The sequence below is a fragment of the Seriola dumerili genome, unplaced genomic scaffold (assembly GCF_002260705.1).
Source record: "Seriola dumerili isolate Sdu_G_001 unplaced genomic scaffold, Sdu_1.0 BDQW01000138.1, whole genome shotgun sequence".
Taxonomy (NCBI): domain Eukaryota; kingdom Metazoa; phylum Chordata; class Actinopteri; order Carangiformes; family Carangidae; genus Seriola; species Seriola dumerili.
In genome coordinates this window covers 7,372,033-7,428,752 of record NW_019174393.1, presented here as the reverse complement: position 1 = coordinate 7,428,752, position 56,720 = coordinate 7,372,033, and the positions used below count along the sequence as shown (strand labels likewise).

General features: G+C 40.2%; 1 long non-coding RNA gene across 1 annotated transcript; it reads left to right on the top strand.

The window, feature by feature from the left end:
* The first annotated feature begins 37,223 nt into the window (after positions 1-37,223).
* Positions 37,224-44,199, top strand: LOC111225001. The gene is made up of 3 exons (XR_002665255.1): positions 37,224-37,385; positions 39,392-39,461; positions 44,003-44,199. It is a non-coding gene; the product is annotated as an uncharacterized LOC111225001 (long non-coding RNA).
* The last annotated feature ends 12,521 nt before the right edge of the window (positions 44,200-56,720 follow it).

The following is a 56,720-nucleotide window of genomic DNA, read 5'->3' as shown; positions in this document are numbered from 1 at the left end:
ACACACACACACACACACACACACACACACACACACACACACACAGAGTGGACATTCAAGATATTAATAACTGTCAACATGTGTAATAAGCAGGAGCGGTTAGCACAAGCAAAACTTGGTGGACTCAGAACACTTCACACAATCAATGTGTTTGCACATGTGGCCACAAGTCCCAGACACAAACAATCAATCTTCTCCCCATAGACACTTTTCGAAGTCTAGGAAAACTTAGAAGAAAGGTGTGATGTCAACTGTATTTTCTGATTCACTTTAGTGAATTAAATGTACAAAGTTAAATTCTACTTTAATTTAAAATGTTGAAAATATAAATATTTGATTAGGACTTGGTTTATTCTCAATGTTAAACAATGTGAATTGGGCCCAAAAAATCTGAGCAAGATTTTCCTACTTAACTACCTTAACTACACATGCTAATTGGAGAGCATTTCTACACATAATTTTGTGTGTTCTTATATAAAACTACTATTCAGTAATAGAGCACAATGTTTAGATGCCAATTTCTGAGCATTAACCATCCACTTAGCTGCGTAAAAGAGAGAGAGATACTGCCTTCCATACTTTATACAACAGTGAGGGCAAGGCCACTACTACCAGGAGGGGGGGGGGGGTTACAGGAATGAATAAGAAAGAGAGTGAGAGAAATGTCTGGTTGAAGCAGAACTCGGTGAGCGCAACACAACCACTGTGAGTGAAAGAATGTTACTTTGGAGAAAAAGGGGGATGCAGGAATGTAAAATTGGAGGGATGGAGGCTGGGGTGGGGATCAGTTTGTTGCAGTATAATCAAAAATGAATGCCCCTGTGAGTAGCAAATAAACACCAGTTTTGGTTTACATTCTGAATTGAGTGAATCGAATGTGAATTGACCACAACCACAGCAAGCACCAATGTGTATCTCTCCCACGTGGTGAAATGAGAGATGACTGGCAAGAACAGGGGGGCAGGTGGGGGATTGGAAGGGGGTGGTGGGTGTAGAGGTGGAGGTGCGCCATAGTAATAATGTAGGTGACAGAAAACAGACAAGTTTCTTTTACCTTGACAGACGCAGGTCACCTGACTGAGAAAAAACAAACGAAACACTTTTGTTGTGAAATGAATGTGTTGGATAATGCCCATCTGAGAGAGAGAGTGTGTATGTGTGTGTTTCTCTGTCATAGGCTACTTTTGGGGACAAATTTCACACTAAAGACCGTTAACTGGGGATGGTTTATCCAATCTGGGATTAAAGATATATATCCCCAATTGGTAAAAAGCAGATTTTTGGTCAGTGGTCTAGGTTAGGGTTAAGGTTAAGGCAAGTAGTGGTATTGGTTACGGAGCACTCGTAGGTACATGTTGCGTCAACACTTGACGGTGGGCATGCCTGGCGCTCGGTTCTGGTGCAATCGTCACCAACAGTCACACACCATAGCCGGCTAAAGACATGCTATTTTGAGCAATAACATGCTATTCTAATTGTTGATGCAACGCTAAAGGGAAGAACACAGGAAATAAACCTGATGTCAAATGGCCTCTGCCACCTCTCTCCAGGCTTGATTTCTCCAGTTTGAGTCCCAGTGTGTAATAAATATTCCTATCATACATGTCAGTATTATATTATACCAAAATGTATATACTAACATTTTAAAATACAATAATAATTTCAGTATTTTTGGCACTGAAGCAAATTTTGCAGTGCACAAACCTAAACTTTACCGTGTGAGGATAGGCTGGAAAGAATGAGACATTTCTGTCTTGTGCATTTGCTTATAAAGACTTTTTGGGGGACCTGATAGCTAGTGATATGAAGAGGCACTATAAATATGCGCCTCAGTATCAGAGGTATCAGATTTGTGAGTTTCCCCAACCTGAGTCATCTTCATTCCAACAGTTGCAGCTTGCTGCTGATACTGCATTAGGAATTCAGCTCTCTGTCACACATGCTTTGTGGTAATATTCAAAATTTCTGACATACATGCAATTCCCATCTAAGGAAGAATGTAGGTAACTGGCTAACATGACTATGTGTTTGTTTGAGTGTGTGTACAGTAGATCTCTGGGGGTCTGTCCTGAACTGACCCCAGTTAAGTGATAACATCATTATTCTGCAGAGCCACTACCTCCACCGGCCAGCCTGCCGTTTCCAAGGCAATGAACAGAGCCGCTCACATTCCAGTTCAAATGCATTACAAGATATGTGTGTGTGTGTGGTGTGTGGTGTGTGTTTGTGTGTGTGTGCATGTGGTGTGTGTGCCATGTGCTGTCTTGGTCATTGCACGTTTCCATACAGTACATGTGAACAGTACTACCTGTCTGTCTGTAGTTTCTATGAGAGTATGTCTTTGTATGCATGAGCATGTGTCTGTAGCAGGCAGGTTACTCATGTTTCACAATCCATGATGGCCAATGACTTAACTGTTGTGTTTTCTCTGTAATGTAGAAAGGGTAAATACTTATTTGTGCATGTGTATCTATGCGAGTATGACCGTCTAATGGAGGGCTAAAAAGAAATGTGTATCAACAGAAGCCAATAGATTCACAGAGCCTTAGGGCACGAGTGAAAACACACACACACACACACACACACACACACACACACACACACACACACACACACACACGCACGCAATCAGATTGTAGCTGTTGAAACAAAAGCACAGATAGTATGCAATACATTTGTGTGACTGCCCCCCGTCCTCCCCTGTGCTTGCCTGGCAGCTGCCGATACAGGGATTCAGAAGACATTTTACAAGCCGCTGTGCTGACACCGAACATTTTCCACTCAAAAACATTTTTAACCAGTTCTCAAATTAGTGAGAAACCACCATAAATATATTTCTTTCTGTGTGTGTGTGTGTGTGTGTGTGTGTGTGTGTGGTGTGTGTGTGTGTGTGTGTGTGTGTGTGTGTGTGTGTAGGGTTGGAAGCTCCTGCAAGGTCTCCAGGTAATGAGAACCAGGCCAACTCAACTCGGGTAATGACTGCAGAGATATTGTGTTCCTATTATACACTTGCCTTGGAATCTTTATGATGGATTTAATTGGATAGAACAAGCAGGAGCACAGTGTGTGTGTGTGTGTGTGTGTTTGGAGGCTTCCTCTACAGCTGTTTGGGTGGTTATTGATCAGCAATTAACGGAGGCTAAATTGATAGAGATGGCCTGTGGAGCCCTGCGAGGCACACTTATGTTCACTTTGGGGGGGAGGGGTTGATACAAATTAAATGCTTGTAAACATATTTAACTTCTAATACATGAGTAAGTTAAATGAGTGAGATTGAAGTTCATAAAGTTTTTCTGAGTGCTGATTCACAGAAATGAGATTATACAAATACAAAAATGGATTCTGAATAGAAATAATTGTGTGTGTGAGGAGAGGGTTTGGGTTTAATGTCCAGTGACAGTGTTGTCACAGGGCTGTGGGTGTGTGTTAGAGAGAAGGTACAAGACCCTCAGTCTGTTTAGATCTGCAATTATTTGATTAGTCAAGAGAAAATAAACTGGCAACAGTTTTGATAATCTATTAAAGGTTTCAGTCATTTTTAAGCAAAAATGCCAAACATTTTCTTGCTCCAGCTTCTAAAATGTGAAGGTTTGATGCGTATCTTCATCATACATGACAGTAAACTAAAGATATTTGGGTTTTGGATTGTTGGTCAGACAAAACAAGACACGTCACTTTAGGCTCTGGGATATGACATTGGATACTTCTCACTGTTTTCTAACATTTCATAGACGAAACAACTTATCAATTATTGAAGAATTTTACATTTGTCTCTCAGTAAAAACAACGGCTGCACATGATACAGGTCGTTTTTCATTGAGCAATGGAAACATGATGTAAGGAGCGAAGGCCAAGCGGTGTGTGTGTACATGTTTGAGTATGCGTTTGTGTGTGTGTGGTGAGGGAAACGTGGACAGGCAGCAAAGCTCACAAAGAAATATCATATGTCAGAGACATTGTAAAGCAAATAAGAATAGATGGCAATGTATGGGAAAGAAACACGGGAGATGAGACATAATGTATGAATAAATATCAATGATAAAGGGTGAAAACTTAGATCTAAACTAAATGAAAAGGCATGTTCTCAGACAGCTGTTGCATACAGTAATCAAACACCATCAACTTTGCAACTCCAGGTCTGTTTGCCTAATGACATCAACTCCACATGCAGAGCTTGAGAGTTGTGGTGAGAGCAGACAAGTCTTGCAATGTCCTCAACACATAAAGTAAATATAAAGCTGCCTGTGTTCAAGAAGAACAAGGCAGAGCAACTGCGAAGCGGCGTGACAGATATCGACAAGACTAACAGGTGCAGGCCTACTGTATTTTGGCTACGAAGGCTCAGGGGGAGCAACCGGACGGATGCCTGAGCCCCAGTTGGCTCTTAAGAGGGTACATGTCAGGACAAGATTAAAAATATTCTAAATTTTATAAAAAAATTGAGAGTGAATAGTGGTTAAAATCAATACAAGTCTGAAAATACTACTGTAAACAGTGTCCTTAAACATAATGTTAACTGAAAGCTAAAAAGATGGAAAACAAAATTCTGATCTAATCTAATCATGAAGTGAACAGCAGCAGCTATTTCAGCTTACCAGGATGACAAACATTATTCATTCTTTTGCCCTTGGAGATGAAGCTCTTCTCTTTTGTGCACATGTACTGTATGTACACACAGACACAGAAGTCTTTCAAAAGCTATCACAATAAACTGTTCATGCTGGGTGTTCATTATTTTCCATGTTATCTTGGATTTGTAGCATTGTGAATATTTGTTGATACAAACAATATACTGTACGTGTATTTAAGAGTGGGTTTGTGTCATCACACTGGAAGTACATGTTCATCTGTGTATCAACTCTCTCTGTGTACATCCTCTCTATAAACGCCGTAAACGAGAAGGCGACGACTGGTCTGCAAACAAGTAGACAGCAGGTAGGAAAAAGACACGTACCCAAGTTTGGCAACAGCCAGGCATGCTGGGATTGTTGAGTCTCTGGGCAAACAAATGTCCTTCCAGAGCAACCGTGGCGATGAATATACTGCTTAGCGAGGAAAAAATGTGCGAAAGAAAGCGAGAAAAGCAGAGAGGAAGTGGTAAAAAATACACATGGGGGTATGAGATGACAATGTGTCGAATGCCAGGAGGAATGGACGCACATCTATGGGTCATCTTTGCCCTTTCCACTTTGAGTGAAGTAGATGTTTTATCCTTCAAAGAGTAGTTCAACATTTTGGGAACTATACTAAATTTGCTTCCTTGCCAAGGTTAATACCACTCCCATGGCTGCGTGACAAAAATGAAGCTACAGCAACAGCTAGCTGGTTTTTTTGTCTCTCTGTTAGCTAGCCCTGCCAGAGCCAAGCTTTTTCCACATTTCCAGTCTTTGAGTTAAGCTAAGCTAAGCTAACTGGCTGTAGCTTCATATTTACTGTACAGACATGAGAATAGTATTAATCTTCTCATCTAACTTCCTGCAAGAGGGGAATATACTTCAAACTATCACTTTAACTTTGAAGTTGCAATAAATTATCATTTTCATAATCTACTCATTTGTTGGTTATTTTTAAAAATAACTGATTAACTGAAAAATTACTTCACTTATTAATAGACTATCAAAATTAGTGTTGATATATACTAACTGAACTATACGGCTAATGTACTGTACCTGCACTATTGTCTTTTGTACAGTAGGTAAAGAATCATTTCCTGTGTTGATCCTAATAAAAAGTCCAGTTCTCAGATTTTGGGCATGTCATTTTCTGTGTTTGCTGTCCGGGGAACTTTTCACGGATTTAGTTTGCAAACATTATGCTCAGCACTTTCTGCAGGGACAAGGTTTATATAAGTAGAGAAAAGTGGATAAGGAAAAACTGCAGAGGATTTTAGATTCAATTTGGGTGGCAGATCTGAGAAGATGCAGCCCATGGCAATGTCCTGTGGGCCTCCCACACAGCCAGAAGCCAACTAACTGTGTAGGAGTGAGAGAGACTGATTGAAATTCGCCTCAAAGCCCCGCTCTTACTGACATGCAGAGGGTAGATTCTGTCCGATTACTTTGTGGGGTGAAAAGAACAGGCTGCGCTCACTTTCACTAGACTGTTATGTACTGTTATTTCACTGACTGGATGATGTGTCTGCCTTGATCTGTGAGAGACATACAGTGGAACATGCAGAAAAAGAAAAAAAAACTGAAGAGAGAGGATATCACTAATGGTAATAACAGACTTTTGCTGGGTACCGTTAAAGGAAATTTCTCAAATGGGACTGATTTTGCAGAATGTTCTGTACTCTAACCTAAAAAAATAAATTCAGCTGCTTTTGGCTGCATGATTGACAGGCCAGTGATTCACTCTTAATCACAGGAAGGCTGTGGCAACCATAATATGGAAGAAAATAGTTTCACACAAAATTACAATTTTGATCATCTGTTGTTGAAGTCTACATTACTTCAGAATAGAACAGAAAACCTCCCTTCATGACCACTAATGAATGGAATACACTGACTCTTTGCCCTCCTGAAACAATAAGAAAATGTGAAAGATGTTCCTGTGACCTGAGAGCCTCATTAACTTTGTTTATTATAATCTAGTGGTAGTCTACCTGATCTCACAGAGACTAGATGAAAAGCACATTGTCTATGCATTGTTCAGTCAGTTCCTCCATCTCGCCAACTGGGAATAATCTAATTTCATCCTTCCAGTTTATTTATTTTCTCTCTAATACAGAACATAAACACCTTTTACTGAGTCTAGGGAGTTCACAGAGGGCTCCTAATAAAAGTATGGTTTAGATTAAGGCACTGCATGTGAGAGTGTGTGTGCGAGAGAGGGAGATGGTGCAGACAGAGATGGCACAGCTGATTCTATCACAGGGTGTACTTCCTCTCCACAGGCTTTCTGCTTCCTGTTGTGTTGCCATGGTGCTGCATACAAAAGAGGACAAGCTACTCTTCTCCAGGAAGCCATAAATAATTGATTGGCAAGTGGCTTAATCAGCCCTGAGGCTGCCTGGCAATTCCACAGCTAATTCCACAGCTGGCTATAAATAACTCATTACGCTAATTATGGTATGTGAGCACAGAGCTAGCCTGCGAGCGCAAACACAGTCAAGCATGACTACTGTGGGTTCAAACACGGTGTCCGTATGGCAATGTTCAAGTTACAAACCTCCATGAGCAGCCACTGCTGTTAGTTCTGCTGAGATGAAGCAGTGAGAGGAGTTACTTTCACTTGTGCCTGGAAACTTTTTGAAACTAAATGCTTGCCTTGCTTGTGGTCCCGGCTGAAGATTATGTTTAGATTATGTTTGTGGCAGGTTATTGTTTACTAAAGATAAACTGCTCAGATCCCCTTATGCTTGACAAGGACATTGAATGTGATTCCCCATGACATCGACCTATCAGAACTCTCTAACCATGACAGGCATCTCCTGCTGTGACTTTGACACATCTCAATACCACTCTCGTTTTGATGGAGCCTGTCTTCCAGACAGCCAGGGGTGACAAGAGGATTCAGATGATGGTAAAGTAGAAGGAGAAGCACTTAAGAGACCTGAGAGAGGTCTCTCTCCTCTGGGCAAAGTAATAATGACCTTACTGTCTCTGTCTATGTCAATAGCACTCCAGTCTATTTCAATCACATTCAGACTTCCTGCTAATGACAGGAAATGCTGATAATGCACAGGAAAGAGTCACACACCGCACTGTCAAGGCTGCATTTTGGAAAACACTTCTTACTTCAGATGCTTAATGCCTGACTGCTGAAGACTGGGAGAGAGATGCAGCACGAAATCTGCTGACGTCAACTGCTACGTTTGATGGACGGTTAATGGTACGCAATCGTATGAAAAGGCAGCTCACACACAAACAAACACACTCAACCTTTTAGTACAGTTAGTTCCTGGGGGCAGAGTAGTCCCTCTTGGAGACCCTCTATTGTAACCTGCCACCACTAAAGCAGTCTTTTTCCACAGAATCACAAGGTCGCCTTCTCTCCACTATTCATCCTTCAGTCTTCCTGTTCATTTACAAACACACAAAGTTCGAAAAAGGGAAAATTTAAGGATCTCAAGGCAGAATATCTTGACTCTTCAAGAGCGGCCCTACGGATTTTCTAAAGATGTAGAGAAGATGGTGTGATACTGTAGCAATGGCACTGTCGGTTTACCTGTTGGCCCACCACGTTGGTCCAGACTGAAATATCTAAACAACTGTTACATTACCCTTAAGCTACGTCCATATTAATCACATATCACCTGACCATTCACGTACACCAGACATGCACACGCTGGTGTAAACAGGAAGCAGATCGTCTACTCGTCTACAGTTGGTTGCTAAGTTGCTAAGAAAACACTAAGAGGAGCAGCAATGGCAAAAAATTTAAATATCAAATGAGTATAAGGCGATCGTGGCAGCAGAAAACAGATTGGGAATCTTTGTTTTCTTCCGGAAAAGGGTCACATGATAGGAGCCTGATGAATCAGGGAAGTATATGTTGTGACTGATACGATCCAATCAGGAAGGGGTGCCTGCATTCAGTGCCAATGAGTAAATGTCAGTATGATACATGCTAAATTAAGATGGTGATCACGGGGAATATTGAAAGCAGCACTGTGCCTATGTACAGCCTCACAGAGCCACTAGCATGACCATAGACTCTTGTTGAAAGTTTGGCTCGGATGTATTTTCTGTGACCTGACTGTTTTCTAGAAAATCTCCATTCATATGTCCATATGTGCTGATATCAAGTGTCTTTGTTCCAGCCTGTAGTCACCAAACAAAATACAGTAGATGAATAATTCCATGTAAGACATACAGTACTATGTGGGAGAGAAAAACCCAAAAGGGAAGTAAATGAAGAAAAATTGCTTGGATCAAATCAAACTTGCGCTATTTAATAAGCTCTCTGAATCCTAACACTTTTCTACTAATTGTAGGTGTTTTTCTATTTCTGTTGCTTCACTTCTTTTTATTTCCATAGTATTTTGTTCTCAAGTTTATTCAGTTGTCACATGAGTATGGTCAAGGCACTGAAACCCTGCACTTTGCTACAGATTTCATAATATTGGTGACCTGGGAATTTCAGCTGATTCTGCAGTTGCGGTCACTGAATCTCTGCATATAAAAGTATATAAGTATCATCTGAACAGATAAAATGTACTGTGTAAGGATAAGTGCTTTCCTAAGGTAGTCCTGTGAAATCATTCGCTGTAGCACAATACAGTGTGAAGGCACTGCGGTGTGTCAGGTGTGAAGTGAAGATGGCATAGTGCCCCTTTATCTCCAACACCAACCTACTCATCTGGCCTATCCCAGCACTGTGCCCACTCATGGGGAGGAGGTGGCAGCGGAAAACAGGCAGGATGTAATGCCAGAGAGGCAGTGACATGAGGATGGCACCATGCCAGGCACTCAGTGCCCACTTACGTCCTCTGAAGTGGGTTGAAACTGTTTGAACAGGAGGTCAGCAGTTAACATGCACATACAAACATCAAACACAGGAATAAGTCGAGCTTGACATGAACATTTTATTAGGTTTGAGCCTAAAAAGCTCCATTACAGTTGTAGCACACAAATTTCATCCTCTGCTCAAACCCACACACATCCTGAGGGCCAACGGATATGTGTGTGTATACATATATATATGTGTGTGTGTGTGTGTATGTGTGTGTGTGTGTGTTTAGCTTGATAGTGGCGCCAGTGGAAATCCTTGTTGTTACCAAAATCAAATTAGTCTGTCACCATTGATTTTTCAGGACAATTTACACTCATCTTGTCAGATTCAGCTCTGCAATGTCAGACTTCAGTCATTAGTCTTGGTATGAACTGAAGTGTTAGCCGTCTGGAAATTGTTTTGCTGGTGGTGCTAGACAAAAAGTCAGGTGATCAACAAGGTCATTAAGGTTCATCCTCTGGGGACCATGGTAGTGCTTACAACTACTGAATGGAAGAAATGTGGAGACTTTTCTCTCTCAACCAAAGTTGGCTTACAAACTGACCAAACCAACAAAGCCATTTAAAGCAGCTCTTATCTGAAATATGTAAATGATCCAACACAACACAAAAGGCCCTGTACCCATCATTGTATGCAAAGGAAAAGAAAATGAGCAGGTGACTGTTAGCGGCCTCAATATTCTCTGAAACATCCATCACAAGGCCTGGTTTCAAATGATCAAGCTCTTTTCCCACCATTTTGTCAGTTCTTATAAATGACCCCCAGGTATATTGGGATGGGATGAATAAATCAGGTTGACACATAATGCAACAGAGGATATAAAGTTTACATGTGTTCTATTAATAGAGCTCCATGCTGAATGTGTGGTGTGTACAAATAATTATGCAACCATCCTCGATGACCTTATTTCATGACAACCCTGAGGGTAAACACGCAAGTTGTGAATAAACATTCATTTTTATAGTCTCAACTTGCTGGATGGGTTAACCACTGGGGATGCATTGTACATGACTGCATCTTAACACTCATCTCAGAAGCTTGGATGCCTTAGACTCTTCAGACCATAAAAGTCATTTTGTTAAGGGTTTAAAAAAAAAAGAAAAAAAAAAAGCCATTTGATGTTTATCAAAATGAGTACAAAAGAGCTTGGGGTTAAGGGAGCTGTAGGGGGATGGTCAAAAATAACCAGCAAAGAAGGGAGGGTGACAAGAGTAGAGTTATTTCCTTTTCCTGAGGTCATTTCCAAATATGGTCATGGAGCTAGAAATAGGTATTTTCCAGCTCTTTGCAGAAATTGTGCCATCAGTCGTTTGGGTAGAGGTGCATTAGAAACATACTGTATTTCCAGTCCAAGAGAGCGTTATTTTCGCCTTGGCAAATTGCTGCCAGAGAGTGGGGTCCAAATCGCCCATCATGCACTGTGGCTCCCAACACGAGGCTGACCACGTCTCCATCTGGCATTACTGCTTCCTTCCCAGGGTGCACGGCAGCACAGAAGATGACGGGGGCGCAGAGAAAAAGTGTCAGTAAGGGATGGTGGATGGAGGCAAGCCTCAATATTTACTGGTATTTGGTAGGCAAGAGGATGTGCATGAAAACGGGCTAGAAACTGCACACACAGCGTACACACACGTGCGTTAACCCTCCTCACCTTTCTCCCTAGTGACAGTTGTGTTCCTTCAGGACTCACGAAAGGCTATGTGTGTGCATTTGTGCGCTTCTGTGCGTGTGAGTGTGTTTGTGTGACGTAACATAAGCCCTTGCTATGCCCAGATTCTGCACAGCTGGGCTTCTCAGTATTCCAGATTACAATACGTCACCACTTCACTCTCAGCCCTCCCTTCTGCCCAGCACACGCTCCAGTACACTCACATCTACTTTCAACACATGCACGCTGACACAAACCAACTCCAGTGATGTCACTGAATTTGCTTCTCTCTTTGCCTCCCTCTCCATCTGCCTCCCTATCTTGGTCTCTCTATCATGCATACAAATTTGTTTACCCTTGCTGCTGTCAGTTAGGATCTGCATATTTACACAATCTCCCCTCATCTTTTTACTTCAACTGATTTTTTTTTTTTTTTTTTTTTTGTGATGTTCCTCCCTCACTGTCTCTCTTTCTCGCTAACCCACACAGCTTGCATCAAAGTTTGCCAGAATACAGCAAACCACTGGCCAGATGTCAAGCCTTTGTGTGAGGTACTTGTACCAAAACACATCCAGGGAAGGAAAAAATACTTAAGAATCCAACTAAATTCTTTGTTTTAGGAAAAGGAAAGGGTGAAAAAATAAGTTATAAAACTAAAGCTTTTCTTCATTTAGGTATCCTACGTCTGCAACGCATTTGGTATCAGGAATTTTCCAAAATACAACTATGACAAACCTTGATTTTTCCATCAACAATGAGGGTTGGATGCATTGTTCAGTCTAAGGTATACCAACGCTTGTTTTTGTGTGATTGAGTGAAGAGAGAGCTGTGTGTGTGTGACATCTAAATGGCCACTTGCTTTTGTCTGAATGTATGAAAGTTTACCTTTTTTGGCCATAAAATCTGTTTCTGTGAAACAGCAGGAGTCTAAAATATTTTCGAGAGAGCATACCATGGCATACAGTAGGCCATGCACAATGTTTCTTGGCTCTATAATGTTGGATTGGCATTTACTGTTTGGATCTTTTGACAGATTTTTTTGATAGAATATTTTCTCTGGTTTCTGTAGAACTGATGTGGTTGCGGGCATCCAAAATTTCAGTAATATTCAGTTTTCACCAGATTCGTTTGTGCAGTGTAAGATAAAGCTTGGTTGATGTCGCACAGAGGTTTCTGTTTTTTTTTTGTTTTTTTTTTACCACATTAGTATATTGAAGCTTTGCACCTTGAGACTTGATAGTAGATGAGAAACTGAGGAGCTGAAGTTAGGGATAATCTCAAAAGGGCAAAGAGAGCTTTTCAAAGTTCATCAATAGCTTTCTCATTCTGTGCACTCCAAACCAAATTAATTTTCATGTGGACTCTCTAGTGGCAATCTATTTTTATGTCCTATGTTTTAAATAGCTTTCTCATTCTCACGCTACATTTATGTGAACCTCTTCACGTTATAAACACAATCTCAAGTTTTAAAGAAAGTTCTTACAATATAGCCCAAATGCAAGTATTTCTTCTTTTATTCAAGTTCTTTTTTGGGGCATTTTTGCCTTTATTCTGATAGAGCAGTGACAGATAGTAAGGAAAGTCTATGAGCCACCAAGGCGCCCCCAACAGCAATTCTGATTGTAATTCTGTATTTTCCCAAGTGATTTTCTCTCAGACCGTTAACAGTTACACAGCTTTTAATTTGACAGTTTAGATGTTTTCATTTGTTTGAAATCATGCTTAAATATTTGATTAACTTAAGCACATGTTTATAATATAATTATTTAATACAATTAGTGAGCAGACCAACTTATAGATCTATGTAAATGACCGTAGGAAACAATTTAACACAGAAAATTTAACAGTTTAGACCATTTCCAACAAGTTCTAGTGTAGGCCTGACCAACTTCCTGTATAAATAATATATTTTTTGTGGCATAAACGTATACAGATAGCACTCCTAAACAGTAATTTCTTTGTCCTATACCAAATTTTGTTTGCTGCTGCTACAGCAGCCTACAGCACACAACCAAATATATTATGATATACTTCCAATGGCTGGCAAAACAACCAATATATTGATACTTTTTGTCAGTCAAAATATGCACAAATCTGTTGCATAAACAAATTCCAACACAGTAAGCTACCTTATTACCCCACTGACATGCTCACACTCATCTACTCAATCATGTAACATTAAGATTTGATTATGCAGCCGTAGGGTGCTGCTGTGACATGGTCTTCTTGTGGATTAGTATACAGTTTTTTCAGCAACTAAAATGGACTATTGCTTTCTGTAAATAACTTATAGCACAGATTTTATATATCCAAGTGGAAAAAAGTGGCACTAAGCTTCACCCTTGCCCTATCTGAATTTCTAGAGATTTATCAAGAGGCATACTTTGTGTGTTTAAGGTAGACAAAACTGCATGTATTTTATACACAGAATCACAGTAATAACAACATTAAATTTGAAATGCCTTTTTTTCTTTCATGTTTTCCTCTCGTTCTTTTTCTTTCAGTAACAGTAATGTCCATGCATCTGAGACAGAGCATCCTGCTGGACACTGGATCTATTTTCTACAAGATTAGACCAATTTTCCAGAGGATTGTATCAATTTAACCCAGCTAACATGTTGTCTCTTCTGCTCTTAGCTTGACAAACCTTCGGTTTGCTTGCAAGGTCATTGTCTCCTCTATGTACCCTGTTGTTAGAGAACGCATACACTGGAGAAGGGGAGATGGAGGAAAAAGAGAGAGAAGATGCAGAGAGGTGAGAAAAGTGGAGGAATAGAAAGAGAGGTGATGAATGAGAGAAAAGATGGTGGGGAGGAACATGTGAGAAACACACAGATGGGCAGAAAAACAGAAAGAAACTGACACACACACACACACACACAGTGTAGACTTGTTGGCTAAGCTGTGCACCATGCCAGGGAATGGGATGATAGTGGACAGCAGGGGGTTTGATAGAGGCATTTGGCTGGTCTGATCCCTGTGTGTGTGGTTGTGTGTGTATATATATGTGTGTGTGTGTGTTAAAGAGAGAGAGAGAGAGAGATAGAGAGAGAGAGAGAGAGAGAGAGAGAGAGAGAGAGAGAGAGAGAGAGAGAACACATGCGTCTGTGAGTACTCAATCATGGTATGGAATAGAACAGTGCACAGATACAAGACAGGCAGACACACACACACACAGATAAGTCCTACACCATCACCATCAGGATTACACTTCTATCTCTCCCCCCTCTCTCTCTTTCTCTCTCTCTCACACTCACTCTCTCACTCACTCACTCACACACACACACACACACACACACACAGAGCAGAGATTACAGCAATGCCACCACAGCTCGACTAGCTTCTAATGGTTTTCGAGGCATCATGAGAATCAAGAGTATCAAACCATGATGTCATCAGGTCAGAACAGTACACACACACACACACTCGCAGACATGAGTAAACACTGACATACTTGTCTACGCATGGGATTTTTGCTTAAAAACCATCAACCAAAATCTTTCAAAATCTTAACCTTAATATTCTTATAATCCCACTTATCTAACTGAAATGTAATTTTTAAGTCAAGGCAAACCATTGGGGAGGATGTCATAACATCACTCACTGTCTAACCACATTCGCCCTCAATAACTTAGTGTATAACAACAATGTAATGGAAACTTTCTTCCCTACATGCCTACCTTGGCACATTACAATATCAAGGCATGCAAAAAAAAAATGTTTTTTTTAATTTTGTCATCCACTGCAAACTTGATTTAAATTAGAACACTCCTTAGGTAATACAAATGTATCGTGGGTACTTTCAGCCAAAACAATCAATATTCAAAAAAGTTAAGCAAGTTCAACCAGAGACGATCAAACATGAAGCTGCGATTTTGCTTGAAAAATTAATGCGATATAAGTTGATATACTCCACATAATCTCTTATGAATAGAGAATCACAACTGATGATCAAAATGTGTTTCTGCTGTTGAATGTGAGAACTTTAAAATGTTGCAAATACTGAGCTCCCGTTCACATCTGGCCCGTGTGTAAGCTACATCCTGTATACTTACAGTCTTATCTGAAGAGAGGCCTTATGTTTGGCATACATGCTACTTAAACAGCAGCATGTATGCAGAGGTCCAGGTTAAGCACCATGTGTCAACAGAGTCAGCCACACAAACAAACAGCATGGCAGTGCCACTGAAAGAAATGTTTGATTGAATCAGGGAGCGGCTGCTTGCTGCACAAACATGCATGCTCTGTTTTTCAGTTCCATGCATGCACACCTGGATGCTGCCGAGTACAATCACTGTCTACTGCTCCACCGGAACAGCTGGCCTGTTGAAACAATGTGGATATTTGCATCTATGAAATATTTCAATCCCAAAGAATCAATCATCTAACTTGCTGGAGGAGCAGTTTTGCCTTGTTAAGCTGCTTATAGCAGCTATAAAATAGTTCCCTTTTCTCATATATATCCAAGCAAAAAAAAATGGTACATTGTTTTTTTTTTTTTAAATGAAGTGAAATTCAGTGATGGTTGAATGCTTCAACTTCCTGTTTGCAGTGTGTTTCAGCTGCATGCACAATTATTTGAAAATCTGTTAGGTGTTCATGCTTTGGAGTGATTGTACAGATTGTACTGTACATAGAACAGATGTGGATACATTCTCAATCTTGCTTGAGCATATATGGAGGCGCACATTGAATTTCACTATAACATTATGCTATGTCAAGTGCACACACTTGTATATATTAGAATTGTATTTTTCAGGGTCAAGTGCAAAATCTTTGAATACGTTTCTCCACCTTCATTTCAATATAACAGGGAACAAAAAGCACTTCCACAGAGCTAATATAGTTGGGCATAGTCAGACAATTTGCACAAAGTATAACAAATCCAGTGAACTGTAGCTGAGTTGAACTGAATACATTTCCCTTAAAATGTAAAGTGAAGGTGCTCTAACAAACAGGAAGTGCCGTTTTCTCCTCCCTTCTCATCATGTTCAAATCATCCCCTGGGTCTAGTGGCTAACATCGCCTTACACATACTCACCACCTATCCATAAATACTGAGAGGGAAAATGATATCACAACAACAAGCTGTGGCCGGAGTGACTGCAAGGAAGCTTACATCATTACCTGTCTCGGTGCCATGGTTCATCATGCTGTGCTTGTAGGGGCGGCACAAGTGCTAACGCGCTGCCTCGAAGCAGTATCACTGTCGGGACATACGGGGTGGCAAGCCTGTCATGCCCTGACACAGGCAAGCGGCTAAACTCTAAGTGCTGAGTGAGTGGAATGCAAAGGTCCAGTGAGCCCTCGGGGCAATTAGGGAAGGAAGTGGAGATTCTACCAGGAACCGTGTGTGTGTGTATTTGTGTGTGTGTGTAAAAGAGAGGCAGAAACAGAGTTGGGAGACTCCGTGGGAGTTCAAGAGCTCATTTTCAGTCAGAGAGGCAGCCAGTGACCAAAGGAGTTCATGTGCAGCAAAGTTCAGTCTGCCTACCTAACACAAGAATACAGTAGATTCCCTGCACATAAATCCACAGCACTACACACCAACACACGCATGCAGGTACAACCACCCACTGCCACACCAAGCAACACACATGCACACTAATCCTGTCCCTCAGGACAAAGCCGGCCATACCAATTATTCCAGACTATGTGAATCATCCCACCAGAGAGCAGCTTTTTAAAACCTTTTAGCGTGCCGGTTGGTCAGGCCACCACTTTGATCCAGAATATCTCAACAACTGTAGAATGGATTGCAAGAAAATTTTGTCTAGACATTCATGGTCCGTAGAGGATGAAGCCAACTCACTTCAGTGATTCCCTGAGTTTTGCTCTAGAGCCACCATGAGGGTTACTATTAAGGTTTTTGCTTAAATGTATCAACAACTGCCAAATGGAATACCTTGAAATTTAGATAAAGATGTAGATGCATTCATGGTGCCCAGAGGATGAATCATCATCCCTTTTGTGATCCTTGATTTATCATCTAATGCCACCAGAAGATCAAACCCTTCACTTATCCAGTAAGAGACTGATAACAGATTTGCAAGTTAGCAAATGTTAGCATACTCACAAGCTAAACTAAGATGGTGAACAAGGTAAATATAATATCTGATAAAAATCTGAATGTTAGCATTGAGTCTCAGTCCGAGTCTTAGTCTTCTTTTACCCAGGGTGTTATCAGCTAAGCAGAAACCCTGTTTCACAAATAGATATATGTTATACTATACTCTTTATGATACTCAAATGTGAATATGCTCACACTGAATATTCTTGAACCTCAGATACCCACCATATGAAGTTATGTGGGCTCTAAATTTACTTCACTTCAGTTGTTTTTTGCTATAGTATGCATTATCTAAAAGTCACAAGACCATGTTTTGTCTTGTGATTTTAGATAATGCATCTCGTTAAAAGGTTGCAAGAGTTGTTATAAATAGTAAGACATTAATAATAAATGATAGTCGTACATCATTTCAAAAAACTGAAACACTGCACTTATAAAATGTATCATACATGTATTAGCACTACACTGCAGAACTGAAACATAAATTTCATAAATAACCTGTGGAGAGGTCCATTAGCTGTTCTCCATAAATTATTGATGATTGATTTAATTGCATTTGATGTTGTCTCTTATTAAACACTGAGTCGAGGGGGACACTTTGATCAAACTTTTACTAATCTAAAATGAATCTCCTGCAAAGTTAAATGAGGTTTGGAAAGTTAAATGAGTTCATGGTGTTTGGTCACATATTAAGACTCAGCTTCTCCCTTGCCTCACATACAGGAGGCACCGTCATTCTGCTATGAGTCAACAGCAATTGGAGCAGAGGGATATTATGCACATGGTTAACTAGGTCAGCTGAGGACATACTGTAGCTGTCTAGTCAGTTCAACATAGAATTATTTCCATACTGATTGGGGTTAACCTTTTGCAGACTCAAACACACCCACTCGCAGATTAAAACTAAACCAACACTAACTTGCTGCAGCAGAGAAATCTTTTGCTTATTGTAGATTTTTAATGCTTCATAAGTTATGAAGATTAGAGCTTGAGCTTTTAAAGGCTTATCGACATAGTGTATTAGCACAACAAGGTTATTTAGTTCTTAGGCTTAGGCTGGACTCGCATCCCATCCCCTGCGACGTTCATCAAGGTTCAAAGGGCTCATATCGCGAGTCTCTTCAATAAATCAACTCCAGATAGATGTCTCACCCATAACCATTGGTTTGAGTGGACAAGGTCAAGTATTTGCAGTCAGTTTAGTGAGCAGACACACTTAGTCGCAGACTCCTTCTCTTCCCCTTCAGAGCCTTTTTTTTTTTTTTTAAAGCATGAAGAAAATATTTTCCTTCTACACACTGCACTCCCAAACATGAGAGCAAAGTTAAAAGTAATACAATTGCATTTGATATAAGATTTTTAATTAAGTGCTGAAAAACCCTGTGAAACATTCCACAGCAAAGGCAGAGGAAAAAATTTTGTGTGAGGAAAAAAATGAACCCTGTGCCCTATCTGAAAGAGAACATACTTTGCCCTAAGCCAAAGTCTCTGCGTTGCCACCTTTGGTCTTTCAGGCTTTATAAACACAAGATGGGCCAGACAGGTTGGAACAGTGTCATGCTTAGTTGACATTTTCCTTGTTCCTTGATGAAGGCTTGATGGTGCAATTTGGAAAGGTAATGCCTGTTTATTGCAAGGGAAGGAAACAATTGAATAAGTGGGATATATGATGAGTGAAAGGGATCAGAGATAGTGGAGGCCTATATCTCTCTTGGCCAGAGTCCAAGAATTAATTATTTTGCCATTGTAAAGCAATAAAAGAGAGGCAGTATTGATTAAGAAAGGATCAGAGAGGCCAGGAAATTCTCTTGCTGTTTTTATAACTGAGCATGTCCATTTATGACTCCTGTCTCTTGGGGTTGAAGAACTGAAAGAGGATGTGTCCATGCTGGGTTACAGTTCACAGCACTTGAAAACAAGTTATCCAAATTAAATGACAAAAAATGCTGTTGGTGCAAAATGACATCTAAGTGTTTTCTCTACTGACACTACAATTGGCAGGACAACATTGCTGATTCAAAATTAAAAACGTTTTATGATATAGCAACACTGTGGTTAAGCTTTTCGCCAGATTTAAGCAGAGAGGGACCTTAGAGGACATTTGTTGTCATAGTTACTGAAATAACTACAGTTAAAGAATAAAAGAAACTGGTGCTGACTTTTGGCAAGAAACAGGAAACAAACATTGGTCTCCCATGATAAAGTCATGATTAAATAACGACATATGCTGTTGGTCCATGGCCTCCAGAACAACACATGGAAGCGTTTTCTGATCTGACGCCTATATCGACAAGACCACATTGCCCTTTCGAAAATGAATCTATTTTCGGAGCCGCTATTGTTAAGGTTCGGTTAGGTTTAGGCACAAACACAACTTAGTTAAGGCTATGGAAAGATCATGATTTGGGTTAAAATTACGTCTTTGTTATGGTTAGGGGACTTTCAACCACAGCTAGGGAACAATTGTGGTCATGGTTGAAAGAAACTGACGTTGACTGTTGAAGAGACAGGAAACAAGCAGCGGCCTACTGTGTTAATGTCTGATGTTTTGTTGATCCATCCATCCACTCTGTCCTCCTCTGCAGACTGCATCACTCTTATGACAGTGTCACGCCACTTCCTCCTTTTCTCCAAGTGGACAAGACTCATAATTAATATGGCTGCAAAAGGGTTTCGTCACTTGAATATAAGCATGCCATTTTTGGGAACTTGAATGAAATGATTGATGCTCTTATTTTTCTTGGGAGGAAAATCTCCAGCGGGAAATAAAAAAGCGATGGTCTACCTTACAGTATGTTAATCCTCATAATATAAAGCCGTTAGATAAATTATTTCACATAGCAGCTCTGATACTCGCTGCCCTTTCACCGTTTCTATTTTAGGATCGAGCTTGATACATGAAACAGGTTATGACCTGTTTTGTGATTGACCACGGCAGCCATGCACTATAGCTACAAGTGTGACACACCATCCAGCACCCTGGGGCTCCAAGGCTGTAGACATAACAAGGACACAGCAGGTAATCAATTATGCGCTCTATGGTATCCTTTCTGTCAAACTGAGGGAGCACAAATTATGAAATGGCAACTGGGAATAGATTCTTTTGCCAACTATAGTTTGGACAGGTTTGCAGCCAGACCTTGAAATCAATCATCATGGTTGAGCGACGAAGGGAAGGTAATTCCAGTCGTGGCACAAGTGGTAAAGCCTGCTGATGGATTCACAGCGAGCTACAAATTGTTCACCGAGTTTTGTGGCTTCGGACCTTGAATTCTGCTGCAATAAGAACAATTTTTCAGATTCAGTCCTAAATGCTCAGCAGCCATTTTTTTTACTGGTCATATTCGGAGTATATCTCTTTTTTTGACAAAGCTCCACTTGCCTGTTTGTGCGGCTGCTAGTCGAAGGAAATACAAAACAACAACTGGAAATAGCTTTTTTATTCAGATGGACATCTGGGCTCAGAGGTTTTATTACCAATCCACATGGTCCCTCCAGATTCATTTTGCTTCTCTCCCTCACTCTCCCTAGTTTGGTTCTATCCTCCCTCTCCCCTATTATTTTCACTCCGTCTGCCCTCCTATATCAGAGCCGCTGCTACTGTTGTGCCCTCAAAGCACAGTCACAAATTGACATGCTGAATTCTCAACTGGGACATTAAACCCTGGGGATAAAGCATACAGAGAAAGCTCTTTTATATCCTCTCCCTTTGGAAATTGTTTATGTTCATCACAAGGTGCACTAGGTGGATTTCCTCACAAAGGGACAATGTCCCTCGTCTCAAATCTCCTGCCAGGCTGCAAGCAAAAAACCCTTTCCTCCTGAGACCAAAAGACAGATGAGGACAACTGGGGTTTCAGATTACAACAACATCCAGATAAACCTTAAATGAAAAGCACTACCTCAACACATTTATTCCTTGCTTGTGCGATTGCTTATGATTGCAAGGACAGAGATAATGTAATGATAATCTACAAACAGAGTTAAAGATGGTATATTCACACCTATATTTTACCTTTAAACATCAGTTTTATTACTGTTATCACACTTGTCATCACATCACCGACAGTCACCTGCCTCCCACTTTGTCACTGCTGCCTTCAATACATTATTTCTATGCTTTTGAGAGTGATGATTTATCTAAGTGGAGAAGGACAGCTGGGAAACAGAGAAAAAAAAGTCCTCTCAGTTATAAAAATGTGTCAGTTTGATGCCTCAGTTTGGTGGATGATGGATGCAGGAATGTGCTGGGATTACACTGCTACAGTGATGGCTCTTCGTACTAAAAATAAAAGGCATATGATGAAATCTACTGACCACACACACGAGTAAAAGTGCAATAGCATTTGTTTTACACACTTACACATCGTCTTGTACAAGAATATGGACATATTGGGTTAGGAAGGTACGACTGGGACACATTAATTAATACTATATGTACGTCGTCACACACACACACACACACACACACACACACACACACACACACACACACACACACACACACACACACACACACACACACACACACACACACACACACACACACACTCCTTGTCTTTTCAGGTCAGCTCAGTAGAGAGCACTCTGTGATAATGAGCTGCTCCACTTTCATGACAGATGGAAAATGTGCAGCATGCAGAGCTCTGCTCCTCCCTTCCCTTCCCCACTCCACTCGGTCCTGCTTGCCCAACCATCTACCTGTCGGCCCAGTCGCTGCCCCGGCACAGTGCGTATCAAATGATCGGGATGAGCCAACGAGAGCAGGGGCTGCTGGGTGTTGAGGCAGTGGAAAAACCGCCTCATCCTCTTCATCAATATTGCAGCCTTACCTGGTGAAAGCTAACACCAGCCAACATATTCCATCATGTCAATGGAAGAGAGGATCAGATGCCTTGGCTTGACATGCCAACATTGTTACCTGTACAAATGATGACGCAAAGCTTGCTACATTATTCATGGCTTCTTTAAAGGAGGAGGAGAAGTTTGAAGGGATTGGAAAGCAGACGATGTTCAAGAGTCCAATTATCAACAAGTAGGTCATGTTTGTTCTTGGCTGAAAAGCCGACCAGCAGCAGAAACATGAACACGAGCTCCTCCTGGTGCAACAAGTCGGCAAGATGAACTCCAACTGGCCAGATCTTCAGGTGTACCCCAAAATGGTGCATGTTGTTTACAGGTAATTGTTATGTGCCAGACAGGAGCAAAGTGCTTGTTTGTGTTTTTCTTCCCTCCTGTCTCTCTCCCTCCTCCCCTGATTTCTCTCCAGGTGATAACAAGCCTGATTGGTTTCCACATGGTTGCAGTCCGGTCATGCCTGCTCATTGGTTTCCTGGCTTCAAGTTGGCCTATCATCATTAAGGGCTCTCAATAAAAGGACCACTCCTGGAGTTAACTTTTTGTCTAGACACACTAAATTTATTGATTGGTGCCACCACTGCATTTGTTTTTGTTTACTTCTTTGTTTAAGGTAAGAAAGTTAGGTCTTGTTGTTTCCGGAGGTAGAGGTTTGTTAGGCCTAGTTCAGATTTCTGTTGAGATAAACTGAAAATAAAACACTTTAATTTTCACTTCTATGCTGACTCTTCAAATCCTTTCATTGTCTTTTTTTTATCTTGTCCACTAGTTTCAGGTTTTCAGGCACAAACATTTAGAGATATATAAAACATAGTAACATTTTCAACTCTTTCCTCTTGCTGGAGATGCAACTCTAGGTGCATAAAAATGTTAACTGAGGACTACATCATCGTGTAAAATCTGTGCATTGCACAAAGCAGCACAACTATCAGTCCTGCATTATCGCGGGAAAAAAGGAAAACAATGGCTCAAACCAACAACAAGTGATTCATGTGTAGAACTTCTTTCTACCTGCAGACACAGTGCACAGACTGAGCTGAGAAAATACAGTTAAACAGAAGCCAGGAAACAAAAATCAAACAATATCTACACTGACATACTGTTTTTCCCTTAATCACAAACACAACCATTGGACTACAAAGCTCATCATACTTTAAGGCTTCAACTAACAATTATTCCCATTCATTATTTTTACAGTTAATTTATAAAATGTTAGAAAATAGTGAAAACTTAATTGACTAACAAAATTGTTGCCAATTATTAGGCTAAGAGAAACCTCTGGATTTTAATGAGGTACTGGCAAACTGAAAACTGATTTAAAATAAAAAATTTGTGATGTCAGAAGCTTGTAAACTTTAGATGTTACACAGACAATCCACCAATAGTCCTAGCATTTTCAGTAACCAACCATACGAATAGCTCAGAGGGAAGAGGGTTTAAAACAGACAATTGTCTGTCATGAAGCTTCTCCTCTGAGCTCTGGTAACTGTCGCTTATCTCATTGGTCAGTGGGAGTGTTGTCATCACAGCAAACCATGAGCATGTGAGTGTGTGTGTCTGTGCATGTGTGTAACACGGTCTGGCTGAGGTCAGGGTTGGTGCACATTTAATCTGCTCTCTGTTTCCAGGCCACTCCAAGGACTTCGACACATCGCTTCTGTATCTATTATTCACAAGTGGTCTGAGACTTTCAGAGGTGTGCCTACAGGTATTTGTGTGCCATCTCGTGTGCTTGATGAATTGTCCTTCAACAGCATAACACGGCTCAAAATTCCTCTGAATTTTATTTGCAGCTATAATATCAACTCTGTTGCATAATCACACCATTTCTACCACATACAAACTTACACTCACACGGGCACACTGTGCTCCCACTCCAGTTGCACAACCCCTGAATTTTAGGGATAGAATGGCCTGGTTTCATAAGCAGTCTGCTGCCTACTGGCAGCTGTGCTCTCAGATGAGGTCATTACTTTGGGCGGGCCACAAGCACAGATAGAGCATAATGTTGGACACAGTGGTAAAAGCCCGCTGAGTGTGAATGAGAATGACAGCCAGGGGCGAGCATAGAGCTCTAGTGATCCTGTGCGGGGAGGTCGTACGACGTTTGTATTGTTTCTGTTGTGAGTCGTGTTAACACACTGGTGGTGCAGCGATGCATTGAAGTAAACAGGGAACAGAGGAGTTGAATGATGTTTGTGTGTCGGTGTGCGCACGCAGGCTGGTATTACTATCAGCTTAGTGCCAGGGTGGGGTGAATGGTCTCAGTGCTATCTCTGGAGCACAGCTTGTTTACCCTAATGAACACAACTCCAACTCCACTCCAGCCAATTGCAAAGCGGGCATTTGCCTATTGACGCTGCTCCAACGCTGGAAATAACTAGGGATATGAATAAACATGAGAACAATGCCGGTGCTCCTCATTCTACTACACTGAACAATTTGTGTGGATGCTAAATAAACACCAATAATAACCCCACACCGACGGCCCTTTTGAATACTTTGATCACTATTGTTGAACTTGTACAGAAATAATTTTCTGCCTTTCTGAGAATTTCTTTGTGCTGGTGATCATGGCATGTGGAGCTACAAAGTGCTGCCCTGCCAGCTGAACCACTTATTTTGACATCTGTACCAGGAAATGGTTTCAGCTCTTTCCATGAAAGTAAAGACTTAATTTAATGTCAATATTCAACATGTCCCTGAAGAAGACTTCTGCTAATACTGCAGCAGAGTAGAGCACTCAAATCGTTTCATCCAGTAGCTAAAGCTTCTTTAAATCCCTCAAAACATGAATTTTTGACCAATAGGAAAATAGTTAATATGATAGGAGTAAAACGCCACTCCATCCAATAGTCGAGCACCTCAGTTGTTTACCAAAATCCCTCCGCGAATGTTTATTCAGCCAATGCGAGGGCAGCTGCCGAGGTGCACAAGGACGAATGTCTGCCTGCGGGGTCCATGGTGATGTTGTGCTGTATAAGGCTGTGCCATGGCATGCGTGTGACCATTACATCATGGCTAGTCCCTGACCGGTCTGCACCACACACAATCACGTGACCTCCTGTCGGCATCTCAGGAGCACCGCCGTGCTGATCTGATGATGACTTTTGGTGAGATGACTTCCCGCTGGCATCCCGCTGTGTGTGTGTCTTAATCCCTCTGTGCAGTCCGTTGTTTGTTGGAGGAAGTGACTACGCAGTATGATGGATATGTGAAAGTGTGGACATGCATGTCAGTGTAAGTGTGAAAATGTGTGTCTTTAGGTTTGAGTGTGTTCATCTTTTCTCTCATTGTGGATTGTTTTCTATGTAACCTCTTTAACCTCTAGCTTCCCCACCCCCTCTGCACTCTGCACCCCGCCAAAGCCGCTTTGAGCTCTTTGCTCTGACATCACCATAGTCATCATCAGTGGGCATGGGCCAGACCATTAGGTGTGTAACAGGGGGGAGATTACACAGAAATCAGAGCCCTTTAGTCTGGCCTTGGCACAAGAGAGACTCTGGAAATCCACCTTAGGATGGAAAAATGGTAATTCACAGCTTGGGGATCTTTGTTTCAAACTCCTTGGATAAACAGCTGATGCTTTAACAAACAAAAAGTAGACTAACATCCCTTGCGTGCAGAAGGAAAGCTCCAAAAATCTCTGCATCAGCAGAATAAAACTGCCATTCTCCCTCCGGCTCACGCTCCATCTTTATGTTCTGAGTTGTCGTAAGTGGATCTGAGAGGTCATGACCTATAGATCTGTGCTGTCATGAGTTAAGAGTCAAAAAAGGAGAACAAGAGATAAAAAGAAGAGACAGAGAGTCTTAGAATTAAAACAGACAAAGCATGTAAAACTGTATGCCTCGGTGTAAGAGCGTGTTAATGTCTCGGTCTGTAAGCTCCTGGCCCTGACTCCATGACACTTTGGTATGAGCGCCAAAAATGGACAGTGGAAGTTTCCACCTGCTCTGAAAACCCATCCTTTGTTAGGCCGCTCATAGGACTGAAGTGTCACAGTGTGATATAACACAGGCATCACTTGACTCCATTAATAGGGCGGCAATTTCACAAATGACCTCCCCCAGACTTCTTAGGCCAACTGTGATATTTTAAGAACAAACTCTACAGTCGATTGAGGTGTATGGTCAGCTTTTGTCTCAACGGAAATTCAACACTGTGTTTTGGAAGAACCAAACCCACAATTTTGGATTAGTTGCTCAATCAACTTTTTGATTACTCTTAATTCATTAAAATTTCAAAACAAGTGAGGAAAAAGGTCAATTATTTGGCATTCTGACTGGCAAAGTAGTGACGACATCTACCATATAAACACAATATCCATGGTTTGATTCCGCCTGGGACCTTTGTAGCATGTCATCACCGTCTGTTTCTCTCCCCACATTTCCTGTCAACATATCGATTGATCTATCTAATAAAGGCAAAAAAATAAAAATGCCAACAAGTTCTCAGAACCAAGGATGATATATAATATACAGAATATGTAAAGTAGCTTAGAAAAGCAGCCTTACTTTAACCTTATAAATAACTTTAGAATTAAAATTAAAAGGAAAAGTGAAAAACAGAAGCTTAAATAGAAATGTTGAAATTAAAAGCTTAAACTTAAATGTGTAATGGAAATGGAAACTGAAAACATAAGTGTAAAGAGAAAATGAATAATTCGGATATTAAGTTGTTTCAGTTTTTTTTTTTTTTTTTTTTTTTTTATAGACCTCTCCTTTTCCATTTAACATTTCAGCATAATGAAATGTAATTATTTCCCTTTCTCTTTTTTTTTTCTTCCATTTCCCCTTTTAATTTGCTTCTACGTAAAAGGCAATCTCCACAAAAACAGGTACGTTCCCATAGACAACAGTGGACAAAACCACATAACTGACTGGATAGTAATATTTCACTCCCTCTTGTCATGATAGGAACCAATAAACAAGAGGCTCCAAGTTTCCACTGGACATGCACATTCTCACACCAGTGACCAAGCATATCATAAATATCCGAGTGCCTTCACTAACACGCTGGAGAATATTATTTGGGCTAATGTCTTTATGTGGGTTGCCAAAAAGTGTGTATTCTGGAAAGCCACAACACATGGAAACTATTCCACTTACAAGGAACTAAAAGCCCTAAATGAAAGCAACACAAACTTCTACAAACAGGCACTCACACACAAGCAGCAGATACATACACACACACACACACACACACACACACCCATATCCAAACACTGCAGTGTATATTCATTTTTTACCCCTGCAGTGCCGTGGCCAGCAGAACCTTTGACACTGTAGCTTAAACATTAACACCTGCTTTATCAAAAAGAAATGGAAACACATCCACAAGCTAAACCAAGTGGACACAGGCAGCATTTTTAGCCGGCTAAAATCCCCCCATCTCTAGTTGTTAGGACTACGTGTTGAAGGACTTTCCGGGCTGCAGTGCGGCTGACATAATGTTGCATTATAACAGCTCATGTGGATGGATGATTCACATTCCTGCTAGGACACCCTTGGCATGGTATCATTACAGCTGGGAAGCCCCACTCTGGAAGCCCCTAAACGTACCCAGAACTTCCCCCAGCAGCATGACTTTAGCCCCCATTCCAGGATACTAAGCTGGCACAGGCTGCGACGGGGGAGATAAAAATAACCCACCAAGACGCCACATTGGTCCTGATGACAAATGTCTCCATGGAAACCTGAGACGACAGGTTGTTGGAGGTCAGAGGTTGGATCTTAAGAGAATCCGGTGACCATGGGGACATGGAGGGGTGCAGGAACTGTAGGGGCAGAGAAGAGAGGGCCGCTCAGTCAGAATGCGAGAAGGAACAAGAAGGAAAATCCCTTCAGTGAGAGAAAGAGCGAGCAAGCCTTCTCTCTTTCTGTCTCTGCCCTCCAATATCACTTGCTTGGAAATACAAACATGCCCTTTGCAATTCAGCTGAATTCATTATGTCATTAAGCTAGAAGGGGTTTTCAGCTGGACATTTTCAGTTACATACATTCTCTCCTTCCCTCATAAGATATAACAGGTACTTCACACACCCCCACCCCCAACATGAAAATGTATGAAATTTCCCTTTGGGGAGACAAAGCCCACAAACACTTTTTCATATCAATTAAGGAATAAAGAGCAATATGGCAGGATCTCTGTGATCTCTGTGTAAAAGGGGATTCTGGCTCTTCCTTAGCTGGGGAAAACCTGCAGCCCCCTTGTGATGGAAAAACCTAAAAGAGCAAGTGGGAGAATGAGTGGAACAAGGTGAAGCAGGGTGGGGAATTCCAGTACATGAAAGGTTAGTGGGAAGGGTGAGCTGAGGGGAAACCCTAGGCTACAAATGTCTTTTGGTTTCAGAGTTACCCCCACATACCCATCCCTTATACACGCCTACATACCTTCATCCCCCAAATGAAGGATATTTTGAGCTTGCATGGGTGACCCCTTCACTGTTGTAAAAAGACAGGAATTACATGTCTGAGTTATGTAACGTTTTCACCTTTAGGGTGCAGCCAAAAGCCCAGACTCATTATTCAAATGGTTTCAGCCAGATACACATTCAGACGTATTCATTTCCTCACTACGAGGATGTTGATAAATATATCTGACAGTATGGTAAACAACCAAACTGTCAAACTATCAATTATAGCACTTGGTTCGCTCTCCGCTGTTGACTGCTTCCATATTTCTCCCCACTTTACTTTGTGTCGCCAAAAAACAGCTCCATTTCCATGGATTTCTGAAAGTCTGTTAGCGTGCAGTTATTTGTGGAGGGATTTTGTGTGTTCCTTTTTGTACAATGTGTACTAAGAGACAGAAAAAGGTGGAAGAGGGGGAAAGGCAGCGACAGAAAGAGAGGGAGTGCTTGAAAGGCTTTTATTACCACCCCATTTGAATGACTTGGTCTGGGTCATCAACAGAGACCCTGCAGCACATATCATCCCTTTTTCATGCACACACAAACACTCGGGCAGACGTTGGGTTGAAGACGGGTGAGAGTGGGGATATATACATAAGGGAGAAGCTAGCAGAAACTTGCCACTGTGGGTGGGTGGATCTAAAAAAAAAGAAAGAAAAGAAATAAAAACAAAAAAATCCATCTAAAATGAATTGCAATGTGACATTGTGTTTTAATTTGATTTTAGAACTCAGAATTAGATCAATGACGGTCCAGCAAGTTCTTTATTTGTCTACGCTGGTGTAGTTAAAGGTTTCTCTTGATAGTTTGAAAGAAGGAGAAAACTGTTCTATTGTGCAGCCTAATTTAAATGGAGTTTGTGTGAAGCAAATCCTAAGAGAAACTGGACCGGTGTTATGAGACATGCATCCCCCATAATCCTCACTTCATGCTTCAAGGAGCGGTCCTGAGGTGAATGACAATGACACCATCGACACTTCAGCCAAAGTTACAACAAAAAATATATTATTTCTATGGTTTTCACAATAACACATTAATTTCAATCCATTACAGAAAAAGATTGCAACAAAAACACGACACATCCACCTGTGTCTGGTCTGTAAGTACTCTCACTTGGCCCTTTGGTGACAATGAGACAAAGAAAAGATCCTTCAGACCCTCCTGTGCCACTACAGTCCCAAAATTCCAACGAGGAATCAGCAGGCGATCTCGTGTTGAAAACGGGAAAGGCCAACTCTTTCTGACAGATAAGGTTCACACAGTTTACATGGCAGCGATATTGCAAAGAAATGAATGCCATATATCGTGTCTAATGCCCTTGGTGTAGTGCAACATTTGTGGGGAAAACTACAGTAAGTTTGCTGACTTGACCGAAAACGTTAACCTTGAAATACTTGTACAGCAGCATGAAGCATTAACTATGCAGGGGCATATACACAGATGGAATTCCAGTACTACATACCTCATGTTTGCATTTTTAAAGGTATTATATGTTGCACTATTTAACTTGATTCTCATGGCAAATGTTGCTATATGTGATTCATTTAGATTAATAAATCGCAAAGCATGTAATTATTTAGATTATTGATCGGCGTTACATGGAACAAAAAGGTGGAAGGACAGAACAGAACTGGGAATGTTGAGGTTATGTGGCATGCACCTTAACCATACATCTCTCAGCACACACAGGACACCCTGTGTGTGGTTCTCCTAAAAAACAATGTACGAATTCAAAGGAAGCACCAATCACAGCTGTGAAAAACAAACAGCAGATGGGACTGAGACAGCTCTGTACAGAAAGATGACAGAAAACTAAAAAAAATAAATAAGAATAAGAAAAAATAAAGCCACTGTCTTTGCGAAGTTTAATTGGCAGCAGCATTTTAAAGTTGCAGTTTGACTGACATCTGATGGCCCTCAAACAGAATCATTTATGGTTAAAATATATTCTTCTTCAACCTCTTTATCCCAGAAATCCAGCACAAGCTCGAACCCTCATCCTCTTCTGTTCTCTTAACTCTTAATATCATGGTCCTGTATTTTCAAAGTCATTCAGGAGGTGGAGAGAAGCTTAAACTGGGTCAAAGTGTGTGAGAAATTACTCCTCAGTAAAAACTGATGAATGTTTCTGTGGCAGGAGTTCAGGAGACCTTGTATTAATACTTCAAAGAAGATGGCTGTGAATAGAGAGAAGAGATCTTGGGGGAGTAAGTGACCAAGGGTGTGAATGACTGTACAGGTCATAGGTCATTTAGCACTCTAGATCAGTTTCTACATACAAACACACAGACACATTGACACACACACACATTTTTGCTTTGCCAGTATTGTGTGCACCAAAATAAATTCCTGTGCCGCGCTGCTAAAAAGAAACTTGACAAATACAGCCTCCATACATATGCAAATAGGAGACGCTATAAATAGCTACACACTGGATCACAGAAAAAAAAGCAAAGAGAATTAATACGTAGAATGCACACACCCATAAGAATACTTTATATTTATTCATGTGATCATGGGGAACCTACATTAGGGGCCATACACATACAATCTAAATGGACTGAAGTAGGCCCTGGCCTGGTTAGATAGCATAGCAGATTCCCCAAAAGGCAATTTCGCCTTTCAATTTATAGCCCACAATAGCTCAAGTGAGAGCTGGGTAGTTAATGTCTTGCTGGTGTTAGCGCCCAAAGCAATTACCTGCCAGGCTATAAGGTATGACTGCATCGGCCTGCACAATAAGAGATGTGCACAGGATGCTGTAGACGGAGTCTTCTTGGCTACAGTTAGATGCAGTGGAGGTGGAAGTGTGTGTGTGGGTGTACCAAGGTGTGTTTGCTTAATGAGTTGTGATTGCCAAACTTAATGGCTCGTGTTTAGTAAAACTAATGGAGTGTGTGCATGCCTACAGCTGAGGGGTTAACGTCTATCCATCTACTTCAGCCTAATTCCTCACTCTCCCCGTGCCCCAGTCCTCAGCCATCACTCAAACAGGTCAAGGTTGCTAAATAAAGCACCACCCAACTTCTTCTCAAAGTCTCCTCACTCAAACGGCGGTATATTCAGCAGGGAGGAATTCCTGTAACTCACACAGGAGATAAACCTGCTCCTCACCTTTGACCCTCACTCTTTTTGATCGCCTCTGACCTACATTAAGCCTCTGAAGTCCCTTATCACTCTGAAATGGTTGCCACCATAGTGAGGCTTGAGGATGTGCAGGCCCTCACATTACAGTGTTTAGGAAACGATAAAAGAGGTCAACAGCCATAAATTAAAAAAACGATAGCCCAATTTATGGTTTTATTCTGTACAGAGTACAATCTAAGTTTGGCAGCCAGTCTATTGTATTGCAAGCTGGAGGGGCAGAACTTTCTATCCAGCACAGTTCATGACCCATATCCCACCTGCACATTAGTCATGTTTTCACAGGACACTGAATAAAAAAAAAGAAAGAAAAAGAAGCACATGGGGCAAAATGACAAAGCTTAGTCACTGCCTTGCTCACATGGACATCACAGTTGGGAGTCAGCACAGTGAGCTTTTTGGGTGGTGTGGCGCCATGTCCACAATCTCTATATGAAAAGGTTAATTTCAGTATATTAAAGGAGGTACTGCAGTGTTTGGTACAGTGCTTGGGAGCTGATGAATGATAATGGAGAGTAGCCATGTTTTTCTTTGGTTCATCATTGTCCTTTGCAAATGACATTTGTAGTGGTTTAGATAAACTCGCAGCATGGCTAACACAAAAGAGTATTCCTACCAAAGAAATGATTCTTTTCCCAGGAATTAAGTTTTCAAAATTGACCAATTTCAACTTAATTCATCATGTGCTTGTGAATGAGGCCGGCAGGCACAGTAGGATGCAGGTTAGGTGTCTTCCCAGAATACATGTATTCAGCGATGGAACAGCCTCTGTTTAATTCTAGCTCTGTACCCGAGTTACCTGGACAGGGTAACTTGCCTTTGTCAAGTCTTTAGTTTTCAAGAACACGTTCTACTTTGATATTCAAAATGATCCCAGATGATATGAAGGAGCCTATTTTCAATCATTTTATTCTTAAGAAGAGCAAAGTCAGCAGTAAATTATTAAAGCTACTTTTGAAGTATTTTTGGTGCCAAGTAAAAAATACCACATCACCTCAAGAGAGAAGCCAGCACCATGTAAAAACAAGAATCCATGAATAAATAACGACGATTGATTAACATGCTGCAAATGGAAATTCTATACAGTGAACTGACATTCAGACAGTTTTGTTTTTTCCTTTCACGGATTAAAATACACAATGCACACATAGTATATGCCCTGTAACAAGGATACATTCATGACAGTATCATGTTTTTACACTATTCATGTGCTACTAATTGACTTGAAAATCCTTTTATTGTATTTGTGTGTATGTGTTGCACCAGATAATTCGGGGGGAATACAATGATCAAATATTATATACATAAAAATATGTATTAAACTCAATAAAAAGTAGATTAACAAGAAGCTCAGACATAATATCCAATATCCACATCAGTTGCAGTGCATTTAGTAAGTCATTACAATATAAGTAATCCATGACATCCAACATTCAAACATGTTTGTTCTTCTCCTCCATAACAACAACACTGATTTAACAAATATAACATTAGTAAAGGTAACATATTAAGAGTTAAAAGTTGTTCATTAACTAAAGACATCATGATTAATGAAAACATGTAGTTGACCCAATATAAATTTCCCCTAGGGGATAAAGTATCTATCTATTGACATATATAGAATATATTATACCAGAGATAAAGTTCACAAATATTACTGTAGTTAATCAAGGAAATGTTTAAAATGTGGAATTACATTGTAAGACTCACTACACTTGGTTTGACATCTGACCCTGGTTAGCAGAGATGCTGGGTGTGTAACTTAATTTTAATCCAATACTATATATATTTCATTATGCACTACAGGATGCACCGAGGCTTATTCTTTTTTCACTAATCGTATTCAAGAAACTTATACTTTACTTTCAGGGTGTCCTGGTTGAGTAAATGTGTTTTTATTTTTTTACTGTTGTTCTGTCTTGCGAGTTTGATGTGGTGGTCAGCGTGTGTTTTTTGTTTGGTTAATGTGAAGCGTTTAATGTGATGTAGCTTGATATATATTTGGAAAATTAAAATAAAATCGTACGAAAAAGAGAGTTTAAAGTTTTTCCATGAGACCAACCGAGATCACATGACAAAATGTTCTAAAATATAATCATCGCTCAAAAATGTTTCGTTATTTGTTGAGAAAGTAGCTTAGGATCTTTAAATATGTGTGTGTGCATGCACGTGAGAGGGGGAAATAACAAATCATCTGGGTTTAAGGAGATTAAGCTGCATTAGAAGACAATGGGATAGAAACAGACACATGCACAAGCATAGACACATTCACTCAGAGATACCCACTAGAGCTAGCTCCCTCTGTCTCTTCACACTCAGAGACGCTTAAACTTGCATAGAGCGCACACACACACACACATCAACACGCATGTCCATTTCCTAGACTGAAACCATTTCTCGGCTGGCGACAGCCCAGCACCAGCCTTTTGGCCATTGTGGCATCTGCCTCTGATTGGTCGGCCCTGCACCGGCCTCTGGGGACCCGCGGGGTTGTGAAGATGAGGTGGCTGCTAAGAGACTGAGTCACAACATGCAATGCTCTGTGCTCACAACATCTCCCATGCACACCAGTGACAGTTACATAAAGACAGGCAGACAGACTCAAGACAAACACTTTACTCTCCTTCTCAATCTAGTTTAAGCCCTTCAGTGGTTTCCTTTTTTTTCTGCTGAGTTGCATTGAACATACCTGAGGACACTTCCATAAGCCCTTGTCGTGTTTTGCCTAATAATTAACTGCTTTTGATCAATGTAACTCTTTTGTCTAAAAAAACCCCAAAAAACTCTGAAGCATAAATCAGTCACTTTTCACCTTGTAAGCATGCATTATCTAATCTTTGTAATGGGTTATAGATGCAGTATATCATACATTTTCCTTGATGTATGTGTCTCTATTAATATTTGAACCATACACTGTAGATCTCCAATTGACTACACACCATAAAAACTAGTAGCAACAGACACTTTAATTTCTTGGCTCAGTGCTCTTATTCTTGTGGATGTGAAGTGACACAACCAGCTTCAAATACAGACTGTCAACTCCAGTTAGAAGGTATATTCATCCAATCTGGCACAACAGGTAAAGGGACAGTCACTTTGTATTTAGCTATTGGGTTTGACAACATCAAGATAAATCATTACTTACAAAACATAATCTCTATCTGCCCAAATAAGTTGGCTCTCTCAACCTCTCTAATCAATATGCCTGATAATCCTTTAGAGAAATAGTTCAACATTTTAGGCAATACACATTCAATTTTTTTGTTAGACAAGACGATCCATACCATTCTCATATCTGTACAGTAAGTATGACACTACTGCCAGCATTAGCTTAATTTAGCTTTGAATAAAGACACAGAAATACAGGGAAACAGCTCCGTCTTCATTTGTTTAATGTGAACAAAAACTGAACTGAAATGTACCGGACTATTTCTTGGCCTCGAGTAGTGACTTCCTGTAATCTCCGTTGGTTGTCTAACAGTAACAACAGAACTCTTAGAAGTCATCGAGCCAAGAAATATTCACGTAATTGTTGTGTATACACTTTAGTTTTTTGGACAGAACATATTAATTAGTCAGCTTTAGTGGTGGTTGGCAGATGTTTTTAATATATTTACATTTAATATTCAAATATGATTATGGATCCAATCTTAAACTCCCTCCAGAAAAACAAAGAGCATGTCCAAAATGTCATACTATTCTTCTAATTATATCACACATTTTACTTGTCTGCATCTTGATAGGTAGAGCCGGGCACAAACACTTAACCAGGATACAAACTAAATCATAATCTCATGGTCATGTTACAATTAACATAATTAGAGCACAGAGCCAAAACATCAAAGTGTGTTGACAAATATATGAATCACATCTTGTAAATGCTTTTGTAAAAAGGAAATTTACATCACCTCAGCCATAATACTGAAATAGCGTTACAATACTGTTTATTTATATAAGGTAATTCTGGAGTGTTTGTCCTAACTTAGATTATTGCAACGAGTTTTACCATCTCTACCGATCTCTTTGATTGGGGTGTAATGAGAAAGAGTCAAATGAGGGCATACACATGCACACAAACACATGGATAAACACACACACACACACACACACACACACACACACACACACACACACACACACACACACACACACACACACACACACACACACACACACACACACAAACACAGAGTGGTGAAGCACAGCAAGAGAGACGAAGGCACACTTTCTTTCTCTCTGGCATTTCCTATTCCTCCCTCCATCCAAACAAGCCTGTCGGAGCTGCAATTATGGGAAAGAAACCATGTATTTATAGCCAGGCGAGGATCAACGGCAGAACAACTAGTTGTGTGGCACGGGAGGCGGTTATATTTAACATGCTGTGATGTCAACACGTGGCTGGTACGTTTCCATGGTTTCTCCTCCGAGACAGGGCGGGCACTTTCTTATCAGTGCAGCACAGAGACAGATGAGGCAGTTACAGAGAGGGACGGAAACAGACTGACAGCAGACAGATAGATCGACAGCCAGACTGAAAGGGCAAGAGTAAGAGAAAATAAAGATAGTGGTGTGAGGATTTAAAAAGGGAGACACAAATAACACTTCAACATAATGGATGGGCTTATAGGACATTGTCTGGTTCTCGGTATACACTATATGCCATTCATTGACCTTGAACCTACTGTACAAGCTTCTTGTCACCTTAAGGAGAAAAATTCTACAACAAACTCCTTACTACTCTCTTTCCTTCCTTACTCTCCTTTTCATCCCTCCCACTCACTCCTACTCCTTCCCTCCCTCCGTCTTTTAAGGTTATCTGAGATGCTATCTGCTGTCTGATAAAGGTTAAAGAGGCTTCTAGCTGGCAGCACCTTCAGTCTCCAGCTTGCTCGGTATCTCACAGCCTCCACAGTGATAATCCCTCGCCTCATCGCTGCACTACGGATAGTGGAGTCTGGGAAATATACAGAAACCAACAAGATCTACACTCAGCTTTTGCTGGCTTATCATCAACGTTTTCAGAATATGTTTTCATTCAGGGCATTGATCATTAAGGTACCATTTGAGAATGATAAAAAACATTTAAGTCTCAATACACATCCAACATCTCATAATTAATAGAAAATTATACTGAAAACTAATTTCCCCTGGGTGATAAGTCAAAGAAATGCTGAAAAACTTGGCTCACGATGTTTGCTGCTGCGTGCATTCCCTGTTCTCAAAAAGCTAAAACACACTATCTCTGCAGAGTAAATAGTGATAATGGGAGCGGTGTTGAGACACACAGTGTTGATGCTCTACTCAGGCTTCAAACATCACAAAGCTGACTGCAGTAATGAAACCGAGCCATTAGCTCCCTTTAGCCAGATTCAGCTAACAAACCGTTTAATATTTGCCCTGCGTGAAATGACTGTGTGCTACTCACACTCCACATTTAATAGGCCTACAGTAGGTGTCAAGGCTCATGTCATGCCTGCACATTATGTATTCTATAATGCTGCAGTGACAGATCCCCGAGACTCCGAGCCAAGGCTGTGTTATCTACAATAGCACAGAGGGTTGCGTGGATTTAGCTGGAATGGGCAATAAACTGAGCAAGGGAATCAGAGAGAGAGTGAGGCAGAGAGAGCTTCAGAAAGGAGGAGAGAGGAAACCTAAAACCTAAAAAATGCAGCGATTAGTGAAAGCTCCTTAACCTAACTGGTTTCATTAGGAAAATGCTACAGAGGATGAGAGGTGTCACAGCTGAAGATACTCAGGCTACAGGAGGCGCTACAGTAGCTAGCACACAAGAGGTAACAGTTTGGGAATCGGGGAAGCTGTGACTGGAAAAAGAGAAGCAGACACATATGGAGCATGACAATACCAATTTATACTCATGTCTTTTCATGCTGAAGCTCCAATGTGGTTACCTGTGTTGTGAAAATCAGCCAGGCAGTAAATACTGCTTTTTAGAGACTTTTGTGGGCTGATAATTGTAATAAATTGCAATATATTAAAAAGAGGTTCTAAAACTTTGCCCACTTTATTTTTTGATAAAGACTATAACAGGTTTGAGACGACATAAAAAAACTAAACTTGAGAATTTTCATGAAGTGTAGTGAGGGTATTCCAGGGTTTACACACTAGACTGCACTACACCAAGCGGAGACTACACAGATGGTATAATATGCTATCAGCTACGTTATTATATGAAGTACAATAAAGTAGCCAATAGTTTAATTTGGTGCTGTGGCTAACTCCCCAGCTATCTATAAGTATAAACGCCCAAGTACTGTGGGGCTCTCCCTTAAATTTATGGGTGACAATTGGGTGCAGGGAGGTTACTGTAATGTGACATTTGTAATGGCACAAAGAGACAACTATAGTTCTGCAGTAGACAGATGACACAAACAATAAGTATGTCCACGACAACATTTGTTTTTGGTTTCACAGAAATATCAATGATAGCGTGATTTGAAAGATGGAGGAAAGAAGATGAGGTGGTGAGGTGGTGAGAACCCTTTCCCTGCCCCTTACTTTCCTGTCGGCACTGCACTCCTTTTCTATCTATAATCTCCTGCTCAGCCCCGGTGACATGACTCTCATATACAATTACATCACACAGGCTACTCAGGGTGCCCACAAAGAGGAGAGGAGGGTGAGGGCAGGGGTGAGAGAGGGAGGACGTCTGAAAGCATGGAAAATATGGACAGAGTTGAATAATAACCAGAAACTGGAACTACTTGTAAGCCATACGGTGGGGCAGATATATTTGTGCTGTTGTCAGTGGAGCAGCAAAGAAAAAGGGCAATATTTCAGAAAAATAACTGTGTAAAACAAGGAGATGAAAACTGGGAGCAAAGGATGAGAATCAGAAGGACAGGAAGACAGAGTGACGGAGTAAATTAGGACAGAAGAATGGAGAGTATAGTGAGTGAATGGATGTTGCAGAGCAGCCATGGTGAGTGATTCACATCTATTTTCCACTAGCAGACAAATGAATCGCAGTCAAAAGAGAAAAAAAAAAAGTCATCTCAAAATAGTCCCCCCCCCCTCTCCATTATGTATGCATGTGCAGCTTTTTCTCCCTCTGTGAGACAAAGGGCACACATCAAGGGCATTTTATTACCAAGCACGTGAGTCCCATGTGCTGTTGCACAAAAATAGATCATAAGTCTTCTCCAGTGGAGTTTTGCCTCATCAAAGTGAATCTATTCTCCGTAAATGCTGAGCCATAAATAAAATGCTATGCTCAGTGGGGAACTGGAAATAAAGCGAGTGGGGGAAATGTGAATGAAAACAGATGAGTGGCAGGACCCTGGAGGATCTATTTGGGGAAGTTCATGAATAAGCCAGTTATGTATTCTCAGGAATGATTCAGTTATTCAATGACCTTTGGCTTGACAATGCATACACACAAGTAGGCAGAGAAATGTACGCAAGCAAATACTAACAGAGTCAACAGGCTCCAAAAAAGAATATCCTCTAAAGCATCTTTAAAAGGATGTTATGACGCACAACACGACCATAAATAGGCACATGGCTAAAATGTATGTATTTAACGTAGCACCATCTACTTAAAATCCTTGCAGGTGAGAAAAGGTAGAAACAATCATTTGGGTGTGAGGATGGCAGTGGAAGTTTGTCATCTCCAAGCTCTCAGAGAGCACAGAGCTAAATGGGTTATGTAAGGATGTTGTTAAAGTCAGTGGATAATTGAGCTGATGAGGGTGACATTTGGAGCCTAGAGACGAGGGTGTGGTGTGTGTGAGGGAGGGGTGTGGAGTGGAAAGAGATGTAATTACTTTGTATGTTACAGAGGAGGAGAAGGAGCCAGGGTGAGGGAGTTGGATCCTAGTGTTACCGCTGGCATCATGTTACACCTACAGGTAGTGGAGTATGAACAGAAAACATTAAGGCACACAGACAAAGACACATACAATTTTACAGTAGCTCAAAATACACTATACATGTCATTGTGAGCATGTTAGCATGCTAACATTAACATTTAAGTCAAAGTGCCACTGTGACTACAAGAACATCACAGAGGTGCTAGCATGGCTGACTCTTTCTGATTATTAAAAGACACACAGTTTATTGATTCTCCAAATGTATTTTCTGGCGATTGGCTAATTGATTAATTTCAGTAATAATATAGCTACTTACTAGAACACACGCTTGATAATTACATCCGCACTCACTAAACACTCAGAAGTTATGAATATAAGAAGCTAATGCATTTTTTCAAGTGACATCAGAGATGATCTTAGTCTTAATAATAAATCAAATCAATGAGTCATTTCATGCTGCATAAGCACAAAAGCTCAGTAATAAGATACTTGCAATGTTGCAGGTTATTTTTTGGATGCTTTAGGAGATGTGATTTCACTATCATCTTTGGGTAAAGTGATAATGTTAAATGATCACTCATAAACCGTGCACACTGAGTAGTAATAAAAACATTCTTACATCATAAGCACCATGACTCCTTTCATAATGAACTGCGGACTACTGTAGTTTATCATTTACTAACGCTGCTTTCTCCCCTCCCCTCTCACTCTGTCTAAACTATACTGTCTCATCTAAAGCCTGTAGTTCATTCAGCAGCAGGTTTTGGTAACCATAACATTGAAAAGCATAAACAACACACTTATGTGGGCAAGAAATGGCCTGTTGACCTCAAGTATGACATCACCAGTAGTTGTGATGAACTGAACAGCATGACTTCGCTGGGTTTCACTTAACTCACCATGATAGATGGTTCAGTTTCACTGTTGTGGAAAATTGATAAGGGTGATGATAAGGATGACATGAAATTATCGCCAAGCATACTGTTAATTTGTGCAGTGAGGAGGTCATACATGCACACGTTCAATGTAAAGAGGGCTCTGCAGGGGAGACAATGTGATAGGTGTCCTTTATGGTAGCAAGGATGACTCATTATGGGGCTCTTCTCACTCAACCAACCCGGCACGTGATGGAACGTGAAGAATGCTGCATCTCTGATATACAGGCAGCTACATAAATATGCAATATGCAAATGAATATGCATGTGCACAAACAAAATCATATTTGCACACATGCTATGCATTGATCAATTATGTGCGCACTGTGGTGTATGCATAGCAACATGCACATTATTACACACAACAACTGGGGCATGTGAATATGCTTGTGCAGCTTTGTTTGCATAACCCTGACACATACACACAATACATACATACATTTATTTTTCCCGCAAGCCTTCAAATTGATTTATCCATTTGATGTTCTGTGAAGTGTGAACTCAAATAGGCCGTCACTGCTCTCGGCCAAGCACACACATTCTCACACACATACAACTGAGTATGAATTAAGTCATAGGACCTATTGTATGGCTTTTGCTAAAACTGCCATCATCACTGAATAATAACTAAGGCCCAAATATGCTGCAGACACAGAAAAACAGAGGAAGAAATGAAGAGCTTGGGATTGACAACTAAATTTACATAATACACATCAAAGATGGCAACTGCAATAGGCAGGAATAATTTAACTGCAATCTACCATTCAAAGAAACAAAGGGAAAGATTTATCCATCAGACAGTGCAAAGTCAACACCAAGACTGATTTCAAATACTTTTTAACTCTAAGTTTCTGCTTTTAAAATTACATTCACTTATGAAAGTGTGAGCAACTTAGATATGAAACAACAACAAATACAGAATGGCAGAAGCATATAGCTCCCCCACCACAAAGCATGCTGGACCAACGAGTAAAACCTGTGCGATTCACTCAATCAGGTAGACAAGATATTTTTTTTTTTAAACAAAATACTCTGAAATTAATAAAAGACTGTTACAAGGAAACTAAAATTGTACGATGTCAAGAATCGAAAATGTACACAAATGTATGATTGAAAAAACTCATACGTGGACCAATCGCATCGTAATTCGGGACGAAAAACACATTGTCCAGTGTTGTTAGCAACTGCTGAAGCACTGGCTACAGACACAAGACAAATGAATAAAAGTGGCAAAAAGAACCATAATTACAATTATGAGACGGACAACTGCTCTAGTTGCACAGCCAACTTGCAGCTGCTCAGCCATATGAGTTAATTAATAAAAATAAAAGTGCAGTTGCTTTGAACATGAGTTTAACTTCCTGAAAAAGGCAGATTTCCTACAAATCACCACCTACAAAGTTTTACTTTTTAGACTTTATCCCAGCACTTAAGACTTCACTGCCTTGTTATATATTACTTTATTAGATATCTACACTACTGACTGAATGGAATGTGCGTGTGTGTGACAGAGAGAGAGAGAGAGAGAGAGAGAGAGAGAGAGAGAGAGAGAGAGACAGAGAGAGAGAGAGAGAACACATGCGTCTGTGAGTACTCAGAGTAAGTATTATCCTTGAAGGGGCAGTGTGATGTGATTATGATCAAATGTGAAAAGCACATTAAGTCAAAAACCGCCCACAATCTTTGCAAACTTGCATTAGTATCACAAGAGAAACACACATGCATACATGCATGGACAAACTTACAAATGCATTCAGACATAGACCCACTCTGCATTCCACTGATATATTTCAGAGGTAGCAACCCTTTATGAACGGTGTGCTCACTGAAATGAGTGGCAGTATATGACTGACTGAATGATCGAACATCACCATAAAACACGTTATTCCTACATGGTTACTGATGCCCTGATTCTAGCCTGAGGTTGCACATGTTGCCCCTTCCTCTTAATTTACTTCCTTCAATGTGCAGTCACAATAAAACTGAGACTGGAGGGCAGTTTGGCTTCATTTTCTTATTTATCACAGAGGACAAGATGAATTCTGCTGAGTTTTTTTGGCAACACTGCAGCATAATTCTGTCACTTTAATACTGTTGGTGTTAGAGTCAGTTATAGTCAGTGAGCTAGAACACTACTGGACAGTACACTGACATAGTGTGCTTGAAACAAAACTGTACAACTTGTCATCTGGCCACGTTTGACAGCTTAAGTGCTTGTAGTTGTTTCAAAAAGAGCAGCATGAAAAGCCTGTGAAACACAAAAAGCATTCAAATGGGGATAAAAGCGCATTCTTGGTCTTTGTTCCAAAGTGTGATTGTGTTGCACTCTATTGATGACATGAGAAATGACTAACTGTAATAAGTGAGAAATAAGTAATCATGTGAAGAATTTGAAAAGACCTGGAGAGAGGTTCAAAGCTATACACCTGCTCAGTCACAATGTGACGTAGCGTGCCTGTCAGATTGTTGGTTTCATAGTTACAAAAATTGTCAGACACAGCGGCCATGCCATACATGTCACCGGCTACATTTCAAAAATCTAATCAAGACACCAAGTCAAACGGATACATATAGATGGCAAAGAGTGTGACTTCCAGGATTATAAGAGTTCTTTACTGCATGATGTTTAACTTGAGAATACTTCATAATAATATAAATGATAATAAACATTGGCTGGTTCATGCTACTTCTCTTATATTATGTTAATGTTAATGAACTCAGTAGTTGGTCTCATAATAGAGAGCATTTCTTTTAATCATCCAACAAAATATTCTCAAGACTCGTGTCTATCCTTTCCCTCTCTCCTCCTGACTCTTTCTCGCACCGTTTGCCTCTCCACCGCTCACTCCGTTCTGTTCTCGCTCTATCCTGCCTGTTCGCTCATAATGGTCAAGCAGACGCAGATGCCGGGCGGGAGGTGGATGTGAGAACTGAGCACAGTCAGAAACGATTTTTATCATCTTCTCCTGCAGCCCCACTGACATGGCTCTCATTTCCAAACTGTTTCCAATCTCTACCACACACCCACCCGCGCCTGGTACAGGCTCCTTTTAAAATGTAATCTGTTACGGATTACTGAGCACCCGCTCCAGATTTGACCCAGCAATATAATCCTTTGTGTTGATCTAACATAATCTGATTTCTCTCAATTACTTTGTCTCCAAAATACATGGAATATGACGCTAAATGAACAATGTACCCCGGTTATAGACTCATCTGAATAGCATAGTTATCATCTATAATTATTGCAGCCTGTATACAATGACGCACAATCACAAGATAAAACATGATTATAATCTCAGTCAAATGCGTCTCTTTGATCCAATATTTTTTTTTACATTTTTTACACAAACACTAACGTATTAAAGTGACCAATTTAATATACTCAGATTACTGTAATCCTTGTACATGTTTTGTGTTATTCATCATACCTTCACACACACACACACACACACACACACACACACACACACACACACACACACACACACACACACACACACACCACAGCCACCCACTGTCTCTCCCCTGCAGTGACGTTTTTATCGTCCCTCCTGCACACCAGGAGTTGTCTTGAATTCGTTCTCTACCACGGCTCCTATCTGACAGCCTGATGATCTGAATTGCTGCTCTTTATCTCCCCAGGTTTGAGCTGAATCAGAGGAAGACAGAGCACTTCTATCTTATCACGATCACTTTGGAGAGATGTATGAAACTCAAGGACATTAAAGATTTTTCCAGAGCGATACAAGGGAGTAAATGTCATTTGGTCTTATCTTTGAAAAATCATATAAATGAGAACTGATTGATTGCTCCATATGTGTGGCAGACTATTAAAATACAAGTTTATGTTTCCTACTCTGCAACAAGTTTGTATCTCAAGTCATTTTTACATCAGCAGACTCACACAGATGTTGTTGTGGTAAAACATCAAGACCGTTTTATATTATCATAAGCCTGAGGGTAACAGCTCTTGTTTTTACTGACTGTGTCCCCATACCTCTCCTAAAAGGAAAATGAATTATGACAGCTGTGCAACCATCATAGAAACCACCCCTGACTATGAACTGGAACTATTTGACAAAATAAGTTAGGTTTGGTTAGATATTGGCATAAATAAGCAAGGGAGGCTATTTTATGGTGGATTGCAGATGCTGCTCTGAAACAGACCGTCTCTGATGGTGACACAAATACGGGTCAAAGCTCACAGACACAGTTTCAGATTGACAGAGAGATGCTGACAGAGTCATACACCTCACTGTCTTCTATTTTCAAAGCCTTAGAAAAGTCATCCGTTTGTTTCATCATTACTTATTGCACTGAAGAAAAAGTATGTTTGCTTAAATGGACACTTCTATTATTATTCTGAATTTATTTGTGATATGAATTTATCAGTAATAATAATCCAGGGATGTAATGTACAAAAATATGACATATTCACAGTGTTTTTTTGTTGTTGTTTTTTGTTGTTGTTTTTTTTTGTTCTGTTACATTTTGCTGATGCTACTTGTTCTCACTTACCATGGAGTAATTTTACATTATGGCAACAGATCAAATTACTTCTTCCAGCCCTGTGAAAAACTACATACACACCATGTTCAAATGTGAATTCATATCGAGATTGTCTTGCAGAAGTCCTCTAAAGTTCAAAGCTGAACAAAACTGTCAGAATACAAAACACTTGGCTGGAGCTGCATTCATCCACCAGCCTGAGGGTGGAGAGGAGTATTAGCAGAATATTTATAGCCTTCCCAACACTAGAAATAATATTTCACACTCGAAGAGGATCTTTAAGCAGTGACCCAAATATGACATCAAAGCATGTTTTAAAATTTTTTAAACAACTTATAATATTCTATAGATGTGGTGCCTTTCTTGTGTAGTGCACTGACTTACAGTGGCCTATAAGAAGAACAGAAATTGCATCAGCAGTCATGAGGAAGATAAATCCTGCTGGACACTAAAGCTACAGCTAACATCCAAGAATGACTAATGCAGCAGATCTTTATAGCATCATCACTGTTTGACTGTAATGACACTGATGACCTTCCCAGGTCTACAATCTATTGATCTGATCTTCAAACCAATTTCAGGCCAGATAGGAGTCTATAACAGTGCCCTCGTAATGCAATATGGGATGCATGTCCCTCATTTGTCATGGTAACCAGACTTAGATGAGTTAAATATAGAGGCTTCCGGTTTAGCAGAAGAGGGTTTTAAGGTCTATTCTTAGAATTTAGAGCTGGTTTATGCACAGCAGCATGCAAGCTGCCCCCTGTATCAAAACAGATGATGACATTTCAAGAAATCACGATATGTATTTTAAATACTTTTCTTTTAAATGCAAGATACACACAAGTAAAATATCATGCCGCATGAATTGAAAAAGATGAAGTTTCAATATCAACTCTAATTATTGATAAATGTATAAAATTTGCATGTCAGTCATGCTTAGGAAGCAGCTACAACTACTATTGCACAATGAAATGTGAGCTGAACAGAATCTGGATGAGGTTTTGCATTAAATATTGCAGCTATAAAAGTTTGTGTTAAAAGTGTGAGAATTAGCAACTACAAACTCAGAGTCATAGTAAATATGTGATGAGAGTTTGTATTCGCTGCACTCCATAAAGTCTGTGTTAGATATCATAACTTACGATTAAGATTCAATATTGTATACGAATTTCAACATATTTCATTGGTGATCTCAGGGCATCACATACATTAAACTCTACTCTGACACAAACAAGTGGTATGTAAATGACCCCAGTCAACTACAAACACATAAAAGAACAATATAAATAAAGGATATAATAAAATATTCTAACTGAAACAAGCATTCCAGTGGGGATGATATCAGCATCACAAAACAAACGGACGCAGTGATTAAATCCAGCAAAAACACCAAATAGAGCAGTTTCAACTTAAAAAAATCTGTGTTTTTCCAATGCTGTTCGGTGGATACAAGAAGGAGCTGGGCCTTGTAGGGACTGGGAGCCAAGCTGTCGCTAACATTTGCTCAGCTTGTTTCTCTGATAACTTAAGAATCCGGACAATCCAATAACTAAAATCCTTCATCCGATTAAAATATATAGTTTAAAACAACCAAGATGTAAAAAGTGTATTGTAAAAAAGTGGCTTAATACTGGATCAAAAGTGAATTCTGACCGCTTCTGGCAGATAACCACAACACTGACACATGCTCAAAGGGGATATGACACCCTTGACAGGTGACCATTAATTTGATTAAATATATGGCTTGGAAAAAAAAAAAAGAACTAAAGTGGGGTGACGACAAACTTAAAACCAACAAACAGATGTCTGCAGAGGATTTCCTTTTGGATGGGCTGACAGGATACTAATGACCAATTACAGTCAAACTGGCAGAAACTGCAGGATCGACCATCAACACCCAGTGACAGGTGCTGCGATGAGGAGATCATCCTTCAACATGGGAACTCACCTACACACATCACACTCACATACACACACTGGGGCTCAGGTGTTTCTGGGACTTGCTTACACACTTGCCATGTGCCATGTGTCTAGCTGTCTCCCCTGCCAACAGCACATAACACACACACACACAACACAAGCACAAAAGCACACACTCATGCAGCCTGGAGGCAGGGTTAGAGCACACACGAACCCATACGCACGCATGCAAACCTTACACACAGTGACACTATTATCCCCTGGCCTTGGATGCCAAAATGAGTTCAGGGAAGCGGTACGTGTGTGTGTGTATCTACAGCCTGTGTGTGTTGACAGATGATATGCTTAAAACTGACACCACCCACACTCTCCCAGTGACAGCAGGTTTCATCACAAGGCCCAGACCTTTGTGAACTTAGATGGTACACAGTAGATTGGGAACAAAACAATTTGTCATGGTTACCTTTTCACACATACAGTCACAGTACAGGATCTACAATGGAAAATAATTTTTTCCATGTCGTACATAATTTATCAACAGGTAAAAATGTAATGACAGAGAATGTGATGCAGTTCTGATAATGAGCAAATGAGTAAATCCTCCTTGTTTGTGTCAAAAATCCCTGTTGCCCTATCACTAGAGTAGGCTCATGTGGTTCTGTAACAACACTAACACAAAATGCATTGTTTCCACATATATTGATTTATTTGTGGTGATCCACTACAATATCAACTGACAACAGACCTGTCTGTCATAGTTGATTGACCATCAGGAGCACCGGGAGAAATCCTGCGGCCTCGGTGGACAGTTAATAAATCCACAAAGTTTTTACTGTCCCTGTCTGTGTCTTTATTGGCCCTCTCTCTGTGTGCAGCTGTGTGCAGAGCATGCCACGTGCATGTGCTGGGACTGGCCAATCACAATATGTAATCAACCATCACCAAGCCAAGTCGGTTTGTCTGAAACAATGTGAAGCAATGGAGCTGTATTTATTGTTCAGTTATTTATTTGTCATAAAGTACTTGGCAATTAAAATATTTGCAGTGGGGCCACCTGCAGGGACACTGCAGGTTAGATACAATGCTGTCTGTTGTTGGATAACAACATATCATTATTGTGAAGAAATACTATTTCTAATTCTGCCACAGAAATTTCCACTAACACCACCAACACAACCTGATAAAATAATCAATGTTTAAAAGATTCAGCAGCTTATTTTGCCAGGCTGAACTTTCAATAATGTTTTAAAATGCAATATAAAACACAGTCAAGCCAACAACATCAATAAAAAAGGACGAGAAAGTACAACTTAGGTGAAGCCAAACAGGGTCATGTCCATCTCTGGATTTTTTGCCAGATCTTATTAAGGAACCTAGAAACATTTTATGTACGTGTGTGTATGCAATGGCATTTGCAGTGGATTAAAAAATTTAGTGAATCAAAGCAGCATTATGAGTGTTCCCTGTTTTATTTGATGAAATTGCATTTCATAATCATGGGTGGTGAGATAGTAAATTTAACCTCAAAGCAGCAACGTGAGTCAGCGACCCCTTTTACCTTGGCATTTCATTTCATAGGAGGGAGAGAGTGACTGTTATTTCTCTTGCTTCACACACATCCATTTCAGTATTACATAATAAGACAATCTCTTCACTCTCCACGTTCAGGATGTCAGTCAGGAGTTGTGGCGAACAAAAGGGTGAGAGCACAAGTTTTGACTCAATCAAATGTCACACCATGAAGCTGAATTCCTCTCCAAGCACTGTCTGAATGAGCGTGATAGGAAATGCTTGCCTTTCACATGCGTGCTCTGCCAGGATGTGACATGTCTCCTGCATTGTTCTGCAACAGAAGCAGGGTGTCACATTAGCTAAGGCAGTAGCTGTTGCTAGCTAGAGATCTGACGTGGTGGTAATTAGTTTTCCTTGGCATAGTGGAGGCAGGTGGGAAAGGGTGTATCCAAGTTCACAATACCAGCTGTCAGAGTGCCAAGCACCTCGGCTTCAACTCTGTCCCTATCCTCTCGGTTTTTACGCCTCTCCATTGAGACACTTTCCCCTTTTCATTCTCTCCTACATCCTCTTTTCTCTCCCCTTCTCCTTGAGACGGATGATAAGGTGATAAACAAATTTCACAACTTCAGATGGGTTAAATATAGAGGCATCCTGATGGACCTGCGGTCTAAGACACATACCATGGAGGTGTAAAGTGCAAAAATGACATGGAAATAAAACAATGCGAGCCAGATGACACTTGCAATTTCTACTAAAAAAATGGGCCATTTCAAACTTCTGTCAGACTTCAGTCAACAGCATGTAGCTTGTTGACTCAGTCGACCACTTTCTATTGATATTTCTCAGTGAAAAAGGAGTCTTGAGGAGAGAGTGTAAAGCTGGAATTATGCTTTTGTGGAGATATGCATACATTTCCTTTGCGACCCTATGCAGAGAAGGGCCTTACAGAGGCTTGCAGAGGAGCCAATGTGTACACCTTCCACATCTAAACAACATGTAGTTCAGACCTTGATCCAACATCCTGTCTGGAAGTTCTTTCGAAAACAAAATCCTCCTCACGGCATTTAATATCTTCATCATGTCATCGTCCCATCCATTTACACTGATAAATCCAAATTCTTTCTCATTTGTTTTACAGATGAAGTGGTTTGTATACACTGTCGCCAGGGTAAAACTCATTTTCATTTCCTGAATTTTTCTACTTCTTTTGATTTCAAGTATGAAACAAACACCTGCGTGGATGTCTCCAAAAAACACTTATGTGTTACATGGGACTCATCACACCAGCAGAGAAGTTATACATCTCCCATCTATATCTTCTGTTTTTGTTTCCTTTTGAATTTACTAAAAATAGGTTAAAGGCTAAGGCTGGTGATTCTATACTTTTCTCTTTGTCAGCAAATCCCATGAAAAAACCAAAACCAATAATGCGCGAGTCAGTCTCAATACTGTCCAACTTCTCTACCCTCTCAGCTTTACTGAAGATTTAAATCTTTAAAACATCTCACACATATTAAGTTTTATTGTGGGTCAAATGTATAGGGCTGTTCCTTTTATCCCCCCTCAGTGTTGTCCCTACAGACTTGCAATACTGCATTTAATCCTTAGAAGACATAAGATGGTCGTGACCTTTGATACAAATCCACAATTCCACACAATCTCAATTACACCAGCACTGGTGTAATCTTATTTGATAGCAAAACACCGAGTGGGAGACAGTAAGACTTTGGCATACAGTGCATTCAGAAATGTGATATCAGTTTATCCTTTTCAATACATTATTTCACTTTGTATTAATGAGGTATTGAGATTTTTTTTTCATTTTAGCATTAGGCTGCATCATGACAAAATGTGAAAAAAACCGAACACTTTCTGAATGGACTAAAGATTCAGTAGATAAATGGGAATGAAGGGGTGATGAGGGAGAGAAATACAAAAAGGTTGATCTATTTCAGGACTGGTAATCCGTCTAGAACACAAAACGTCATCGGAGCCACATGTGTCTTTACATGTCACCATGACACTGTGAAGGAAATAGCGGTGCACTCAGTGGTGGGGATGAGCTAGAAAGGGAAATAGATCGGAGAAATCAATGGATGCAGGAGCTTTTCTTAGCATGGACTCACTTCACAGACCTGCAGCATAGATCATGGGGCAGCTCAACTGTGTATATGTGTGCGTTTGTATTTGAAAGACAAGCATATGCATATTTGTAGTCAAACACATGTATAGTATTGGCTATTGTGCCTGTAGAACATTTACAACTACCATGTGTTTCTGTTCATTGAGAATTTGGAGTCCACTGACATTAAAGGAGAGTTAGGGGATAGACGGTGGGTGGTCTGAGGTCGATGTGTGTGACAGATGAACCGTGAACCTTTGATATTCTCACATCAAGAACATCATCAGTGGGGCCTGGAGAGAATAAATGCTAAGAATAAAATGTGGAGCAACTCCCTTGGTGGACGGTCTGTGTAGAAAATAGAGCAAATGAACACAGACGGTGACATTCAACAGAGTGTGACTTTGACAGGGTTACGATCGCCACTGCTCACCAGTCCTTGCTGATATTTGCTCTGGGTATAGATTATGAAACTGTTAAAAGTGATTGCAGTAGAATGTCTATACAGTAATGAAATTGTATTAAAAGTCTTTGCAACAAATAGAAAACAAAATGTATAAAAAGTGTTCACAATTTTGCCCTGTTACTGCAGAGAAGGGCAGTGAACAAAGGGAACAAATCAAGCTCTCTCAATTTAGAGACACTAATTTAGTCATTGAAAAAGTATTGGATGAGGAGCACCATTGGGAAGACCCTTTATACAGTGCAGGCTCCATTGGGTTGAAAAGACTCTATTGGCTGAGCTCAGACATGCAAATTTCAGTGCAAGGATTCACAAAAATGAGCGGCTAAACCTATAGAGCCCTTAAGCGGCTTTCAAATATCTGGCAGAAATGCAAGGTATATCAACAATAGGCGTTTTGAAAGGTGTCAAAGTGCTGAGGTTTTATTTAAGAATTGTAATGCCACATTAGAATTGGTTGTCCTGTCCTAACCTTCCTGCCCTGAATGGAAGGAATCAAGTCTTTGTTCAGACAGAAGTTTACCCAGAGTGCAAACTCGTCAGGGGTGAAAAAGGTGACAAGGATGCAATGGAAAACACAGGGCTTAAAAATGACTTGGCATTTGCCCCTTTTATTAGGCTACTCAAACAAAAGCTCCATTTAACTACAGCTGGAATATTGTATAAAAGGAATACAAGTAATTATAAGTAAATGGTCTAATTACATCGTGGTTATGACAGGGTTAGCCTTCAAAAAGAAAATAGAGCCATCAGCATGTGTAAAGCACAAAAGCCAATAGCTTCTCATTTCAAGTTCAGCTCATTTCATGATTCTGTCCTCAAAGATCCCCATGGGAAATTTTGATGAGCAATTTTCACTATTTTTCAGAAATGTTATACCCTAAACAAACAAAAACAGATTTAAAGATGGTGTTGTGTCTTACGAGCAATTTCTCGAAAGCACAGTGAACAAACACTACATACCAAATAAAGTGAATGTTATATGCTAACAAATCTCCACTGCAAGGACAAAAAGAAGTGATAATGAATACCGACAGTATTCTTCCATTTGTCAAAAGCCTTGATCATATTTCACAATAAGTCTGCTGAAAAAGAGTGGCATACTGCTCCACACCCAGGACTGATTCTCATATCGAAATCTGTTTAAGCTGATCCAATCCTGACTGGCTTTCACTGAGGACGAGTGCAGTATGATGAAGTTATTCACTGCACCTCTGCTCTGTTGGATCTCTCAAAGTAGTACAAGAAAATTATCACGCTTATTCAGGACTATAATCCATCTTTTCCAACAATGCTCCTCTTGGACAGGACTGACTGTGTCCCAGAGAACCACCAGCAAATGAAACACTGAACTCAATCCAAACCAATCTTCCCAAACAGCCCAGTCATTAGCCACCCCAGATGTTAATACATGCTGCTCATTTGCATATGGTAATGAGGAAGATGATTAAAAAGTGAAATAAGGGGTAAGCTCTTGTTGCTGTCTGAATGTTTGTGTCAGTAGTGAGATTTTGTCATCTCCCTCAGAGCTGAAACTATTCTCTTTTGTGTTCTTTAATAAGTGTGGATCTCCCTCGAGAAGTGTGCCTCTAGACTACACATGCAATCTCAAAAGATTAATGCGTGTGTGTGTGTGTGTGTGTGTGTGTGTGTGTAGTATATTTACTGTATTTGTATCTGCATACAAGATAATGCCTTTAGAGAATAAGTGGGGATGTTTCCTCAGAGAGGCACTTTGTTTCCCACAGATAGCAGGGGATATTCAATGATGCCAACATTGAATCACATGTTAGACAGCATTAAATTGATTTGAGAGCTGGCTGATGAACAGAACACTGGTTTTGTTTTAGCCGCATTGGGTTTTATGCCATCAAGCGCAATGTCCATTGATTTGCCCATCCATGTCACAGTTACGCCATATCAGCATGCAGAAAGAAAAAACACAGCCTACGTGATAACTTTTTTTTTTTTTTTTGAAAGGCCTTCAGCAGGGTTGGATGAGTTCAAAATTACATTCCTAAGAGAGGCCAAAAATTTCCTGCAGGAAAAAAATGAGGCCAAACTGGGCCGATGCACAGAAGGCATTTTGAGCTTTTTAAAAGTAATATGGGACAGCAAATCAAGCTTGTTGCACTTATTCACAGTGTGCTTTATCATGACCCTGGCATTCAGAGTGAATGAAAGCCATCTCCCAAATAAAGACAGAGCAGTATATTACTCCCGACTCTCTGGAGGGCATGCTGCTTCTCTGCCTTGATGAAAAGATGCTACCTTGGCAAATAATGAAGTGAGCTTCTTTTTTAGACGCTGCTGCCGTCACTCGATTATGCACTGCTTTTTCAATACAGGTCTTTGTAAAGCTTCAGCCCCAATGCAACACATTCATCTTCCTTTGCCTTTAATGGAATGCAGTAATTTTTGTTTGACGTTTTTTTTTTGTTTGCCGTTTTTTTCCAAGGATCCATCAGGGTGAATCCAGGTGGCTATCCCTTATGTGAAGGCAAAGCAGCATTTCTTTCTCTTTCAAGGGCATTTATTCAGCTAGGTTGCTGAGTTTCAGCAAACGTCGTCCCACGTCTCCCCTGGGAAATATTTTTAAAAGTAGCTGTCCTCAACATTGGAAATTCATAAGTGGATATGCTGAAGGACATGACATGTTATACAAACATGACAGTTTAGAAAAAAGCCCACAGCTTTGAGTCAACATTTACTGAAAGAGTCAGCTGTTGTGTTACGTGATCCATTTTTATTGATGCTTTATATTGATGTATTCGTGTGTTTACTTGCAGATGAAGACACAGTAAACTGTCCTTACTGACAAACAAGACTCATTGGTTAATATGTTTATGTAATCATGTAAGGTTTTATATAACACACAGATACAGCATACACACTTTTTTTCCCCACTTACTTGTTTTGAAATACTCTATATGTAGGATATAAGTACATGTAAATCTAAGCGCTCAGTCTTGCCCATAATATCAATAAACATGATGATAAAAATGTAGCAAGAATATACAGTATCATCAAATGACAGATGGGTGATTTAGCTGATGACGTAAGTGAAAATTCGGTAGTAGTAGAGAGGAAGGTCACTTCAGTCTTTGTTAAATAAATTTCCTTTTCATCCAGTTCAAAGTCTGGTGAGACAGTTGCTCTTCTCAAATCATTACTTGCTGAATTATCTGTGACTATAATGGAAAAAATGACTGAAAGCCAATTTGGTGACATCAAAACTCTGACGCATCTGTAAAATTGCAGATACCAAGCAACAAAATAAAAATAGATATATTGCATTACAAGAAATTGCTGGAACGGACCATTCAAGCAAGTGTACTGTTTCCATGGTAACAGCACCACTCTCGGCTGCATGGCATTGACTGACAGCTGCACATGCCTGGTATGTGACAAAGTATCATTTAAGAAGCTGTATTTTCTGCCTGTGTCCTACTTTCTAGTAAACACGAATTGGTCAGTGATTATATGCTGGCATTGTTTTCAGTCATCAAGGAAACAATGATTCTCTCTCTCTCTCTCTCTCACACACACACACACACACACACACACACACACACACACACACACACACACACACACACACAAGAGGCTCATACAATGCTCTGTTGTGCTCAGTGTGCATTTAGGTGTATTGGTAGTTCTATCAATAGCAAAGCGCACCATGCTTCCACCTCTAAACACCCATTCAGACTCAGTCCCCAGCAATGGGAGACTTCACCTCACACAGAGCACTCAGCTGGACCATCAGCCCCCTAGTGATGGCAACACAGAGACTTTAGACCGTGAGGAAGGCTCATAACCAAAACATCAGCCTGTCTGTTTTCCTAATAAATGCTACGTTTGAGTGCAGGCTTAAACAAAAGGGCCAGAGGGGGCATCGGTAAAGATTTTTTTTGGATCACAGAACTTGGAGTCGAGTCCGTTTTCTTTAATTTTGTGATAACATTTTTCATATTATTTTGGAATCCCAGCAGAACATGTTGTTTTGTTGACAAAAATGAAGCTGTAATAAATAGCAAAGGTGTTATTCTACCATTACAGTGCTGTGCATCTGTTTTTACTTTGTTCCAAGTTAATTTTTAAATGAAAATTGTTATCAAACCGTGAGTGGCTGCCACTGGCTCGTTACTGAAAAACTCTTATTAAGCATGAATGCATTAAAAAACATGTGTGACCCAAATGCTTGGATGAAAATTTAAGCATTTGCTGGCGAGAATCCTAATTAATAATCACATATGTAGATGCATATTCATATAAATATGCATCACATAACATAAATAAAATGATTGAAAATTGGCATCTCTGACTTGTGACATTAATGAAGTAATGGTACGTTTTCACGTCTTGTCTCATCCTTCAAATCACTTGACTTTTTCAATTTTGAACCAAGACATTGGTCTTTCCATAACCTTAACCAAGGGCTGTCAGTGAACATGTAGCAGACATAAGTGTTGCAACTATTTTACTGTTGATTGTTCTACCAATTATTTTCTTGATTGATCAGTTAATTTAGTTAACTAAGTTCATTTTATTTCTGTTGATCTGCCAAACGATAAATCACCTTATCGTTCAGCTCTAATCAAAATGTTGTGACTTGCTGCAGATTTGTTCATTAAAAACTTTTCCTCATTATGTTGATAAAAAACGTAATTCAGGTATTTGCTGTTGTTTATATGTTGTTTAATGTACAGTATTTGATTCTGGAACTACTATTAAATATAGTAACAGTTATTTGCCGATTTGTTCTTTACTTATTACTCAGGATTTTGCATTCTATTGTGGTGTTACCAATCAAATTATAATTGACTTCATTTGGACTAACCTTATAAACTTATGTGGTGTTTTACACCTTTATTATTAAACATATAATTCCAGAAAATCTTCTGTGTCTGCTGGTTTTACATATAGTCATGAATCATTCTTTGAGCACAGCACAAAATAACTCATTTCAACCACATCATGAGCCGGTGAGATGAATTCTTAATAGTATTTTTCACCCACCAACTTAATCACAGACACATAATGCTTGCTATTTATCATGAATCTATTTTTGTCATTTAGTGATAATCAAACACTATGAGGTAAGATTATGTGAAGTCAACAGAGGGTGGTGGTGTTTATGACACCACCGAGATAAGGGAGAAGCATTTCTGTGCAAAATGTGAGAAGTCAAAGAAGAAGCAGTGATGGGAAAGAGCCATGGCTGGAATAACAATAGTGGGACAAGTTTAGCTGGCTTTGCTGGGCGCAGCCAGAGAGCTGATCCAGTGTGCTACATCGCCCTTTTGTTGTAACAGAGCTCTCATGTTTATTCATTTTGGCATCATGGCCAAGAGGTCAACAAAGGTGTGTTTACAGAAATTCCCCAATTCCCATAATGGTATGCAGGCAAAAGATACTATCATAATACAAAGAGGCAGCCAAGTTCACGCCCTTTGACGTCTCCTAATCTAATAGCTAATTTACTCGAATTAGCATAAAATTATATTATCTACATTTTTGCAGTGCCTTTGAAACGCTTTGTTTGCATAGCTGAAATGCTTTGTTTAAATGCATTGTTTAAACACTCACACGACCTTCGGCTGACCTCAAACATTCAGGTTTTAACAACTGCTGACATGACCTTTGAGCTTTTGGTTGACAAGGGCAAATGTGAATCAACGTCACCTGGCTATACGCCCACAGTTACAGGATACAGCACAAGTATTGGTATAACACTGCTTATTTGGGACACATGTCACCTTCCCTGCAGCCAGCCGTGTCAACCTTCCCCCAGACAGCCAGGAAGTGTAAGTTCACAGGGAGGTACA